The following is a 72,089-nucleotide window of genomic DNA, read 5'->3' as shown; positions in this document are numbered from 1 at the left end:
GAATAAAGTAGTAAACTACTCCCCTTTATGCTGTTATCTAGATCACCTGATTATGTAAATTAATATAGCAAATTATGTGTTTTGCTAAACACAGTTACAAACTCACAAAATGCCAAGAGTCAAACTGCCCAACTCAAGGAAACGGTCATCACCAAAATGGTCCATTTTCAATAAAAAATCTACATCTGAACCTGTTAAATCTTATTAAGGACTTCTGTTTCCAATAGACACAAAATGTTGAATTGGCTAAACTACAAAAGATTTGTTACACAATAGTTGCACCTCTCCAGAAAACAAATAATGTCAAGTTGGCTCAACTAAACGTTTTTTTGTATAACTGTTATTTACAAAAGTTGAGTCAACAAGAAAAAGCTAGGGGAAATTAGTACTAAGATTTTTTTTTGTTGTACAAGATTTTTACAGTGTGGATTTTTGCTGAACCAACTCAACAAAATCAGTCATTTTTACAATGTAGCTTTTACGTGCATATATACACGCAGTTTTCGTATCACGTAAAAAGTCATTTTGGCATATCACACGATAAATACAATTTGTGTTATAGATACGCATTTCATGAGAACGTGTTGATCTACAACCCCAAATCAGAAAAAGTTGGGACAGTATGGAAAACGCAAAAAAAAAAAAAAAAAGAAGTGATTTCTAAATTTACTTTGACTTGTATTTCATTGCAGACAATATGAACACAAAATATTTAATGTTTTGTCTGGTCAACTTCATGTCATTTGTAAATATGCATCCTTTCCTGTCATTCAGACCTGCAACACATTTCAAAAAAAGTTGGGACAGGAGCAATTTAGGGCTAGTAATGAGGTAAAATGGTTAAATAATGATGTGATTTGAAACAGGTGATGTCAACAGGTGATTGTAAATATGATTTGGTACAAATGCAGCATCCAAGAAAGGTCTAATCCTTTAGGAGCAAAGATGGGCCAAGGATCGCCAGTTTGCCAACAAATACGTGAGAAAATTATTGAAATGTTTAAAAACAATGTTCCTCAAAGAAAGATAGGAAGAGATTTGGATATTTCACATTCAACAGTGCATAACATAATTAAAAAATTCAAGGAATCTGGAGGAATTTCAGTGCGTAAAGGACAAGGGCGCAAGCCTAAGCTGAACAACCGTGATCTCCGATCCCTCAGGCGGCACTGCATCAAGAATCGTCATTCATCTATAAGCGATATCACCACATGGGCTCAGGACTACTTTGGCAAACCTTTGTCAAGTACCACAATACGTAGTTACATCCACAAATGCCAGTTAAAAATGTACTGTGCCAAAAGGAAGCCCTATGTTAACAGTGTCCAGAAGCGCCGTCGACTTCTCTGGGCTCGGAGGCATCTGGGATGGACCATCACACAGTGGAAACGTGTACTGTGGTCAGATGAATCAGTATTTCAGGTATTTTTTGGGAGGAATGGATGCCGTGTGCTCCGGACCAAAGAAGAAAGGGATCATCCAGACTGTTACAAGCAACAAGTCCAAAAGCCAGGGTCTGTCATGGTATGGGGTTGTGTCAGTGCCCTTGGCAAAGGTAACTTGCACTTCTGTGAAGGCACCATCAATGCTGAAAAGTACATAGAGATTTTGGAGCATAATATGCTGCCTTCAAGAAGACATCTTTTCCAGGGACGTCCATGCATATTTCAACAAGACAATGCAAAACCACATTCTGCACACATTACAAAGTCCTGGCTGCAGAGGAAGAGGGTACGGGTACTTGACTGGCCTGCCTGCAGTCCCGACCTGTCTCCAATAGAGAATGTGTGGCGCATTTTGAAGTGAAAAATGCGACAACGAAGACCCCGTACTGTTGCCCACCTTAAGACTTGTTTGCAGGAAGAATGGGACAAAATTACACCTGAAACACTTCATCACTTGGTGTCTTCAGTCCCTAAATGTCTTTTAAGTGTTGTGAAAAGGAATGGCAACATTACAAAGTGGTAAATGCTTTACTGTCCCAACTTTTTTTGAAATGTGTTGCAGGTCTGAATGACAGGAAAGGATGCACATTTACAAATGACATGAAGTTGACCAGATAAAACATGAAATATTTTTTGTTCATATTGTCTGCAATGAAATACAAGTCAAAGTAAATTTAGAAATCACTTCTTCTTTTTTTTGCGTTTTCCATACTGTCCCAACTTTTTCTGATTTGGGGTTGTATAAGAGCACATTCAGCGTCAAGAGTTGGAAAGACTCTGAAATGGCTACTCCGCAGTGAGTCATGGACGTAAGGGCAGAGCAAGTTTAAATATCTTGCCTATATTTCCATCTTGTAATGCCGCTGTTTTGGGTATTTTTTAAATATAAATTATTTGTAATAGAGCAGACACTGAGTTTTTAATGGGTTATGTTATAGCCCTGCTTGTTTTTAATGCCGTGCAATGAGTAACACTAACAGTTAAATTATTGTTTTAGGCTGCATTAACTAGGCATTAACATATTCCCATAACACCTGATGTAGGCCTACTTGTTTACATTATAAGAAGAATGGCATCTACGCTAATATTAATCTCTCGGTTTACTGTAGTCAGCCAGATCCAGATCAGATGGTGGACCTGCGCCTAGACACGACCACAATGCATCCTTGAAGTGTCTGCAGAGAGCGTGTCAACTAGACTCTCCCCAGTGAGGGCCTCATCGACACGACAGGAGGCACTGATACTCAACGAACCCGTCTCCGGCATGATGACTCCGATCTTCAACCAGATGGAACTGGACTATTGTTCTGAATATTCTGATTTAATATGACTTCTGACTTGTAATGTTGCCTGAATCAAAGTTATACACTGTTTGTTTGTTGGCCAGAGGAGAACTGGCCCCCCCATAGACTGAGCCTGGTTTCAACCAAGGTTTTTTTCTCCATCCTGCCACCTGACGGAGTTTGGGTTCCTTGCCACCGTGGCCAATGTTGCCCTTGGCTTGCTTAATTGGGAATATTCTACTATATTACTATATTACTGATCTGCCCGCATTGACACTATGATAATTGAAATGAGCTAGATGACATCACTGTTCCCTTTCGAAAGGGAACTCGCGCTGCGTCAGTTTGACGCTACGGGGAACGCCCTCGGCGTGACAGGTGTCTGAGCTACAATCGAATCACATCAGTCCTACTGACCGGCGACAGCCGATGACGTCATCCAGATGCGACCAGGAAGTATAAAAGGGCGCCTCTGCCAACATGACACCGCTTCTTCGTCTTCAGTGACTGTTCTGTCTGGTGTTACAAGAGAGAATTACATTGGTAAGAAAGGATGAAGTGTTCACAGAAGACCCGACACTTTAGAAAGTGTGCGGATCCGTGTCCCAGGTATTTGACGCCTGAGGACACGCACAATCTCTGTGTCTACTGCCTGGGGGAAGAGCACGCGCGGGAGGTTCTTGAGGGAACCTCTTGCGCGAACTGCGAGCGTTTCCCCATCCGAACGCTCCGCTCTCGCCTGGCCCTCTTCTCGAGGGAAGAGGGGCCAGCGTCTGGGGACGGTCCTGCTCACGCCGAGGCTGTAATCCTCACAGACGACCAGCCAGGTCGCGAGGGGCGGCTGACGGGGGAGGAGTCGGATCTTTCCTCTTCGTCAGCCGATGCTCTTCCATTTGAGCAGAGGATGGCTGGGCAGGGTGGTAATGAATCGGTTGGAACCGAACCCTCCCAGCCATCTTCCCCCGTGTACACAGAGCTGATCGAGGTTATGGAGCGTGCCACCAGCAGGCTGGAGTTACGCTGGCAGCGCGCTAGGAGAGAACCCGAGCGTCCTGGTCGCCTGGATGATCGCTTTCTCTCCGGCCATAACCCTTCACCTCTGGGGAGCCTTCCATTCCTCCCCGATCTGCACGACCAGATCTCGGGGGCATGGAGGAACCCATACTCAGCCCGGATATTTCGGCATCAGCGTGGGAACTTCGCTGATGTTGAAGGATCGGCTGAGCATGGGTACGTGTCGATGCCTCCGTTTGACGAGACGTTTGCGAACTATCTCGCGTCGGGGAGGCCATCGACACTGAGAACTCCCACCCTGCCGTCTAAAGCGCTGAAAAATACCTCGCGCTTAAACGGTAGGGCGTACACGTCAGCGGGTCAGGCCGCTGCAGCACTGCATACTACCGCAGTGCTACAGGCATACCAGGCCGACTTGCTGAAGGATCTCGACCAGGGGGAGGGCTTACCCCCTGACGCGATGGCTGAGCTCCGCCTCACCACAGATCTGGCTCTCCGTGCTTCCAAGCAAACAGCAGTCGCCATCGGGCGTGCGATGGCGGCTATGGTAGCTACGGAGAGACATCTGTGGCTGAACCTCGCAGACATCGGGGCGAAAGAGAAAGCTTTTCTCCTCGATGCCCCGGTCTCGCCCTCTGAGCTTTTCGGCACCTCCGTCGAGGCGGTGGTGGAAAGGTTCAGAGAGGCGAGGGCGCGCTCAGCAGCATTCAGATCATGCATTCCGCGGAGATCCGGGGCCGCGCCCAGGCAGGCGGGAGGCCCTGGTCCATCGCGGCCCGAGGGTCAGCGACAGGACCAGCGAGCCAGTGTCGCCTCTCGTGCGCCCCCTCAGTGGCGGAGTAGGGCGCAGAAGAGGCGGGACTCCCGCACTAGGAATAGGAAGGACGCCGGGCAAGGTCGGTTCCAGTGAAGAAGACCACGCTGGGACAAGTCTCCTCCCCCAAGAGCGCGTTGAGTGAGGAGGGCGTCCTTCTCCTAGGTTTTTTCTCCCCAGGCGCTTTAACACCAGGCTGGGCGGGCCCATGATGAGCGGAGAAAGAGCAACGTCAGACTCTGACGGCCTGCCTGGCCTGGTTGGTGAGTGCGCCCCCTCAGCCCCGTGGTAGTAGTACACCTAAGCATTCATGTGAAAATAAAGCTTGTGGGTGGATATCATGGCGTGCCGCAGGCGAGCGGGTAAGTCCCCTATAAGGGAAATTATTACATATTTTCTGTAAGCTTACGCTCCCTGTTGAGGGCTTCGGGGATCACGGGATGCAAGTTTAAAGGGCCTGTAGTTCCCCTGCTGGGTCGGCTAGAACGATAAAATGTCATTTTAAACAAAAACCAGTTGCTTAAGCCCTGTACAAATATGCAGTACCGCTAGCGGAAGCCAGCTAACACCATATTTGGTATGGTATATCTCGCGTTGGAAGCTGTACAGCCCCCTTTTATTTTCAAGCCTAAAAGGCAATAAAGATGCGTTAAGAATTAACGCTGGGAATACCGTTCACTTTCTGAGGGTGTGTATCGGTTATATATATATAGATACATATATATATACAAAAAAAGAAAAAAAAAAAGAAAAGGGGTTTTTCTGTGCTAAAAGAAGGCTAGGCATTTTTCCTCCTAGTATTAAGCTGTTAACTGGTAGCCGCCTCAGGGTAAGGCGGATCTTCTCTCAGTGTAAATTTCTGGAGAATACAGGATCAGACCATGCTAGAACTACAGTTAGATCTAGAGCCAGATCTATTTAACGACTGGCATTTCTACCCGAGTGCCCCTTTTTGCATGGTGCAATAGTAGCGGCCCTTTTATGGACCTCGGGTACAGATCTAGATTGGCCTAGGCTTTCTAGGGATTACGGAGATGTACGCCAAGAAAGCGTCTGCACTCCGGGTAGCTGTTCCTTTTCTGAATCTAGCTTTATTACTGTCCCTAATGTAGCCTCCTCTTGTGTAGAGTAGTCCGGCCAAGGCCCGCCCCCTTACCTGTGTTTTGGGGCTTTTCCTAGTAATGCAGGTTGGTGCTGTGCAGAATTGATAGCGACTTAGCCAGTAGTCGTGGGGCAAGGGTTGAGGCGTTTTTCATGCAGATACGAAGATTCCGTATGCATAGCTCAGCCCGGCTTTCCAGAGCTAGTTTTTAGAGGCCGCCAGTTTTTTGGCAGGCGCTGGCCCTTCCTGTATATGCCCTGGCCAGTTGATAGTACTCCCCTGACAAGGCAGGGTAGATTTGAGTACCTCCACTCCTAGCTCTGTATCATTCTGCCTCACCCATGGCTCGGGTCGAGCAGCACTTTTCAACCCTTTGTTTATGTTGGTTTGGTCGTGAGCTCCCTTGTAGCCAGAGCATTGCCATGGCTGACGCCCTTGCACGGTATGGTAGGCTGCTATTAAAGCTAGGACCTCCATGTGGTGGGTGGCGTATGTGGTACTCCCCCCGCTTAGGGGGTACAGGGCGTTTGGTTTGCCGAGTACCCTGCTATGGACAATGTGATTAGGTTCCAGTGCTTGTAGGCGCTGCCAATAAGACTGCACCATTATACGGTTGGCTCCAGAAGGAATCGAGTCACCCAGCTAGGCTGGGATGGATTGTAGGACCAGCTGGCTGTGAGTAGCCAGCTGGGGGAGTCTTGGCAGTAGACTCCAGTTCAGGTAGTAGGCCTCAGACAGGCCTCCTTGCGAGTGAGTCCCGACGGTTGGGGAGGTTGGCAATTTATTAGCTGCAACCTGGAAAATAGGTAGTCAGCCTTGGTAGGCCTCTGCAAAGCTCGGCCCCATGTGTATTGCGGTATATATTGCTCCCCAATGATGTCGGCTTCAAGTAACAGAATTTCCCAACTAATAACCCTAGTTAGCAGTTGGATGTTAATTTTTTGTCAGCCAGCAGAGAAGCTACTGTCAGTCCAAGGTTATAACAGCATAACAGTTTTTCACTCTTGCCACCAGGAAGCCGTCCCTGCAGGCCTGCTGTGAGGTGGTAGGCCCCATCGGGCCTCCCTGAAGGCAGGCTCCCTTTCGCCAGTCGCTGCCAGCTAGCATAGGCTGCTAAGCTGTTGATGGGTGGTAGGCCGCACCAGGCCTCCCTGAAGACTCTGCATGAGGTAGCAGGCCTCACCAGGCCTCCCTTGAGGGCGCAGGCTTGGGCTCAGTCACTTGGTGGGTTGTGATGAACCGTTGGCAGGTAGTAGGCCTCACCAGGCCTCCCTGAAGGAGCGCTCCTGTTTGCCAGTCGCCATGTCAGCTAGCACAGGAACTGCTAGGCTGCTGCTGGGTAGTAGGCCGCATTAGGCCTCCCTGAAGACTGGTCGCAAGGTAGTAGGCCTCGCCAGGCCTCCCTGAAGGAGGGCTCCTGTTTGCCAGTCGCCGTGCCAGCTAGCACACGAACTGCTAGGCTGTTGCTGGGTAGTAGGCCGCACTAGGCCTCCCTGAAGACTGGTCGTAAGGTAGCAGGCCCCGCCGGGCCTCCCTGAAGGAAGGCTCCTGTTTGCCAGTCGCTGTGCCAGCTAGCACACAAACTGCTAGGCTGCTGCTGGGTAGTAGGCCGCACTAGGCCTCCCGGTAGACTGATTGTAATGCTTTGCTGGGCCTCTCTAAGGGCCCATTATCGAGTCGTAGGCCTTACTAGGCCTATCCAACTCCTAGCATAAGGTAGTAGGCTTCACCAGGCCTCCCTGAGGGCATGTTTCTGGGCTCCTGGACCATCAAAATGAGAAACAGTTAGCACGAGTCGCCTGCAGGTAGCAGGCTGGGCCTCCCTGCAGGCCCGCTATCAGGTAGTAGGCCTCACTAGGCCTCCCTTGAGGGCGAGTTCCTGAGTGAGGATGCTCGGGTAACTAGCAATGCTTGCTGTCAGGTAGTAGGCCTCTACAGGCCTCCCTAAAAAGCCTGTTATCGGGTGGTAGGCCTCACCAGGCCTCCCCAAGGGTGAGTTCCCGAGTCAGAGGTGCTCGGGCAGCTGGCTTAGTTTGCTACCAGACGGTAGGCCTAAGCACTAAACCTCCCCTAAGGCTCGCTAAACAGGCCCTAAGGGCTTGCTATCAGGTAGTAGGTCTCACAAGGCCTCCCTGAGGATGAGTTCCTGAGTCAGACGCTCAGGCAGTTAGCAAAGCTTGCTATCAGGTAGTAGGCCTCACAAGGCCTCCCTGAGGGTTACTTCCCGAGTCAGGATGCTCGGTTAACTGTTGTAGCTTGACTATCAGGTAGTAGGCCTCCATTAGGCCTCCCTGAGAAAACGAGTTTCCGTTTTTCAGCTACCTTGACAGTCGGCTTCAACTGCGATCAGGTAGTAGGCCTCACCAGGCCTCCCTCTAAGCGAGTTCCTGAGCCTGATTTCTCAGGCTTCTCTGGCATATATTCCTATTATACAATGGGCCTCACTAGGCCTCCCTAAACGGGTCTTTTGGTTCTCAGTGCAAGGACTGCTAACTGGCGTAACGCTGACAGCCAGTGGTGACTTGCTATCAGTGATCTGGCCCTTAGCCGGCAGCATCTGGTAAAGTCTTACCCTGGCGCGACTGGTGTCGCTTCTGCTACTTGGTCCCCAAGGAGGGGATTTCAGCCTGCAACCTGGTTTACCTACCGGGCAGCCCCCTTTAAGCTCCTCTCCTTTCGGAGGGTCGTATGTGAGCCGAAGCTGCCTGGGCATGATCGGGTGGTCGTAGGCCCCTAGGGTGGCCTCCCAATTAGATCAGCTTTTAGGCCAGTCTGGCCTCCTGAGTGTTTCTATCTGATAATAGCTCAGTAGATCCTAGGATCGAGCAGATTAGCTCCCCTCGCTGGCAAGGGTAGAAAGCGCTATGCTGAGTACTGCTCTCCAGGATTCCCGTCTCTGAGATCCGGTCTGAGGAGGACATTGTCATTCTGCAGTCCCTTGGACTGGATGCCTCTCCAGGAGGCAAGTACCCAGAGGCTCTGTTATCGAACAGACAGGGATGGCCCGGCTGAAGTGCCCGTTCTAAAAAGCACCAAGCTAGGCCTCCTTGGTGGCAGTAGTGGCTGGCTGGGGCGCCCTAGGGCCCCCTAGCCACATTCCCTTAAAGGAGCCCCCTTCTTTCGAATGGGTTGGATCCAGGCCTTTGAGCGGCCTGGGTAGAACTTCTCTAAGTGTTCGAAGCTTCCTACTCAGGCTTATAGCTTGGGCTATGACCGTAGGGAATGCTGTCACTGACAGCCTTATGTGACCAGAGGGGGAGTGGTTCAGGCATTTCTTTTGAATTTGCTTGTCCTGACAGTTTTCACTGCCAGTGGGCATGCACTCCCCTCGGCATGGCGGCGTGGGTATATCGTTCCCCGTAGCGTCAAACTGACGCAGCGCGAGTTCCCTTTCGAAAGGGAACGTCTCAGGTTACGAATGTAACCATTGTTCCCTGAGAACAGGGAACGAGACGCTGCGTCGCTTTGCCATGCCTCAGGGTTTGCCTGCCAAACAGTCCCTGAAGACGAAGGGTGGTGTCATGTTGGCAGAGGCGCCCTTTTATACTTCCTGGTCGCATCTGGATGACGTCATCGGCTGTCGCCGGTCAGTAGGACTGATGTGATTCGATTGTAGCTCAGACACCTGTCACGCCGAGGGCGTTCCCCGTAGCGTCAAACTGACGCAGCGTCTCGTTCCCTGTTCTCAGGGAACAATGGTTACATTCGTAACCTGAGACGTTTTCTCCAGAGCGGCTGTACAGTTAAAGGAACTGTATGTAAGAAATGTATTTCAATTAATCATAAAATGGCCCTGATATGTCACTAGACATTAAGAAATCATGTTAATTTCAAATACTTATATCACTGACAACAGTTGTCCGGCCAGGATATTGTCATTTTAAAAGTGAAGTTGCAGCCCTCAACTGATGTTGATGTTGACATTTTGTGTTTTGGCCTGAAGCGCCACCCTCCACCTATCTACCAATCACGAAGTCAGTAGTTTTTCGGCATCCAGGTTGCCAGCTCTGCTCTAGTTACCACAGTTGCAGCTACAAACTTTTTGGATAAAAAATGTCTAAGGAAGGGGAGAGGGAATACACCGCTCTACAGTAATTTGAAAGTGATTGCAGTACCAGTTTTGGCCACAATCCTACATACAGTTCCTTTAAATCAAATTCTGTTGCATTATTTTCCTGTTTAACACTGTGAAGCTGCTTTGTAACAATCTCCATTGTAAAAAGTACAAATAAAGGTGGCTTGACTTGACTTCCAACACATTTATTATGACCACGGAAACTATGATATGAACTGTTGTCTCGTTTTTACTTCGAATCATTTGATGTGATCTCATTGGTTGCTCTGTCGGTTCCGTAGGTGTGTGTTAAAACACTTGCATAAAACATGAATGCTCGTCCTGAACTTTGCAGAAGTGCTCTAAAGCTGTGAGCAGTCCTTCTCTCCACTGCAATGAAGACTGTTGTGTTCATTTTGCTGGTTGTGGCTGTGGGTACGTAGTCTGTCTTATTAGTCATTATTCATGACAATTGTTTGTTTATGCCTACACTGATATGCGTTATTAGTCTGTATCATTCATTTTAATAAAAGAACAATTCATTTTTTAATGAAGTTTACAGCACAGGGGATAAAATCATTGGAGGCTATGAATGTCCACCCCACTCGCAGCCCTGGCAAGTGTTCCTTACAGATAAGTATCCCTTGTGTGGAGGATCTTTGATTAATAAAAGATGGGTTGTGTCTGCTGCTCACTGCAATGTCAAGTGAGTATATAACCTCCCTTTTTAACCCCTTTTTTTAAACATGTTAAAGCTACTTCACCATCAAACTACTTTTTCCCATAGAATACTTTTTTAAGGAATCGATAAGCATCAGGTTGTTATTGTTATTTATATTCATAATGTAATTTTTACTGTCTTTAATTGTGTTGACATAACCAATATGTCTCTTAGACCAGTCACTTTACAGACCTAATATGTAAGCAATATTCTGATTAACACTGTATTAGGGCTGAGTAAATTATGAGTTCCTACTTCCTTATCAAATAGATATCAACTTGTCGTCCACCTTGGAAAGCACAACGTGTCTGTTTCTGAAAGCACAGAGCAGCTGATCAAGGCAAAGAGGGTGATTCGTCACCCAAACTATAATAGTCAGACTCTTAACAATGATATAATGCTGATCAAGCTGAGCAAGCCTGCCATCCTCAACAAATATGTAAAGAAAATCCCTCTGTCGACCAAATGCTCTTCTGCAGGGGAGCAGTGCTTGGTTTCTGGATGGGGATACACTGGAGGTGAGATGGCCGAGTAATGAAAATCTTCACTTTAATATAATATGGCCAGGCATTAAAACATGCATTCAATCATTAGATACGCAAACGATGACATATTCTTTTTCCAGATCAAACTGCTTCTGTCCTGCAGTGTTTGGATTTGCCTGTACTCTCAATGGAGCAGTGTAAAGGAGCATATGGTACAAAAATAACTGAAAACATGTTCTGCGCTGGATTCATGGAAGGAGGCAAAGACTCGTGTAAGGTATGTCATTGACTTAGTCTTCCTCTTTATATGTGTCTTACATTTTTTATACAAACACAATTTTGAAATCCTTTTCATTTGACAATTTTCTTCTCAGGGGGATTCTGGTGGCCCTGTAGTGTGCAATGGGAAACTGAAAGGTGTGGTTTCCTGGGGCATTGGCTGTGCTGAGCCAGGCCAACCTGGGGTTTATGCTGAGGTGTGTCGGTACACTGAATGGATCAAAAAAACCATAGCTAATAACTAGCTCCTTGTTCAGCCTGGTCGGGCCTTTACAATAAAATTTTTTCGAATGATGTTATTAAATTCAGTTTGAAATGTGTATGTGTTTCTATCTTTTATTTTTATATGGACATTATGTTTTTAAGCATTTTAACCATGGTTGCTCCCCACCTTTTATGGAAAAATGAAATATGGCATCATGTGGGTGTGCAATGTCACACGGGTTGTGTCCTGAAATCGCACCCATTGCCCTTAAATAAGCGAGTTAGCATTTTAGCATTTCCTGTTCCCTTGTCCTGAAGTCAATGGGTTTTTAGAATGGAGTTTTTGGTAAAATGGCTGAAAAAAGTGTCTTGAAAAAAGGCGGTTGCTAAGAAGTGGCTAATGGGATTAAAGAGGCTATCGGAGAGATTCAGTGTCATTATGCCGAAAAGGTAAGCCAAGTCCGCTTTTACCCCCTCATTATGCTCATAATTGTGCTCTTATAAACTATTCTAACTTAAACTTTCTGGAAAAAATGTTTTTAGATAAAAACTGAAAGAGTTGTGGGAAGTTTAGTGATGGTGACCGTCAAGCTTGACGGTGTAACTTAGTCTGTTTATAGCCTAACGTTACCTTTTTTTAGCTTTTTACTTCTGGAGACTGCATTTAGACTTCAAAATTCATAAAAGTTGTGTTAATCTGTGATAATTATCTTGATGTACAAAACATGCAAGTATCATAAACTTTTGTTGATCACAGAGCTTGTTTTTAGCGATAATCCAAAAGCCTATGGGAAAATCCTATCGCAAAAAACAAGCTAGCTGTGATCAACAAAAGTTTTATGATACTTGCACGTTTTGTCCATCAAGATAATTATCACAGATGAACATACATTTTATGAATTTTGAAATCTAAATGCAGTCACCAGAAGTAAAAAGCTAAAGGTAGGCTGTAAACGAACTACACCACAGCCGCTTGACTGCAACGTCACCATCACTAGCTTCTGACAACTCTCTCAGTTTTTATCTAAAAAAAAATTCCCAGAAAGTTTGAGTTAGAATAGTTTATGAGGGCACAATTATGAGCATGAGGCTGTAAAAGCGAGCTGAGTTTGCCTTTTCGGCGTGATGACGTTCTCCGACAGCCGATGTAGTAACATTAGCCACTTTTTAGCAGCCGCCTTTTCAAGACTTTTTTTAACAACTTAAAAAAATCACGAGTGGGGTAATACTGATGTTTTTTATGTCGTTGAATAAAAATTGAAAGAGTCTTGAGTTTGTGTTCTACACAAACCTTATTTCTGCCATTTAAACAAAACCCTGTAAAAAAAAAAAAACCATAGACTTCGGGACGAGGGAACCGGAAGTGCTAAAATGCTAACTCACTTCTGCGTTTTAGTCTACAAAGTGATCTATTCACCATGTTTTCATCATCATGCGACATACATAGCCTACATTTTGGCTACTCTTTTATGAGAATTCAGACATACTACTTTTTTCACATACTGTTTTTTTTTTAATTGCAATTTCAGATGCAGCCACTGTTTTGTAATTATTTTTGTCACACTGTTTACTAGCAGTGTGGAGCTGCATTTAGAGAAAGATTAGATTAGATTGCCATCTGCCGGCAATTTACCACATACCACAAAAAGATGAATTGAAAAATCTCTAACCACCCAAGAACAGATGAAATTAAGTTATTTGAAATCCTGTGCAGCACTTCTTTTATATACTTATGTCTGGATATAAGGGTACTGGCTGTAACAATGATAATTAAAGTAAAAGTTCACCCCAAAATGAAAATACTGTTATCATTTACTCACTCGTGTCATTCCAAACCAATACAATTTTGGTTCATCATTGAAACCTGTGAGGTTTCTGTCCCTCCAAGCGCTAAACAAAACGTAGAAGATCCAAAATGCTATAAAAATGTTATACAAGGAATCCATATGAATCAAGTGGGTTAATCCAAGCCTTGTGGAGAGATACAAGAGCTTTATACACACATGCACACACAAGCTTCCGTTTTTACCATACGTGATGCACTATGTTTTTGTGTTTATAGGTAAATAAAAGCCTAAATTAAATCTGTTCATAATATGAAGTGATCGTATTGCTTTACAAGACTTGTATTAACGAGCTCAATTCATGTAGATTCATTTTAAGTCACCTTTATGACCTTTCTGATCACCTGGACTTTCAATGGAGGGACAAGGAAGTTTCAAGATTAATCAAAGGAGGTTTTGGTTGAACAACATGAGAGTGAGTAAATATGACCCAATTTTCATTCTTGGGTGAACTATCCCTTTAAGTGAAATTTGGCCAGTATATAAATGGTTAGAAAGGTATCAGAGCCAGAGAAAAATAATTGTATTATGGAGATGCCTGATTGAAGTAACAGCAGCATGTGTTGGCTTAATTCCACCTAGAAAACAGTAGAAGGAGACATTGAGCAGATCAACAGGCATTTTAACATGGCACTTTAGCTCCCTCTAGTGACTTAAAACTGAAATGTCACAGTGAAAGCAAATGCCTCTTCTCCTCTCCTCTGCTTTTCACTCTTAATCTGTGCAGCATGCAGCAGGTCAGATGGTGTGGAGACCAAAACTATGTTGACTATGTGCAGTTTGGACTTTCATTTTGGTCTGCTTACAGTGTTGCTTTAACATCAGTGTGTAATACAGAATAAAATGTGTTGATTCATCTCTCACTCAATAATATAAATGATCTAAATGGTTGTTTGATGATCTCATACATATTTCCGATGCTATTTCACTAATAAACTACGAGCCTCAGCATTAACCAGCTTAAGCAGTAGCCTACTATTTGGAAGTGTTTCTGTCCAATGTCTGTCTCTGACTGGCTACTATTTCTGCTGGTAGAACTTCTCCAGGGTTAAAACCCTAATGCTACTGTAAGGAGCTTATCGCTTGCCTCTCTCCCGGGCTCAATCCCTTTCTCCTCCCTCTTAAGACTGCAGCCTGCAAACATACACCTGACACAAACATCTTTTGAAAGGTACGTTTAAATAAATTATTTTTTATCAAGTGAATTTGGAGAATGTTATGAGTGGTCTGATGGTGTCTATCCTTTTAATAACATCACATTTTATTGCTCTGATAGATTTTGTGTTAGTGACTTTGACTAGTCAAATAGTGAACATTACTGTAACCGGTAAAATTTAAGTTTTTTTTCTGGTTGTATTTATGTATTTATTTACTTATTTATTCACTGTATTGCATGGGTTCAACATTTTATACTAGTTTACAACACTTGGATGGAGCAATAAATCAAAGATACTAAATGTTTAACATTTTTGTTTAACACATTTAACAGCTGATTTTGTCTTATTTTCAGTGCATAAACCATGACACAAATAACCATTTAAAGACCCCATGAAATGGCTTGACAAGCACAGTGTTGATGTATTTCCTGTTGAAACAAGCTGTCTGGACGTTGTTTAACTCATAAAATTGAATTGAAATGAAAAATTAATTAAAACTAAAATGAGCCAAATCAATAAAACTATCCCATGAGGGGAACTCCTAAAAGGTTCTATACAGGGCCTAAAATTAACACTTGCCAAGTGCCAAATGCGAGTAAAAATTGGTATTGGTGAGTATATGAAACATGTTATGAAACGTGCTAATCGCCAGTTGGCAATTCATATTTTTATGAATTCTAACAATTCAATGTTGTGAAGAACGTGAACGTAAACAAATGTGAATGACGCTCGGGTGCAGTTTAAAAGCCACCGCATCGTCACAAGAGTTGGCAATTTTAATATTTAAGAGATGCAAAAGGAAACTCAATTCGTTACTTGCACGCTGTGTGGAAAGATTTGTGTGCGCAGACATCCAAAGCCCAGAAATATGCATCTCACACAGTGCACAAATCCCGAATTGAGCTCTCTTTCACGTCTTCTTGCACTTGAACAAACAAATTCACAAAAAAATGATGTCAAAAATGCCCGTCTTTACGGAGCCCTGCACATGACATGCAGGAAAAACTAGTAGGCTAAATCGTGCGCACGCTTTATAAATCGAGGGAACAAATTAGTAAATTGTGTGGACGGTTTAGCAAGTCGAGGGAATGAAGTAGTAAATCATCAGCGCGATTTAGCAAATCGAGGGAACGAAATAGTACATTGTGCGCATGATTTATAAATTGAGGGAACGAATTAGCAAATCGTTCGCACAATTTACTTTTTTTTTCTTGCACGTCATGTGCGGGGCTACGTACGTAAATAACTTCTTAAGTGAACTTAAACCGTAGAGAAAGATGTGTACTGGTATCAGTGTATTGGATCCGTGCATTAGGTCTTAAAGTGACAGCAGCCTAATATTTCTGCTGCTGTCTGAGTTTTTAATGTTAATCAAATAACAAAGGACAAAGACTGCTCTTGTTGAATAACTTTTGATATTGAAATAGAGCATTTTGAATTTTCACTGGTATCTAAAATATTTTTTATAACTGTCTTTTGCAAAAACAGTTTCATAGCCGGTAAAAAAAATTCTTAAGTCACCGGCCATTGACAAGTGTGGCCCTGGTTCTATATATGAAGTGCCTGACAGAACCCTTTAAACCCAAAGTATACTTTGGCTGTCCGTGTCCTGCGACAGTCCACGCACTATCCTTGTGACATCATTTTTGTCATCAGGAGTTGTGAAAAGAAGATTTTCCTTTAGCCCCTGATGTACATTGTATATAAGTTCATTTTGTCAGCAGCTTTCGGGAGAACACTTATATACTGACGACCTCAAACATATTTTGATTTTGTGTGGCCTGTCAGTGTGTGTCTGGCTTTTGGTTGTTGTGAATACATGTTTTTTCTCCTCCTCATGTGTACAGGTCCAGCCTCAACCAGACGCAAAGATGTGTGATCAGACATTTTTGGCCATCACGTTTGGCCCGTGTGATAACTGCACTCTGAACAAACCTCTGATGAATATTTATCTGAAGAATGAGCCCATCAACTACTGCTCGCTGTGTGTGGAGCTGGTATGTTATCACACACTTCAGCTGCTCCAGGATCAGTTCAACAACACAATGCTTATTTTAAGACTTTAATCTCTTAGAACATGATTTCTGTATGCTACATCCACTGTAAACTTATCAAGTTGAATGACTTACAATCAGCCATCATTATAAAAAAATGACTCTGAAAAGATTCAGACTGATATTACATGCTTATGACGTAAAATAAAAACACTCATGAGATACTACTTTATGCCACACACAGTCCTCTGCACTTAATACATGGGACATAGCATATATATATAGCATATAAGTATATGACCAAACAAGTGACACCAACATCAACAACAACAATATAAATGAAAATGGGAGGAGGGTGATATGGGACTGAGGGTGTTTTCACACTTGAGTCCTCTTTAAAAGAACCAAACTCAGACTCAAACTAAGAGGTGAACCATGGGAAAAAGGACCCAAATCTCTTAACATTCACACTTTCCCTGTCCCTGAAAGAGGACTCAGATCCTTTTTGGGTCCTATTAAGTAGGAGTGTGGTCTCTGACTGTGTTGTGTTCATAGGGTTGCAATTGTACCGTTAGCTGAAAGTACTTAGACCATGCATCTCCCGAGATGAACACTTTTAAGAGGTCTGAGATCATTTGAAGTGTTCATATATCGGCCAAAAATCTGACCCTAAAAAGGAACAAACCCATTTTTCCCACAGTCTATAGGCCTATTTAAATTATTTTTAAAAATCAATAAATCCAATGCACCTGCGATGCTTTTTGGACTGGCTTTAAAATCATTGTTTGTGTTAATAAAGTAAAACTGTATCAAGATGCATTACTTCTGCTGAAATATGTCAATATGTCTCAACACATATATTGAATGTTTATGCTCTTATTAATCTTTACTTTTTTATAGGAACATTAAAGGAATAGTTCACCCAAAAACGAAATGACCCCATGATTTACTCACCCTCAAGCCATCCTAGGTTTATATGACGTTCTTCTTTCCAGAGGTGGACAGTAACTAACTACATTTACTTGAGTACTGTACTTAAGTACACTTTACTTGTATCTGTACTTTACTGGAGTATTATTTTTGTGGGAAATTTTGACTTTAACTTCACTACATTTGAAAGACAAATATTGTACTTTACTCCACTACATTTCTATCAAGGTCCTCAAAGTGGAAAGTCGTTTCTGTAGCAGCTTTGAAAGTCAGTGGATGATTTTTTTCTTCTTTAAAATATTTTTTTGTTGCTTTTTTGTTTTTTTTTTGCAGACAGCCTATCAGTAATCACTCTTGTATAGGGTCATGTGAAGTTTCCCAACATTTTTTGAACACTGATCAGTTTATAGAAAAATGGATTCCTCTGCGCAGTGTGTGCACCCATGGACATACTTAAAAAGTATGTTTCAGTTTTCTGAAAAGATTAAAGATTAGTTGGCATACACCTAATGCATGTCTCATAAAATGTTCAAAAATGTAAACTTCTGGGAGAAAGAGAAGAGTAAACAGTTGGGAGAACATCGGATGTGTATCAGTGTATTGGATCCATGCATTCGCCCTTAAAGAGCTTTGTAACTTTTATAGAAGTGTTTAAATTAGTTTAAGGTAGTCGTATGCTAGAATGTCGGATGGAGCATCACTGACTGGCTTAAACCACCATGGTGGCATAATGTGCATTTATACAACAATGCAACAATAATAAAATAAGGCATTGACATAAAAAATTTAATTTACTTTTGATACTATAAGTACTTTTAAAATCAAATACTTCTGTACTTTTACTTAAGTAAAAATCTGTTTTTAGAACTTTCACTTGTAACAGAGTAATATTTGACTAGAAGTAGTTTTACTTTTACTCAAGTAATAGAGTTGTGTACATTGTCCACCTCTGCTTCTTTCAGACGAATATCGGAGTTATATTAAAAAATGTCATTATAATGGCAGTGAATTGCAGCCCAACATTTGTAGCCCAAAAAGTGCATCCATCCATTATAAAAGTAATCCACACAGCTCCGGGGGGTTAAAAAAGGCCTTCTGAAGCGAATCAATGTTTTTTTGTAAGAAAAATACTCATATCTAACGTTATAAAGTAAAATATCTAGCTACCGCCAGACCGCCTGCCATATTTAACAAAAAAAGCGTAACTGGCGTATGACGTCAGTCGTAGTGTAAGCGTTTTGAGCTGCGAGAGGCGTTGCACTTTCTGCGTAAGTTGAATATGGAAGGTGGTTTGGTGGAAGCTAGATATTTTACTTTATAACGTGTTAAATATGGATATTTTTCTTACACAAACCCATCGATTCACTTCAGAAGAACTTTATTAACCTTCTGGAGACGTGTGGATTACTTTTATAATGGACTTTTTTGATCATCAAATTTTGGGCTGCCATTCACTGCCATTATAATGCTTGGATTAGCCAGGAGATTATATTCGTCTGAAAGAAGAATGTCATATACACCTAGGATCGCTTGAGGGTGAGTAAATTATGGGTGAACTATCCCTTTAACGTTTGTGAGATTTATCAATCGGTTTTTTTTTATCAAACTGTTTTTTTTGTTGTTTTTTTTGTCATTTTATAATATACTGTTCTCTGTGGATTTATTTTATGTTTATTTTATTTACATTTTTAGAGTTTTTTAATGAGAAATTTGTGACAAGTAATTAATTAAAATGTTATGGTAACATTGCATTGGTGTTGAAAGTAAATCAGCATATTTGTTTACTGTTTCAGTATATTTGTTTGAATTTTTATAGTGTTAATTTTGTTACTTGGAAATCTTAAAAATGGTTACACTGGCTAATGTTGTGATACTTTTGTCCTGTTTATTTAACAGCTCAGAGTACTTCAGAGAGGTGAAGGATACTGCAAAACATCCTCATGTCATCACCTAGACATAATACGTGTGTAAAGTGCTTTATCTAGAGCTCTCTGAAGACACAGGCTCTGAGAGAACAGCACTGTTATAGACCACCAATGCCAACATGCATTTGTGTTGTATTACAAAAGTAACCAATCAAATACCAATACACATACAAATAGGCCTACAACGAACGCAATCAATTAATCAGAAGTTACATTAAAAATTACTATCTACAAACATTTTTTAATATGAAATTACTTTGATGGTATTAAAATCATGCAACGCGATTTCGAAACTGAATGAAATGATATATAAATGTGATTTTGTTCTTCAGTCAGTGTGCTCCAGAAATAAATGTGATGCTGATGGTGGTGATGTGTCACGTGACGCTTGCGCCAACGTCAGAGCATCATCAGCTGTGCAGACTGTGCAGTATCAGTCTCGGCTCATGATAAAAAGCATATTTTCTGACCCATCCGTCGTCTATCTGTGCTTTATTAAAGATGGCCTGTCAGGCACTGGCGAAGGGCGAAACCATCAACACACTGAAAGCGGAGTCTGAGTCTTTGAAAGCCAAACTAGAGGAGGAGAGAGCCAAACTACACGATGTCGAGCGTGAGTAAAACACTCAGCGGCTGTGTGTCGAAACCTAGCGAACTGCCTATCTAGACTGTATTCATAGACATCACAGGTAATGCGCGAGATGCCCAAACATACCGTATCTGTAGGTAGCTCGATTTGAAATACAGCAATATCTACCAAACACGAGCTAAATGTAAGGGGTTAATGCATTTCTTCGATGTCTGTAATAGCCATCAAAAATATGTTCACGTAACATGCATGATATCAGGTGGACGCTTTTAATATTATGAGGCCCAGGATTGGTTAAGATTTAGATTTAAGTTGAGCCTTTGGATTGTAACTACAGTTCAGACCTGTAGCCTACATTTTAGGCTATATTAAACATTCAAACATTTTACTATTGCTAAAAAATGTGAAAACGCATCCAGACTTTTCTAGAAGTTTGTGACAAAATGGACAGCAAAGTCATGGAAAACATGCACAATGGATGGGCCAACACTTTGTAGAAGGTTAAGAACTAACCAGTGAATGAAAATGATACAAATTCAGTAATGATACATATTTTATTAAATAAACTATTATGTTAAAGGGGTCATGCACTGCCTTTTTTTTTATTTTATAATGTTTGGTGCACTTGTATGATTTTTTACACCTAAAATTGTCATAATTTAGAAATAAAAGGCCATTTTCTAACCTGATTTTAGCCATCTGATTTAAAAGTTGGAAGGGGGAGTCTGCTGTGATCCTCTACATTTTGAACTGGGACCCCCAGAAATTGAAATTCACTCCCTGGATTCAGTCCCCCTGAGATTACCAACAAGTAGTACAAAAATTGTGTAAATTACACAAGTAGTGTAATTTAATCATGCAGCAATGAATGTTGTCATAGTACAATATCACTGTTGAAATGAACGATGATAATGTTTGCTTATAATTAGTGCTGTCAAATCGATTAATCACATCCAAAAGAAAAGTTTGTGTTTACATAATATATGTGTGTGTACTGTGTATAATCCAAAAAAATTTTTATATTTATATATAAAATATTTATTTTATATATAATATGAATTGAGTGTGTTGAGTATGTATATATATATATATATATATATATATATATATATATATATATATATATATATATATATATATATATATATATATATATATATATATATATATATATATAAAATTACACACAGTACACACACAAATATTATGTAAACATAAACATAAAATTATTTTGGATGCGATTAATTATGATTAATCGGTTTGACAGCGCTATTTATTACTGTTGTACATTTTCTTGTATTGTTAAATAAAATAAAAAAACTACATTTATTACAGTCATTTATCTGTCCAATTATAATAGAACATCTGATCATCAATTATGTTTCATCTTCCTGATGCTGAGAGGTGTTTTCAGTTCTGGTTCAGTTTCAAGTTCTACTTCAGGTGGTTATGTGGTTCATAGAGATTTGTCTTTCTGACTGCAGTGCATCAGGTGGCAGAGAAGATGGAAGCTCTGGGTCAGTTTGTCATGAAGACCCGGAGAACTTTAAAAGGACATGGAAATAAAGTGCTGTGCATGGACTGGTGCCGGGATAAGAGAAGAATCGTCAGCTCCTCTCAGGTAACAGGACGTATCATCACTGTTTCTAACCACTGCTGTCCTAGATAGACACTGATCGGTTGCCTTTAAGAAAAAAGTAGGATTTTTTTTTGTGTAAATATCATGTGTTTTCATAAAGAGTTAGAAGCTGAAATAGATCAGTTATACACAATCTTTATTGTGTTGATAATTTATAAGTCTTCAATGAAATGTTGAATCTCTCCTATAGGATGGAAAAGTCATTGTGTGGGATGCTTATACAACAAATAAGGTAAATCTTTCTATCTGTGTCAAACGGTTTTCTAGACGGATGTTTTGCAGTGCTACAGTGATTCAAAATAATAATCTGCATGTTTTACATTTGTAATGCACTCTAATGGAAACCAGGGTATTAGTGCCAAACTAATCCGGCAGCCACATAAACACACACATTAACACATCAGCCATGCAGACAGTTTTAAGACTCTTTAAATAATCAGACATGTGTGTGTATGTGTATTTTAATAACCTGCGTTTTCATAACATGTTTGTGTGTATGAGTGTGATGCACACTGCGTGTTGGTCTTACACTTCTGGGGGCCCTATGCAAAACTTTGTGAAGGGGCACACAGTCAAAATGATGTATGTCTCTGCTATATTTCAGCATTGTTAGACAAGTACTGAATATAATATAGCTAACATTTATAATTAATTTACAGCGGAAATGTTGCAAGTATACACCGATCAGGCATAACATTATGACCGGTGAAGTGAATAACACTGATAACACAGACAATCTACTGTAGCTCAAATTGCTCAAGAAGTTTATGCTGGTTCTGATTGAAAGGTGTCAGAATACACAGTGCATCGCAGTTTGTTGCGTATTGGGCTGCATAGACACAGACCAGTCAGGGTGCCCATGCTGACCCCTGTCCACCACCGAAAGCAGTGGTCACGTGAGCATCAGAACTGGACCATGGAGCAATGGAAGAAGGTGGCCTGGTCTGATGAATCACATTTTCTTTTACATCACGTGGATGGCTGGGTGCGTGTGCGTCGCTTACCTGGGGAACACATGGCACCATGATGCACTATGGGAAGAAGGCAAGCCGACGGAGGCAGTGTGATGATTTGGGCAATGTTCTGCTGGGAAACCTTGGGTCCTGCCATCCATGTGGATGTTACTTTGACACGTACCACCTACCTAAGCACTGTTGCAGACCATGTACACCCTTTCTTGGAAACGGTATTCCCTGGTGGCTGTGGCCTCTTTCAGCAGGATAATGAGCCCTGCCACAAAGGAAAAATGGTTCAGGAATGGTTTGAGGAGCACAACAACGAGTTTGAGGTGTTGAATTAGCCTCCAAATTCACCAGATCTCAATCCAATAGAGCAGCTTACAGGACTTAAAGGATCTGCTGCCAATTATTCTTGGTACCAGATACCACAGCAGACCTTCAGGGGTCTAGTGGAGTCCATGCGTCAGGGCTATTTTGGCAGCAAAAGAGGGACCAACACAATATTAGGTCATAATGCTATGCCTGATCGGTGTATGTAATAATAAAGTATTTATCATTATATACTTTAAATAACATAAAAAATTTATGTCAGAAAAATATCAGGTATGCTATTGTTCATAAATACCAGTAGTTCCGTTGTACGAGGGCTTTGTCATGCCAACATCAGTGTCCCAATGTGTATTGTTTCAGGGTCCTTACTGTCCTTACCAGTGCCCGAATTAATGTGATATATTGATTCACAACCTGGGGAGCTGATTGAGACACACACATATAGTAGTTAAGATGATTTGCTGAAGTTCAAACTGAGCGTCAGAATGGGGAAGAAAGGTGATTTAAGTGACTTTGAATATGGCATGCTTGTTGGAGCCAGACGAGCTTGTGTGAGTATTTCAGAAACTGCAGATCTGCTGGAATTTTCAAGCACAACCTCAAGCACAAATCTCTAGGGTTTACAGAGAATGTTCCGAAAAAGATAAAATATCCAGTGAGCGGCAGTTCTGTGGGTGAAAATGACTTGTTCATGCCAGAGGTCAGAGGAGAAAGGCCAGACTGGTTGGAGCTTATAGAAAGGCAACTCAATAACTTAATAACCACTCGTTACATTTGAGATCATGCAGAAAGCACAGCACGTTGAACCCTTGAAGCAGATGGGCTGTAGCAGCAGAAGACACACAGGCTGCCACTTTTGTCAGCTAACAACAGGAAACAGAGGCTACATCTCAAACTGATTTCTTGAACACGACAATGAGTTCACAATATTCAAATGGAAGATAAATGCATCCTCAACTTTTTTGTGTGTGTGATGTGTACTGTGCAGGAGCATGCGGTCACTATGCCCTGCACCTGGGTCATGGCTTGTGCATATGCCCCCTCTGGCTGTGCTGTGGCTTGTGGGTAAGTTATGAGCGTTTCATGAGTGTAATAATTAAAAGGTCAACGCTGATCTTAACTAGGAATTTATTGTATTATTGTACTGTTTTATATAAGAGTCCTACACAGAGCACTATTCATATATCTAGTCAAAATATAACTTATTGTTTGCTGTGCAATTGTGAAAAGTGGCCAAATCTCTCTTTGTCTTTCATTCAGTGGTTTGGATAATAAATGCTCCGTCTATCCACTCTCTTTGGATAAAAATGAGAACTTGTCAGCTAAGAAGAAATCTGTGGCCATGCACACCAATTATCTGTCTTCCTGCAGCTTCACCAACTCTGATATGCAGGTGAGTGAGTGTGTGTGTGTGTGTGTGTGTGTGTACAGGTTGGCTATGCTTGAGAAAGCTTAGATTTAGAAAACCCTCGCAAATATAGTAAAACATGTCGAAAAACCAACATGTGAGGAAATTTGAAGTGTTCCTCACTTTTTTTTTTAACTCGGAGTATATCAAAACTCAAATATCATGAGTACTATTACAATTATACATTTACATTATACAATTATACGTGTGTGTGAATGTTAACGGAAATAAAATATACCAAAACTTATTTTATTTCAGATACTTTCCCAGGCATCGTTTCTTTTAAAAATATATATATTTTCACCCCTAAAAAGACTTTTACAACAAGGAGCACACCTCTAAACCTGTTTTAAATAACACCACACTCTTTGTGAGTATTTGGACCCAAGCCTGGTCAGAACTTACCATCATCTATCTAGGATTTATACAACATAAATTATTTTTCATTTGTAGTGAGTGTTAGTGCCATATCCATTACTATGCATTCATTTTCCAGAGTAACTTAAAGGTAATGAGTTTTGCTACGGTAGAAGTTTTACATCTCAGTAAAGTAATAGTGCTTTAGATGTGTTTAGAATGCAGTCATAAAACATTTTTTTTTTGGGGGGGGAATAAATTGAGTGCTAAACAGACCGTTTCTGCTTTGGCATCAGACACTATGTGATGCTGCATTGACATTATTTTATCTGCTGAAAGCAAGGGTAACTTACTGTCACATATATCTCGAAATCCCAAACCTTACTTACTCAAGGTATGCTGGTTCCAAAAATGAGTCCCGGAGTAAGTTCAGACAACTCAGAGGGCCCTATCTTGCACCCAGCGCAATTGACTTTGTACACCGACGCATGTGTCATTCCTATTTTGCACCCGCGCAAAGCGTGCTTTTCCCTCCACAGAAGCACGTCGCTAAACTAGTGAATGAACTTGCACTCCCTGGGCGGTTCAGCGCAAAAAAGGAGGCGTGTTCCGGCGCAAACAATCCCTGGTGCTATTTTGCTGTTCCATTAAACAATTGCGCCACTGACCAGAAAAAACCTAGTCTAAAGTCAGTGGCGCGTTGCGCGTTGTTCATTATGCTATTTTAAAGGCGCATGCTTGACCATAATGTATAGCGTGCACAACGCGCATACACTTTGCTCATGTAATCTACACAGATGCAACAGTTATTTTTGCAAATCATAAATTGTTACACTAAAAAATATTAACACATGAGATGACGGAAATCATTGTGGTGTGCCACGAAGATGTGAAAAAATAGGCATAAATCTAGCTTACAAATGATTCAGGCTAATTGTAATAATTAAGGATAAGACCTGTTTGCCCAATAGTGGCAACTTCTGGCAAGACATATATGTATATAAGGACATCTGACAAATTGGTTTGTCCGTCAAGAACCAGGAAAAAAAATCGACTGAAAAACTGAAAAAACGACTGTGAAATCACCTTTACCATAATGTACAACATTACAACTTCACTTCTCTGTCTTTCACTGCTCTTACAAGCACATCAGTCTCCTCGGCTGTGAACCGCTCCTGGCGTGCGCCTGGTAAATACGCCATAATAATAGCAATCCATAATGGAACTTGCGCACCTGCTTTTACAGGGAATGTTGGATGACGCTCGGATTGGTTTATTCACGTTACGCCCAAACCACACCTATGAATAATGAAGCTACTTCAGACCAACCCATTTTAGATTTGCGCCGGGCGCAAGAGCCATTTATCCCGCCGGGAAAATAGCAACAGCGCCGAGACCCGCCCACAAAGTTACTTGCGCTTCGCGCTTTGACACTTGCGTTTCAGATCGTTAAAATAGGGCCCAGAGTATGTTCCCGGTTAACACACAAGACATTCTCAACAGAGCAACGAATAGGGTGGCTATTTCCATAACACCAAAAAGGAGGACACTTTGCAGCATTTAGTGAGGCAAGAATAATTGCATAGGACTCTTGTGTACTCGCAACTACAATACAATTTTGCCCATCATATCGATGGTATCATGATACAGTGATTCTGAAATAGCCTACTCTATTCATTGCCAGACAAATTTGATCTGCGATATATCTTGATGTAGACCTATGTGTAACAGAAGAGGCAAAAAAGTGTTTGTTCACAGTATTTCAAAAACTGACCACTGAGAGGAACCTGTCTTGCAAAGTGCACAGTGCCTGAAAACTAGCTGAAAATAAAAGGAATACATAGGCCTACATAAACAAATAATCTGGCACGGTGCCTGAAAACATAACATTTCACAGCGACACAGTGTTCAAAATCGATGAAGCGTCTCTACCGCTTTTTGATATAAATTTGTGCTCTTTTGTCCATTCCGGATTAAATGAGGTCTGACGTTTCGGCATGTTTAATGTTATGATGTGACATAGCCAGCACGTGGACGTGGAGGCTTGTTTACGATTTTAACCAATGATATATCAGATATTTATTTGACACCGCTTTCAGCCAATCATTTGTTTGACCAGAGATCTTACGGCATTAGAGACTATGCTGCTGCGTCCCAATAATCCAGACGTATCCGGACGTATGGCCAACCTAGCAACGAATCAATGATTCACCATGGAAACAGACGCTAAGAAAAAACATGCCATTCTACTTCCTTCTTCTTCTTTTGTTTAATGGCGATTTACATAACCTACTTAATGCACATCGCCACCTATTTGGTGGTTGTGCAAAAAAACCTTGTGACCTTTTCTTTTAAGAAGTAATCTTTATTTACTGAGAATAAGGATTATATTGTTTGTTTGATGCTAATTAATTGAATGCAAATCAATGTGTGAGATGACAATAAAATAAAAAATAAATATATTTGAATTGAATTAACATTCAAACATTACCTTGTTGTAATAGTGCTTTAGAATTAATATATAATATTGTATATTATATAACTGTTATATTAATATAACTATATTAATTATATAACATGCATCTGAATACTTCTTAAGCAAACTAACCCTGTAACATGTGATCAGGAGCAGGTTATGTTCAGAGAGTGAGTTGCTATGGCTACTTACATACCCTGAAAGTTACCTCCGTTTATGGAACCGTTTTATCCGCTTACTTACTTTTAAACATACCATATGTATGTCACATAACCTGCTTCCTGGAATACCCCCCAGTACAGCTGAGTTGAAGACACTGCAGTTCGCTGTGTGTGGAGATGGTCAAATTGTGTTAATCCATAGTTTATTAATTATGCATTAAGTCTGTAAAGATTCGGCTGATATTTATAGAGCATACAGACATTACTCATAGCAAATATCACAGCAGTCCCCTGAAGTTCCCCTAATGTGATTTCTGCTTTTAAAAAATGACCTTGTCATACAAAAAGATTTTTTAATTTATTGCAAATGTTTAATACAAATGAGTCCTGTGTATTGGTTTTGTGAGTGTAACAGTCATTTGAAATAATTACTTTAAAAAATAAAAAAAAATCTCTACAGTTTCCTGCTGGGTTTGCGTTTATCATGAGTGTGTTTTGAGAAAAGAGTCGGGGTTTTCTCTCTCGGTTCCATCACATCAAGATCGTTCCTCTTTCTTGATTATGTTCCTGTCAGGGATAATAAAGATAGAAAAAGATGAAGTGAAAGATTGTGTTACGTCAAGGCAGGTGATTCAATACATCTATAAATAGAACAGTAGAAAGTGAAAATTCCACATCTTCCGTGGTTATGATCTTGGTGGGGTTTTTATTACTGAAAAGATTAAAAAGGTTAGTTCACCCAAAATTTTAAATTCTGTCATTATCTACTCTCCCTCATGTTGAGAGAAAAAGGCCTAAACTGTAGCTGGTTATTTTTTGCTATGTTCTTTTGGTCAGATGAGGAAAAAGCATATGGGTGATTCTATAATTGCAGGTACATTTGGTGTCCAAAGTCATTTTTTTCAATGCTTTTTTCAAATGGTTATATTTTTAATTATTTTAATAATTTGTTACTCATTGTCATGGATGGTCTTATATAGCTGAAAATCATGATTTCTTCTTGTTCAAATTAGTCAGTGTATCCACATGTATCATTGTGTAATCAAAATATTTTCTTTTTCTTTTCTTTTGGTAATATTTCATTCATATTATTTATAAAAGCCCTAAATAGTTTCCAAATTCTACAACATTGAATTGTCTAAGAATAACTTTTATCTTATAAACATGTGTGTCCATAAATCTTGCGCCAATTATGTTACCGTACTATACTTGGCCTTTAAATTGGTGGAATTATATCCCACAACAATGTAAGATACAGGACATTTTGTAATTTTCTCTCACTGATAAGATCTGAAGCACTGAAAGGTATGTGTGCTCTCTCAATCTAAAGTTAAAATGTCAAAATTGTTACCATAATATCAAAAGGAAAACAGAATGTATTACTGATCAAACTGTTGGTTGTTTAAAAGTCTTATAATGTAATTAGTGCCGTGTGCTCTTAGCATTTATGCTAGCAAGTGGAGTTTTTGGCTAAAAAGTTTTAAATAGTCAATTCAGTTACCGTAAAACTCTGTTACCAAGGTCAAAGTAACAAGATACAGAATTTCTCTTAATTTTTTGAAATGCAAAATGTAAATCCAATTATAGAATCACTTATATGTTGTATTGCTGCATGTGTTTGTGGCTATGAACTAATGATCAAACCTCCACTAGAGGGTGATACAGGTGTTATATTTCTTTCTGTAAATACTGGTTTCTTTTATGTCTTTCAGGTCATTGTACAATATCAGGACAAAGTTAAAGTGATCTGTACTTTCTCTCTTAAAAACAAAGAACATTTATTGGCATCTAATTGGAACCTTTCCATTGCACAAACGTTTTTTTTATTGTGGAAAAAGGTTCTTTTTTTATAATTCATTGGGGAACCAAAAATGCCTAATTTATGGCATTGCTGTAAACCCCCCTTTTGGAATCTTTATTTTTAAGAGTGTATCCATTTATTCAAGGCAAACATAGAGGTATGTGTGTGTGTGTGTGTTTCAGATTCTGACATCAAGTGGTGATGGGACATGTGCATTATGGGATGTTGAGAGTGGGCAGCTGCTGCAGAGTTTCCATGGTCACTCGGCTGATGTTCTCTCATTGGACCTTGCCCCCTCTGAGACAGGAAACACCTTTGTATCAGGGGTCAGATCCTCAAAACATCATCTCCACATACACATAGTACTCACCCGTTGAAGTGAAAAGAGAAATGACACACACATCCCAACCCCAGTCACATGTAACTCTGATTCAGATCATTACATTTGAATCAGCTAAATAGTAATTTCATTTTATAAAGGTGAAAGAAAGCATTGAATAAAAACGATAATTTCCTAATGGCCATTATTAACATTACTCATGTTGATTGATTTGACCTGTTAAGATGTTGTTCAGTCACAATGTCAGTTTGGGTTAAGTGAAGCTATTTTTAGGGCATCATTCTCCTGAGATTCACCCTGTTGTGTGTGCAAGTGTTGTTCCGCAGGTCTCTAAAGTGCTGTATGTGTGTTTCAGGGGTGTGATAAGAAGGCTAATGTGTGGGACATGCGCTCGGGACAGAATGTTCAGTCCTTTGAGACCCATGAGTCTGACATCAACAGTGTGAAGTGAGTGAGCCACAGCCTGGCATTTTCTGATAATGAAGCTACATTCACACCACAGTTGAATGTTGCCCAAATCCAATTCTTTTCCCTCACTGCATGACATTGTGAACAAAAATTTAAATCACAAATTTTCACAATCTGACTTTAGTGTAAACAATCAAGTTGGAGTCCACAAGCAGGCCTTTCTAGAAGAGTTGAAGCTGTTATGCAAAGGGTGGGCCAACTCCATATTAAACCGTACAGATTAAGAATGGGATGTCATTAAAGTTCATGTGCATGTAAAGGCAGGCCTCCTAAAACTATATACAGTAGGCAATGTAGTGTATGTACGTATACCGTTTAAACGTCTTTTAAGAAGTCTCTTATACTCAACAAAGCTGCAAAAGCGGAATTTTCAGCAGCCATTCTTCTAGTCTTCCGTGTCACATGATCCTACAGAATTATTATAATATGATGATTTGTTGCTCAGAAAAAAATTCTTATTATTAACTATGTTGAAAACAGTTGTGCTGCGCAATATTTTTGTGGAAAACGTGATACACTGCCATTCATAGGTTAGATTTTTTCCCCCAAAGAAATTATTACTTTTATTCAGCAAAAATAAATAAATAAATAAGTTAACCAAAGTGGACAGTAAAGACATTTACACTTTCTATGTGCTTCAATGCAATTTAATATAGAATCTGTGTTAAATGGGACATTTTTGGTCCCCATGAGGAAAACAACTTATAAATCATACCAAGCAATGTTTTTTAAAAATGTAAAAATGGAGAAAGTTTTGTGTGATGGGTAGGTTTAGGGGTAGTGTTAGTGTAAGGAGAATATACAGTTTGTACAGTATAAAAATCATTCATGTCAATGGAATATCCCCATAAAACATGAAACCGCAATGTGTGTGTGTGTGTGTGTGTGTTTGTGTAAGTCATAAGTCTACCTCAGTCCATTGTCTTTAGACACACTATGTGGACATCTAAACAATAAATCCATGTGTTTTGAACATTTCATTTTAAAACCGTTGGCACCAGTTGCTCCTCCTTCTGCTGCTATAACAGCTTCCACTCATCTGGGAAGGATTTCCACTAGATGTTGCATCATGCCTTTAAGGGATTTGCTCACACTCAAGAGTATTAGTGAAGTCAGGTGCTGATGTTGGAAGATGAGTTTTGGCTCAGTTGCCATTTCAGTTCATACCAACTGGGTTCAGGTCTGGGTTATGTGCAGGCCAGTTCTTCCACATCAGATTCAGTAAAGCATTTCTGGTAACACTTTACAATAATTCCATTTGTTAATTACAGTGGATATAAAAAGTCTACACACCCCTGTTAAAACAGCTAGTTTTTGAAATGTAAAAAATGACACAAATATAAATCATATCAGAACTGGCAAGTTTAATGTAAAAATGACAACCAATTCAATGCCACTGAAAACCAAAGTGACACATGCAGTGAGTCTGTGCAACCCCTATTGTGTAACGGAGGCCATCTAGTAAGAGTAAACCCTTACTCCCCTGGCCTCAAGAGGCGCAATAGTGACAGGCAATAGAGACCACGGTCTCTAGTTAGCACACCCGCCTCCCATGCCGGAAACGCAGGTTAAAATCCCGCTCTGAGCTAGTAGTGGGAAGTTCGGATCATTTTACTGACTCGGATCTTTGAATCTCGTTCAGCAAAATGAACAAATCTTTTTTCAAGTCATTTCGTTCATTTCAGCAGAATCTAATTAAAATGTTACATGCTACATTTTTCAACACATTTAGCACTTTTGGAATAAAAAATAAACTATAAGCTATTGCTGTCATGCACTCTAAAAAAAAGGCTCGTAATCATAGGGGAACCTTTTTTAGTGCTATATAGCACCAATTTTGGTGCTTCAGTGGTTCTTCAGCGGTTCTTCAGAGGTGCTATATAGCACCTTAGTCAAAGAACCGGTGAAGAACCTCTGAAGAACCACTGAAGAACCTCTGAAGAACCGCTGAAGAACCACTGAAGCACCAAAATTGGTGCTATATAGCACTAAAAAAGGTTCCCCTATGATTACGAGCCAAGAACCATTTTTGGTGCAATATAGAACCTTTTTTTTTAGAGTGTGGCCAAACTTTGACAAAAGTGTGAGAAAATAAAAGATTAATTATTTGCTTAAGCTGGGTCTTCAGACTATGTATGCAGTCTGTTAGTTCCCCTCACCTCCCGATCCAAATCGTTCTTTCCTTTGTCACTTCACATTTAATCACGTCTGTTCCCTGGAAAGTTTAGTTCACCTCTCGTGTCTTTGGGTATGAGCCGTTAGTTCGGTCATCATGCCTGATCTGGGCCGTGACAGCCTCAAATGCTATACATGTGTCCGAAACAGAATTGATTAGTTAATCTCTCGAGTCTTCGGGTTTTAGTCATTCGTTCATCAAGTCCCAGCCCCATAGGCAAGGCTATGCAGTCACCGGAAACAGAAAAGATAAGTTCATCTCTCGAGTCTTCTCGTTCGTTCTTTTTTCATGTGACCGCTTCCCTGTTCAGTGTCTCGCAACATATACAACATTACAGTCGTATTATTGACTGCATGTTGTAATATACAGTATTTATTTTTATAAAATCATCAGAAGATATGTGCAATAAACATTTGTTATGCCTATCCGTTCTGAACAATGTGTCCTGGCTTCATATGAAAATCAATTATACTGGCTAAAAAACTGAACTAAACAAACATAAAAACTACTCACTTGTTTATAAGGAAGGTTGTGAATTAACCATAGAATGTAAAGGAATGAACAAATTTCTGTATCCAACACGGCTGTCACGTGACAAAAGAACGAGACTCGAGAGATTAACTGTTTCTGCATTAAGCCTATGGAGACTTGAACGAACGACTCGAACGAGAAGACTCGAGAGATGAACTAATCTTTTCTGTTTCCAGTGACTGCATAGCCTTGCCTATGGGGCTGGGACTTGATGAACGAATGACTCAAACCTGAAGACTCGAGAGATGAACCAATCAATTCTGTTTTCTGTACAGAACATATGGGATGTTGCACATGCACAGTCAACACAAAATGAACGAGACCGTTGTTCTCGAGTCATATTAACGATTCACTACTCTGAGGGGTTATATGTGCACATCCTTTTATAATTGGGTATGTTGCTGTGTTCAGAAATAAATAAATATCAAGCTCATGTGAAATAGTACACACCTGTTTCAGGTTGTTTATTCACATCACAAAATATTTTAATATGGGTGTGTAGACTTTTTATTTCCACTACATTAACATGAACTAACAATTAATTATATTTCTAAAGCATTTATTAAGCTTAGCGAATGTTCATTTTACAATACATTATTCAAATCAAAAGTTGCATCTGTTATTATTTAATGGACTTGAGCAAACATGAACTAAAAGTGAACAGTTGTATTTTTATTTACTAAGGTTACTAATAAATAAAGTATTGTACTATTGTATAATACTAATAAATGTATTGATAATTGTTAGTAAAGGCATTAACTAACTTGAAGTAATGGGACCTTATTGTAAAGTCTTACTGAATTTCTAAATAGAGCTCATGCTGAAACACAAGATGTTCCGATTATACATAAAATGCTTGTATTGGGAGACTAGCATATGCCTATAAAAATTGTTTATTGGAAAGGAATATTACAGAATTTTGGCCATGTATGCACACACAGTATATACTTTGATGATAAAATGGTAAATTGTGACCACACAAACAAATCAGTTGGAATTTGCTCTGTGAACGTAACCATAGTTATGTCTGTATGTTTAAAGTGTCTATGGAAATTTTAACTGTATATCTGAATGCAGGTATTACCCCAGCGGAGATGCTTTTGCATCTGGATCTGATGATGCTACGGTAGGTTTATCTACATTACAACACACCAGTTACCCCATATTATTTCAAAATAATAATCAATAGACTTCTCAGAGATTACAAACGATTGCCAGAAGAGTCACAATCAATAATGTAAAACCTGTTGCCCTGATTAATACTCTCCCTCCAAAACACACACACACACACATGCTGAGTTGATTAAATTAGGTTTAGAGACACCCAGTTGACTGATCATGTGTGAGAGTGTATTAGTGTATGTGTGTATTTAGTTTATCTAATGTTGTTACTGTTTATTCCTGGTCAAGGTCCACGCAACGTGTCTTCGTCTTCAAATCACCCAATAATCAATGAAATGGGATGTGTCAAACTCTGTGAGTCCATACTGAGCTCCATCTCACTGTGAACTTTCATGTTGTTTCAGTGTCGTCTGTATGACCTGCGAGCTGACCGTGAGGTGGCCATTTATTCCAAAGAAAGCATCATTTTTGGAGCCTCTAGTGTGGACTTTTCCCTTAGTGGTAAGAAAGCACACTTAGGCCCTTCAAGCAGAGCGATGGAAATATTTATGTATAAATGTGATTTATCAAAAATCCTCATGTCTTTCAAATTTAAGGACATAAAAGGAGACATTCAGCAGAATGTCCCATGTTTTCTTTTCCATACAATTAAAGTGCATGGCTACTTCCCCATAAAGGAACCACAGAACAGACCAAAACTGAATAATTATTCACTGAAAATATTTACATTTCAATCTTTACAACTCTCAAATCTCATTTCTACGTGTGTACTTTTAAATATGATGTATTAAAGGGACAGTTCACACAAAAAATAACGTTTTGTCATAATTCACTCACCCTTATATCATTCCAAAGCTGTTTTTTCTGCTTCATATAAGTCAATGGGAACCCATAACTTGTTTTGGAACCTATTGTATAGGCAATGGCAGTTGAAACATTCCTCAAAAGATATCCGTGTTCCACAGAAGACAGAAAACCACAAAATAAGTTGTACATGATGAAATGTCCTTTTAAAACATGTCACGCCAGGTTTGATATCAGACATTCTTGGTTTTTGAGTGTTTCGTCATTTATGCCAAACATGATGTGACATGCTTTGCAACATGATTGAATGTATGAGAATGAGATTTGAGATCTGTGATTTTTTTCCCACACAAAAGCTATAATATGGCTCCAGAAGACTTATATATGGCCTATACCTAACTGATACATTTATGGTACTTTTTGTGCTTTTGAAAGGGATAGTTCACCAAAAAATGAAAATTAGCCCATAATTTACTCACCCTCGGAGTTATATTACAAAAGTCCAGGCTAATCCAAGCATTAGAATTGCAGTAATAGTTGCTCTGTTTTTGAAGTCCATAAAAAGTGCGTCTGCCCATCATATAACTGCTCCACGTGGTTTTGGGGTGTTAATAAAGGAAGTGAAGCGAATAGATGCGTTTGTGTAAGACAAATATCCATATTTAAAAATGTATAAAGTAAACTTTCGGCCGACCGCCTTCCCTGTTCAATTTATGGAAAAAGTGTTGAAAGTTCCCCAGCCGATCGAAAGACTAACGCGACCAGGTACGCTCGTCATGGCGTCACGTACGCATCTTGAGTTTCACTTTCAACATTCAACACTTTTCCACGGAAGGCGGTCGACCGAGAGTTTACTTTATAAAGTTTTAAATATGGATATTTTTCTTACACAAATGGATCGATTCGCTTCAGAAGGCCTTTATTAACACCGCGGAGCCGCTTGGAGCACGTTATTTGACGGACAGATGCACTTTTTATGGACTTCAAAAACAGAGCCACTATTGCTCCAATTCTAATGCTTGGATTAGCCTGGACTTTTGTAATACAACTCCGATTGTATTCATCTGAAAGAAGAATGTCATATACACCTAGGATGACTTGAGGGTGAGTAAATTATGGGCTAATTTTCATTTTTGGGTGAACTATCCCTTTAAAACTAGAAATGCCATTCAATTTCATAGAGTTATATCTCTCCTTTTATGTTTCATGATGAAAGACATGCAGGTTTGAAACAGCATGAGGGTGAGTAAATGATGACAGAATTTTCATTCCCTTATTTTGGTACACAGGCCACATGGTTAATGCTGACAGAAATCTGCTGTTATGGAATGTTGCTTAACAGAATCAGATGACAGAACAGGCAAATTTGTCAGCTGTGACGCCCACGCTCACCATGATAGCATAACATGTGTCTATAACTAGTTAGTATAGACCTGTGGCAGTTATATTGCTCAAGAATAGTATCATGGATAATGTACCGTAGGCCTGTACTGTATAAGTTTTACTAGATAGTATCCAGTGCTGCTGACACTGCTTATTTGTTCCTACTTATTTCTAGGTCATACTGACATAGAGAAATGCTCATAAATGACTTGAATATGACAATTGTGTCATCATTTACTCACTTCCATGCTGTTCCAAAACTGTTTTTCTTTCTTCTGTGGAACCCAAAAGGAGAAGTTTAGCCACATCTATTTTTTTCATACAATGAAAGGGGATGGACAGTGGCAAGCTCCAAAAATAACCCAAAGTTCCACAAAAGTCTGGCGCTGTCATTAAAGTCTTGTAAACCCGAACCATACATTTGGCAAATTTCACTTATTTACTGATAATCTTCCCTTCTGCTATATCTTACAAATAACAAACAGGAGGGATTAAAAGAAGATTAAATATACCTGTGATCTCAGACAAGTTAAACATGCATTTATACTGCACAAAATTATACTAAAAACACAATTAAATAAATGAAAGACAGCTTAAATCAAATTAATTTAGATTTTTGGATATTGGATTTTGCAACATCAACCTTATTAATTCCTGTTTATTACTGTGGAGCTGCTTTGAATCAGTCTGTATTGGACCTTGGACCACTTTTGATAGATACTGACCACTGCAGACCGGGAACACCCCACAAGAGCTGCAGTTTTGGCGATGCTCTGACCCAGTCATCTAGCCATCACAATTTGTCCCTTGTCAAACTCACCCTTACACTCGCCCATTTTTACTGCTTCTCACACATCAACTTTGAGGACAAAATGTTAACTTGCTGCCTAATATATCCCACCCACTAACAGGTGCCATGATGAAGAGATAATCAGTGTTATTCACTTCACCAGTCATAATGTTATGCCTGATCGGTGTACATAAATGTGACTAGACTTGACTTTATAATACTATACTAAACAATAACCTTTTCCATCCTCCCCTCTTTTCCTACTCTGTTTTTTTCCACAGGGCGATTGCTGTTTGCAGGACATAATGACTATACCATTAACGTCTGGGATGTCCTGAAAGGTACCAGAGTGGCAATTCTCTTTGGCCATGAAAATCGGGTCAGCACTGTCAGAGTGTCCCCAGATGGTACCGCATTCTGCTCCGGATCATGGGATAACACTTTGCGGGTGAGTGACCGCTTCAGGTCATATAGGGAAAGTGACTTGCGTAATATAATGTATATCGTGGTTTTGCTCTTTACTGGCATCAGGTGCTTTCTTTAAATATAGTAAAGGGACTGACATTGGTTATAGGTGTTTTACACCATCTTGTGGTGTCTGTCCCCTGAGAGGAACAGGGGAATTACGCAACATAGGCCATAGTTTCCCTGTTGCCTGTACTCTTTCTATCCTTAATAAGACGTAAAGAAAAGAAACTTCTTTGTTCCTCTTTTGCGGATTATGTTGTGAGGATCATCTTGGTTTGTATTTTGAATAAATAATGAACTCTTTTATCTCTTACTTCCAGATCTGGGCTTGAGGAGTTGTCCTGTACCATTGTGAGAAGAGATATTTGTACTTATGGTTCTCGATATCACAGCACACAGTGGGACTGTAGGGATTCTTATCTAGAGATCCAGACTTTTCTATTATCTTAGCACAATTAAATGTCTCTCTTCCTTGGCTTCTCACCAAAATATATACAATAATAATATATAAAATACACAAATTGAAAAGGATTGCTGTTCAAGTATTAGTTTGTAAAATATATTTTTTAAATTAAAGAAACCTAAATGTTTTAATATAATTATCCATACTTTTGTAGGTATATATTTTATGGTAATGATTTGAATAGAGTTGATTTCAGTACTTGTGCATCTGGCCTATCAAACAGGTATATATCTAGAAATCTGAAATGTATTTATAATGTATATCATCATGAATGAGTTTTGCTTGCACTAGAATGTCAAAAATGTGTTTAATTGTGTTTATAGTTTTATAGTTGATCAAATCAGCAATGAATCACAATTAGCTGATTGCTTTGTCTGTCCACATGAGTATTATACATTAATATACACTCTGTTCACTGTTTGTTGTCTCTTTATTCAGGAGAATTAAAGGTAATAAGGTCATTTCCTGTTTTTGTGTTTTTTAGTGTTTGTGATAAAAGTGGTTAAAATGCTTAAATGCGTGATCAACGTTTTTTTTTAAATAGTAAATAAATACATGTTAAGAAGTGCAATAGTCAACATGTAAAACAACTAAAATCTTCAACAGAAATACATATTCTAAGTGAATCTGATTATTACATTCATCCAGGAGATTTGAGTATAATTTAATTAGAGAGGTATTAAAACAGTCACATTAATATTAACGCTGCCAGAAAAAGAAGAAGAGAAACCATTTACATAAGTTCCAGCGCTTTTACAACATGACATGTTCTCAGGCTTTTTGCTTTTTAGCTTGTTCCAAGAGGTTTATATATAATTTAAAATCATTTGTATAATGTAAGAAATTTGGTTTTCGGGCTTTTTATGTATCTGATTTACAATAAATAGTTGCATAATGTATTGATTTAAAGAAAACTCACTGAATGCCAAATCCTTCCAAAATAATCTTGAGTAAATACAATGATACAATAAATGCAGAACTGTTTCTTTTTCCAGTCCACAAAATGTACAGGTATGAAATGTTAAGCTTAAATCTTTCTAAAACATGTTAAGCTGGATACATTAAAAAATATATATTTAAGACACTTCTTTAATTTTATTTATACAAAATCTAGTTGTTATTTTCCATGCTTTGCGCCAATGAATAATACCAACAACAACAACAACAACAACAACAAAGAGAAACAACGAGCATTTCTTATGACCCTATTGCTATTCACGTATGTTTCAAAACATCAACATCAATATAAATATTTCCATATCAATGTTGATTTCCACTGAAGGACAATTTCTTAAAAGTAACACCACACTGTTTGGAATTGCGTTGAGAACAATAGCAAATTCTCAATGTTTAACAGGTAGGCTATAATGACAAGTTATCCATTCGAATTAATCAACTGCTTTTACTGAAATAATCCCTTTATTGAACTAAGTATGAAAGAAAAGTGATTTAAGTTACGTTTAAATAGTATATCTTTATTATTCCATGTGTAAAATGTGTGATGAGAAATGTAAATGTAATAAGAGTATTAAAAATAAGTAGGAAAAACCTTCCTGATCTGATCTACTTTTCATTTTATTCATAAACTCTATCAACCATTTAATTTTAAAAGTGTTCTTTAAAAGCACATCTTCTCGACCACAAATATTGACTCTGATTGAACGGAAAGCACAATGCAGAAGCGTCATGACGCAGGAGGCGTGGTTAGTGAAGGGGCGTGCGGCGTGCTTTACGTTGATAAGGAGTGACGGAAGATCGTTCATCATCTGTGCAACGAGATTCTACTGACTGCCGTTTTCGCAACTGTCGGTGGAGAGCGCAGTCTGACATCGCTGGGAGGGTGAGTTGCTTTATTATTTTCACTTTTATAGAGAGAAACGGTTCGTCTTATTATAAAAAGACTGTCAAGTCCGATTTTTTTGAATATATTGAAGAAAACGTTTATTTTAAACGCGTGCGGTTGGTTCACGTCTTTGTGTTCTCGTGAGCAATGGCGCAGCCGGCTTTGTGTTCGCAGCATTGCGTACTGTCTTTCATTTCTCTATGCTGTGTTTTATCTGACGAAGCTCATTCATATGGACCATATGTTAATACTGCCAGCAAAATAATCGTAAGCAGGTTTACGGTGGACATTGTTGAACCTGAATGACATTTTCTTTTTAAATATAAGGCCTGAACCTAGAGAAACAGCCGCTGATTATAACAGCCGTTATTATGAACCATTTACCCATTATGGACTGATCTGCGTTCAGTTCTAGGTGTTAATGCTGCATAGATATACAACACAAACGCTTGCTTGAATTAGCCTAAAATGAAATGGCATGGATAATAAAACGGTGGTAACTTGATTTTACCTAAATCTGACTTCACGAGAAAATATACAGTGTCACATTTGACAGCAGTGACAAAAACTGCAGTAATTATGTTTTGTTGGAAATGGGGGTTACCATGGTAATTTTAGAGATGTTTGCATCAAACCATATAAGGATAACAAATGGAGAAGGAAAAAAAAAGTTTTATGATAGGTTACATTGCAAATAATTGTTATATTTTCTTCATTTAGCTTTGCTGTTCATTTAAATAATGCAGTGTGACAAATTAACTTTTTAACTTTAGTTTATTAATAATAATTACACAAGAATTAGGTAGAAGTTGATTAAAATGATTTTTGTCAAATTATAGGTTACACTGTCCATGAATAACACTTGTTTGATATTCATGTCCAAATGATAGACATCTACCCTCTAATGTATTTTGACCTTGCCCTTTTCCTTTAGAAAATGTCCTGTTGGTTGAGGGAACAGACTTTGTTGCTGGCAGAAGATTACATCAACTTCTGCAGCGGGATCCAACAGACGCCTCCCAGCGAGTCAGCAGAGGCCATGAGATACCTGGCCAAAGAGATGGAACAGCAGCACCGAACCAAATTCCGATCCCTCTCCCTGGAGTTCCTGGACACCTGCAGATCAGATCCCAGCAAGTGTCTGCAGAGCGTCATGAGGGAACTGGTGGTAGATGGAAAACTGAACTGGGGGAGGGTGGTCTCCATCTTTACTTTCACTGGAGTGCTGGCCAGTGAGCTACTGTCCAGAGGAGAGAATTCTGAGTGCCCTAAGAGACTGGCTGTGACCATAGCTGACTACCTAGGACAGGAAAAGCAAGACTGGCTGGTGGAAAATGGAGGATGGGTAAGCACTGGCATAAACAATGTAGACTGGGATGACATTTAAGGCCCTGATATACTCACGGCAAAGTACATTTTCGTTCTTCCCTTAGGGGTAAAAAGAAGTTTGAAATGCTTTTGCAGCAGTATACTGTTAGCGAACATCCCCACGCTGCCGAGAGTGACGATTAGATAAATAAATATGTAAATATGTGCTGCGCGCTTCCTCTCAATAACAGCAGTTGTAAAAATAGCAGTTAAGAAAGTATCTGATCAGAGTGTCGTGGGTATTTTTGCATGAGCTCTGCAATTTGGCACTCCAATCAAGTCACGTTTTAGCACTTCATAGTACAATGGATTGCTTTAAAACAAGCAGCCACACATAAGCTTGTCTGTGTTTAATTCAATTAGAATTATGACTTAAATTTCTACTATAAAGCAGCTCATGAGTGTGTTTTTACTGAACAGAAGAAATTAACCTGAGAAGATTTCCACGTCAAAGAAGGCGGAGCCTCAGAGCACACCTACCCATTACGTAATCGTCACAGATGGTTTGCTCGGGGAATCTTCGAGCCTCTGTACCAAAATTTTGTTCGCCGTGACATCACACTTTGCTTAAAGTACATCGGGGCCTATAAGCTGGTAAATTATGGTTTTATAGCCATTGTGTTTGTGCGGTAGACCCTTGACGTGTAAAGTATAGGAACACCTTTTATAATCGGCAGGTTTCAACTTAAGCGTAGTGAGGGGTTTTTCCAAAGCACTTCTGGTTGATGTGAAACTGCGTGGGTGAATGCATCGTCTTTGATCCTTCATCTGTGCTCTCGGAAACCCAGCCTGTTTCGCACAGTGTTTGATGTGTCATCTCTTTGAGTCTTTCCTACCTGTAATACTTCAATGTCCACATTTTATACTGTAATTGGAAGGTACATACTGCAGTGATATACTGGTCTAGGTTTTGGAGTAGAACCGCGTATACCTTCTTGTGGCGGCCCTGTTTTTGTCAATTAGAGAGTGACCCAAGCCAAAGAATCCCGGGAATGCTTGTGGGGAAAACAGTTTTAAACAGGCTCTCAGATGTCTCACCAAGGACTTTTTCTGTGTGGGCATCCAGTTCTTCAGTCTCCCAGGCACTGACCTATGAAAGCAATACTTGTTCCAACTCGAGATACCCTCCAGGAGACCATGTTTACTTATGCAGACTGATATCTGCTGTAATTATGATGATTTTGAGGAACATTAGTCAACAGTCAAATGCAAATGTTTTCAGCTGTAGCTTCCACTGAATTGTGACCAGGCCTTCATCAATGAACTTTTGTTTAAAAGATTCATATCTAATGAATGTACTTCCTATGGCTAAAACATACCACTGTCTTTAAGTCACAATGAACGGATGTATGATTCAATTCACAGAAAAGATCTGTAATTACTTCAGAGTAAATCGTCTATTGTCAATAGTGTAGAGAGGTATGAAACGCAAGTCACTTACAAACGAAACGTCATTCTGTTGCTTAATGTGGTGAATTGGCATGACAAACATTGTCTTCATTTACTCACCCCTATGCTTTTCCAAACTCCTATTACTTTTCTCTTCAATGGAACGCATACCTGCTACTTTTTTCCATAGAATGACAATATTTAGTGACCAAGCTTTAAAAAGGCGCCATACAACTAGTCTATGCAACTTTGGTTAGTCATATATCAAATTTGAAGTAGGGATGGGCATTTTTCCAAAATATTGTATTCCAATATTTGGGCTCATAAAAAAACTAATATTTAAATATTTGTTTATCTAAATGACGTTATTTTGAGAAAATGAAAGACGTTAATTATTATTATTTTTATTCACCAAGATTTGTCACCCTTACTGAACAAAGTGATGGGCCGCTGTCTCATTCGAATGGTGTTTGGATTTCATGTGATTTTTCTCATTGCTTCATTCATTAATTTGATCAAAAGTAACTCTATTTTGTAAGATCATTTTCATCTAAGTAATTCCAAACATTGCGAGGCAGACGACGACATTGTGATCAAATTAACACGCTCAACTTAACACGCTCCACAGCGCCACCCAGTGGATTTAGTTATAACTGAGTTTTAGTGGGATTTATCATGGATTCACTGCATTTACAGCCAGAAAAAGCAACATATTAAAATTTGAATATTATTTTTTCGAATATTAATTAAAGATCGAATATTCGACTATTCGTGCGCACCCCTAGTTTGAAGCCATACAAATGCGTTAATATGCGAGAACTATTAGTGTTAATTTAGAAAGTGTGTGTGAATGAGATTTGAAGAATGTAGAGCACACGTCATATGGGGTACACTTGAGTTTTTGATATTGTCCATCCTCTTTCATTTTCGTTGTATAGGGGAGAAAGTACCTGCTTCTCCTTTTGTGTTCAGTAAAAGGAACGCCACATGAATTTGGAACATCATAAGGATGAGTGAATGACAGAAACACAGTTAGTTGCATATTGGTCTAATTCAGTGGTTTTCAAATTCTGGTCCTGGTTAATTTTGTATGTCTCCCTTACTTAACACACCTGAAAGAGCTCCATGAGCTGAACTGAGTGTGTAAGATAAGAGAGACATACGAAATGTGAAGAGTGCAGAGTGGCGAGTCCCCGGGACCAGAATTGAAACGTACTGGTGTAATTTACACTTTTATAACATTAGTGGCGTCACTGCTAAGTCTTGAAATCGAAAATCCGGTCACTTCTGGCTTCAGGCAAACAGCAGCTTGCATTTGCATGAATAAAGAGTTTTAGAGGCCTGCTGCAGTCTTTTCTATCTCTCCCTATTTTCTTTTTGTCTTCTATTTGGCAGCTGTTGAAAGCAGAGCCGAAGGCCAGTCAGCCATTTAGTCTATTGTGTTTACCACACGGTTGATCTCCATGCTTCACTCAGAGTTTGTGCAGCATATGATTGTGGGCTAGTGCACCTGGACTCACTCTGACCAGTACAGCAGGTGTCTGCCTGAAGACAGCTGCTCTGCCCGGCTCAAGCCTATTGCTGTTTGTTCGGGTCCTCAGGCAGTTACAAACAGCAGTTACACCCCCCTTTCCCTTTGCTTGCTGCTTCTGGAACTGTCGTATATACATTTAACCCTTGAAGTGTCAGTTAGTTCCTGAAACCTGTACACTACGTCACAGAAAGCCTAGAGTAAATGAGCACCAAAACTTAAATGTTAAAGTTTTTGTCAGTTTAAAAACTGATTATTTACAACCGTCATTTTGACCCTCTGTCTAAAATGATCCGGTTTTAAGGGGCCAGCTCCTTTAACCCCTTAACTGTCACCTGGCGGGACACCTGGCTCTTTTTTTTTTTATCGCCTTTTTTTTCGTATCATATATATTTTAGTAATTATCATAAATTAGGTATCATTCGAAACTAACTCAATTCATCCGTTTTGAAATCGGAGGTTGTGTTACCATGGAAACGGTACTCTAAATTCTTCTAGATGGCTCCTCCCATAGTGGGTGGTGTCATGTTTCATATTACAACATTTATTTTAACTACTTTATAATCAAAATCTTTTCTAATCTTGACAACTCATATCGTCGGAAAGGTCTGACTCTCAAGGTTCCATATTTGGTGACTGTTTTGTGATGGAAGTGATATTTGGACAGACATTTACAGGAAAATGGATCGCAAAACAATCAATGGAATGTGGATGACTCCCGGTGGCTGTTTGTGGTATAGCACTCAAACAAAATCATGGGAACTTAATTTTTTGTGATATCAACTTCAAATTTGGAACACAACTTGGTTAGACATATGGCTTTGATTTTAGAGTACAAATTTTGTAAAATATATATTTTATAATAAAAAAATGAGTACAGTATTTTTTTCATTTACAGTACATTTAAACTTCCATAACTTTTTCATACTTTCATATTTTGAATTGCTTTCACTTCAGCGATAATCTGCAGAAGCATTAATTGAATTACAGCCCTTTAAGTTTGGATGGTGCATTTTCATGTCTATTATCAAAAAGGGGGGTGACGGTTAAGGGTTGTCTGTAAATGGCCACTGTTATGATTGGCTTGTGACACATTTTTTGCTTAATGTTTGCTGCTATCAGGTCCAATACAGTTGGCTGCTTCATCTTTCAACAAAAGTTTCTTTGTGAACTCTCCGTTACGCTGTGCATCGGCAGTCAAATGTTCCAAACTAACATATAATCCTCCAAAGTTATCTGGGACACCATTAAAAATGAACCATCCAGTGGTTCCTGATGCTAGGGTCCTTGAAGGCTGAACAGACACACACTGTTTAAAGGCCTGTTCACACCAAGAACGATAACTATTTGCGTCCACACCAGAGGACGATATCGTTCTGTTTATTCTACCAATGCTGTGGCCGATGCTGTGATTGTTAAACGATTCGTCAGTGATCGCACAATATCCAAACAAGCCATTTTTGAATGGTACAAAAACATCTTATATGTCAAACGATTAAGAAGTTTAATTTCAAATGATATTAACTACATTTTTAGTTGGATAGAACCGCTGATCAAAAATACTCATTAGGTTTTGAAGCTGAGCAAATGTGAATTTGAGCGTACATTATCCACTACTCCAAAGTTCAAAGGATTTTCATTTGAATTATTGTTAAAGATGTATGTGCAGTTCCTCCTGAGAGCAGGGTTATGTAATCCTCTCATGTTCAGAGTGAGTAAGTAGGGTGTGCTATTATGTAATATCTCTGATCATTGTCGAGATGTTGGCTACTATGACTAATAAGGTCTGAAATACTGCTTTTATTTGTATCCTATGGGAGTAGGGAGCAAAAATGTGACTCTCATGCTGATTTTTTTCCTTGTCTTTTATAGGAGGGTTTCTGCAGATTTTTCCACAACGCAAAACAGCTGAACCAAGAGTCCTCGATGAAGACGGCACTGTTTGCAGCAGCAGGAGTGGGTTTAGCTGGTCTAACCTTTCTCTTAGTACGCTAATGATTTTAGATTCTCTCTCTCTCTCTCTCTTTTTCTCTTTCACACACACAACACACCTGCTCTCTGTTTTCTGTCATATGGATAAGTCAAAAAAGTTCTTAAAGAGAAACTCTTTGGTTTCTCAGCCGAATGTTTTTGCACATTTTGTTCCATGTCCTTGCCTGTAATTACAGCAAACAGTCATTCCTGTTGATTGTACACTCTTCACATGGCCTTCTGGTTCTAATTCTTTGCATATCTAACATGGTGCTTTTTTATTTTATAATTACTTTTGTCATTTTTCTGTGTAAATCCTGTTAGTTTAGATAGTATTTACAGTTTATTTTGTGAAAATGATATGAAACCAGTTTGTTTGTAATGTTTCTTTCCGTCCGAAAACATGACGCTTCACCGATCGCAGTTATGTCAGAAACCATTGTAACGCAAAAGAGACACACTGCATATATTTTGTAATGACAGAGTTATTCATAAGTCTCTTTATTAGACCACTTTTTGCCTTGACTAGTGGTTTACATTTGATCATTTACAATGTCCAATGTCCCTGTTTCATCCTGGACTCTTTTAAAGGTGCTAGCTTGTTCAGTTCCAAGGATGTGATATTCTGCCCACTTGTAAGTTTGTTGTAAATGTATTTATTTATCTCTTAAGAACAAATTATTACTATTTAGGCAATTCCCAACAATTGACAAAACATTATATTTTTGCATTGTTTTATTTATTGACTTCTTTCTTAATAAAATAATTTTACTGTGATGGCTGTATCAGAAGTAAGTCAAATCTTGTGTGTTTCTGATTGCTCCTCTATGGTGAACGTGGCCACGTTTCATTGTGCTGTAAAATTTCAGAGCACAATTCAAATCACAATGCAAGTATGCATTGTATTCTCATCACTGGCACTATAGTGTGATTTCATTACGCTATATTGGTGTAAACCAGTGGTTATTCAGCTCCATGAACTGAACTGAGTGTGTCAGATAAAGGAGACATACAAAAGCTGCGTCCCAATTCAGAGGCTGCATTTTTCGATGGCCGATTGCGTCACCATGGTGTGACAAAGAATGTACCAATTCGAAGGCTCCTTCAAATGCGGCCTCGAAATGTGTCCATTGTAATGAAGGATACAACAGATGGATCCTTTGCTGCCTATCCTCCCTCTGAATTAATTGTGCACCGGTGACAAGAGCAAATGCCAGTTTACACGTTTAAATGCAAGTATTGGGTTTCAGCTTACTCGAATAATCTGATACAAATGTAAAAAAGAAAAGAGAAAATGTTTGGATTTTACAAACATGCATGATGGTCAAATTTTCTCTTTTTGTAGGGGCTAGTCCAAAGAGCAGGGTTAATTTACCGTCATATAAACCCTGAACTCTTGGTTGAGTAACCCAACTCTTTCTTACTCGCGGGTCAGAAAACGTCAATTCAAAGTATGTTCACAGTGAACACCCAATAAAATTCTCAACTGGGGGCCGGATCCAGGGATGCATCCTGAATTCGGTGAAAAACAGTATGCGAAAAAGAGTAGTATGTCCTAATTCACAGTATTCATAAAAAAGCATGTAAAAAGTACCCGGATGACCTACTGCTTCTGACGAGATTCTAAAGTGTGTATTTAATGGATTCTTTACTAGGAGTCATGAATGGCAGTGAAGCCAAACAACTGATGCTGGTAGGTCACGTAACAGTGACAATATAACAAATATGGTAGATCTGGATTACATTCACACTGTATAGAACTTCTTTTTTTTTAGGTTGGGTATGTTGGAATTGAAGCGGCAGACCAATCAGTGTGTGACATCAAAGTATCGCATGAGCGATATGAAAACATACAGAGCCATCTGCTCTTTAATGTGGCATAACCTGCTTTCTATCATATCTCCCAGGCAGTGCTGGGTAGATAGCTTACAATTCGTAGTCTGTTACTGATTACAAATTACATTATTAGTTTGTAACGTAATTCATTACATTACACATTTAAAGTAAGATTATCTGACTTTTGAGTCTCGACCTAACTCGTTTATCACATTGAATTGAATAGGATTATATTGTACCATGATATTAGCCTAGAAATCTAGACGCACCCTAGCGGCAGAAAATGTATTTTGCCGCGAGTGTAGTCTAGCAACTCTCAGTAGACCTCAGAGCTGGAAAAACCAAACTCTGGTCAGACCAATCACATCGTGTATAGAGTCGGTGGGCGGGCTTAACATAATGACGGAGCGGAGTTGCGGAGGTTCTGCGTGCTACAGGTAAACAAAGAAGCTGACGATCAGCGTCTTTCAAATCAGTTTTGGCCGCTACTCTGGAAGACTTGGAGTTAAGCTTTTCTTTGAGGAAAGAACAAAGAACGGCACTGAAGTCATTCGTAAGAAAGGAAGATGTATTCGGAGTTTATGCTGCCTTCACATGCTATCGGAAATGTTATAATTCCGACTTTGAAGTTCTGATTACGAGCTCATTGCATTCAATTTTCAAAATGTCAGGGTGTTCATGTGCAATTTTTACCTAGGAAACTCGTATTTACGATAATTCCGAGAGCACGTGAAGGCAGCATTAATCTATCAACTAACATTAGCTCCGCTTCGGTTGGTTGTGGCACTATCCAATTGCGTGCAGAGGGAATTTGACAGACAACCGTTTATCCCGCCCCTCGGATTGAGCCCTGTCAATGGTGAGTTCCCAGACCAAACATCTTGATGTGGGTCTGGCTTGTCAGGCTACCATGATATAAAATACAAAGAGAATAAAAATATATTCCATTCTTTGCAATCCACAATATGAAGTGCATTAAACATTACATTATGTCAGGGTTTTCTAGGGTTATCACAAGTATCCGATTCTAGAATTGGAATCGATTTTCGATTCTCAACCCTACATGTATATCAATAAAAAGTAACTAGTCTGATTACGAGCAGTGTTGGGGTAACACAGTACAAGTAACTTGAGTTATGTAATCAGATTACTTTTTCAAGTAAATAGTAACGTAACATTACTTTTAAAATGTACAACAAAATACCTGAGTTACTTTTTCAACTAAGTAACGCAAGTTACTTTATTTTCCCATTTATTGATGGACAGAGCTCTTGTCCCAGTGTTGAGAAAAATCGTAAGTGCAGAGGCGTTGTGTGTAAACATGAGGGTTGTTGTAGTTTTAGAATAAATGTAAGCATGCAATTACTAATCTTGCACAAAAAAGATTCCGTATTCCTCAAAATTAATAAAATCACTCAAGTGCAAAATCACAATAGAGTTCATGCATATAGCATTCATATCTGCCTTTGAATACTTTCCTAAAGTACTTTCTTAAAAATAAAAAAACTCTTAAGCACAAACCAATCTCTCCCACTAAACAGCAACTGGATACCATTCTGCTGACTATCGTATTTCCAAACATGAACCCTTCTGCAGCACATAAGCAGGGAGAGTCAGATTCTGGTGTACAGCTGCGATCATACAGTACATGAAATGTTCTGAAAGAGAAGCATATGCTGGTAGCAGATGTCAGATAGTCTGAAAGAATGCAGCATCCCTGTGGAAAGAGTTTTTGCTCGGATTGCTTGGGAGTCTTACTGGAGCCTGAGATGTTTCTCCTAAAATATATTCATATTGTAGAGCTATAAAATGAATGCGGATGTCATAGGTCTGTTTTTATTTGGTCTTTGGAAGAACCAAACAGTTGAAGAGAAATGCTCATGTTGAGATCTCTGACTTATGATTCGCAGAATTTTATATCTCGTCAAATCTTATTGAGATTTCTTCTGAAAGAGATTCATGTGAGATTACTTGAGTCCATTTTCGTCAGAAGGTGCATGTGAGAACTAAGGGACTTTTGCAAATATCTCCATTTACTTTCTAGTGTCTAGGTTCGGAAAAACATTGTGCAGTGCCGTTTTTACAGTCAAGAGGGCCTTTTTTTGTTTCTCTTTCTGCCCTTCTCTTTAAACCCAACTATGTTGGTTTCCAGTACATCTGACTCAGCAGTGCATTCCGGCTGTTCCATTCCATTTTCCATTCCAAATGCTGACGTTACAAAAGAGAAGTACAGAAACAAATGTTCTCTATTCTACGCCTACTCTTTTTCAGTTCATGAGTGTGATTGATTTGGCCACATCCCACAGAATTGGAATGGCAGGAAGAGGAATTGACTGCATCTGTTAATTTATTCAGTTTAACTCAAATTTCTATGTGGCATATTTTGAACATGTTTCTGTAAATACGTGTGTTCATCAATTAAGAAATTATTTCAAATATATCAGCTCTGCAGAAAACAGTGATGTCCCCATCCAGCACAGTTCAGTTCTCATCCAATAGTGTCAGTCAAATCCATAATAGGGCTGAATTTGCTGTCCAAATTTAGAAATCGTAAAGGCATTCTCAACTCATTTCTGAATGGCACACAGCCCTGTCTAAAACATGACTGTGTCTGTATTTACATTATCTCACTCCTTTAGTTTGCATTGATGGACTGCATTTGTCAGTGTTTTGCATGCGCTCTTCCGATTTAAGCCTTATCCCTCGTTCACAGATCTGATGTGGGAACTAGAACAAGGATGTGTTTTCTTCATTCACAGCTGGTCTAGACTTTATCCTGCTCTTTATATTTGTTGTCTACTGCACTGATCTTCGGATGGGCTTCAAGACAGAACAGTTGACAATTAGATATTAGGCCTGGGGCCGGTTGCATAAACCATTAAGACTAGTCTTAAAAGTTAGACATACATTTTTTTCTTTAAGACTGTTCATAACTTTTTTAAATCAGTTACATCAAAACATAGACTGGCCTAATTTGATACGAAAAGTAAGACTGAATGTCACTTTCCTAACTGCTAGTGGCTCATACTAGATCTTAAGACACTGTCTTAACATAATGGCTTAGTTTATGCAACTGGCCCCAGGTTTCACAGACAGGGCTTAGATTAAGCCAGGATTAGGCTTTAGATCAATTAGGACATTTCAGTAGGTTTTATAAAAATGCCTAAGGAAAAAAAATTACTGATGTGTATCAAGAGACAAAACAATATTGTTGGCACTGACATATTTTAAGATATGCCTTTACATGCACATGACCTTTATTACATCCCATTCTTAATCCGTAGGGTTTAATATGGAGTTGGCCCACTCTTTGCAGCTATAACAGCTTCTGTGAAGGCTTTCCACAAGGTTTAAGAGTGTCTTTATGGGGATTTTTGCCATTCTTCTAGAAGCACATTTGTGAGGTCAGACACTGATGTTGGACGAGAAGGCCTGGCTCACAATTTCCACTCTTATTCATCCCAAAGGTGTTCTGTAGGGTTGAGGTCAGGACTCTGTGCAGGCCAGTCAAGTTCTTCCACACCAAACTCGCTCATCGATGTCTTTATGGACCTTGCTTTGTGCACTGGTGCGCAGTCATGTTGGAAAAGGAAGGGGCCATCCCCAAACTGTGCCCACAAAGTTGGAAGCATGAAATTGTCCAAAATGTTTTGGTATGCTGAAGCATTAAGAGTTCCTTTCACCTAAACTAATGGGCCAAACCCAACCCCTGAAAAACAACCCCACACCATAATCCCCCCTAAACAAAACTTTACAATGCAGTCAGGCAAGTACCGTTCTCCTGGCAACCTCCAAACCCAGACTCGTCCATCGGATTGCCAGTCAGAGAAGCGTGATTCGTCACTCCAGAGAACACGTCTCCACTGCTCTAGAATCCAGTGCCGGTGTGCTTTACACCACTGCATCCAACGCTTTGCATTGCACTTGGTGATGTAAGACTTAGATGCAGCTGCTCGGCCATTGAAACCCATTCCATGAAGCTCTCTACGCACTGCTCTTGAGCTAATCTAAAGGCCACACGAAGTTTGGAGGTCTGTAGCTATTGACTCTGCAGAAAGTTGGCGACTTCTGCGCACTGTGCGCCTCAGCATGCGCTGACCCCGCTCTGTGATTTTAAGTGGCCTACCACTTCTTGGCTGAGTTGCTGTTGTTCCCAATTGCTTCCACATTGTTATAATACCACTAACAGTTGATTGTAGAATATGAAGACATTTCACAAATGGACTCATTGCACAGGTGGTAATCACGCTCCTGAGAGCGACCCATTCTTTCACAGATGTTTGTAGAAGCGTCTGCATGCCTATGTGCTTGATTTTATATACCTGTGGCCATAGAAGGGATTGGAACACCTGAATTCAATGATTTGGAGGGATGTCCCAAAACTTTTGGCAATATAGTATATCTATTGCACATAACTTGTCTGCACACTCGTCTTGCAGAACTCTCCCTCATCAAAGCATTCATCTTTATTCAGTTATATGTCTTTTCACATCATGCTTAAAATCATAACATCAGTTTTCTCTTTGAAGCCATTCTCTAGATACCTGCATCAAAGTTCTCTTTGAGTCGTGTGTTGTATTTTGATAGTATTGTAAGTAACTGGTTCTGCAAAGACATGTTGGTCCTGAGAACATGTCAGTTTCTATGTGCTGTATAAAACACAAAGAGAGATTGGTATGTACTGCTATTGTTTCCCAGCATTCTGGTTCTATTTTGGTAATCAATCCGACACTCATTTCAGCCAGAGAAAGCTTTTATTGCTCAGAGGATGCTTCTGAAGTTTACTTAATAAATAGACATAAATGAGTCTATTGTTGACAGTATGAGTATGAAACTGCTCAGATCATTTGGATTTGGAGGAATTTGAGGATAAATATTTGAGTTCATATTGACTTTTGATTGCAGACTTTGGTTTGTCCTGAAAGTTTGAGTTAGAATAGTTTGGAAGAGTGCGATTATAAACACAGCGAGGCAGTGAAAGCTGAATAGTGAGTAGATAAGTTGCACTGTTTGGTGTGGTGATGATTAATGTCCCTGACAACCTCTGGAGTCTCATTTAACTACTTGTTAGCAACCGCCTTTTTCAAGAATTTAAAAAATCATAAGGGCGTATTACTGATGTTGTAATGTTGTAGAATAAAACATGAAAATAGCTTGAGCTCGTGTTAACCACAGACCTTTCTTTTAGGCCTTTAACTAAAAACCCAATTATAAAAAACATTGACCACAGGGCGATGGAAAAGCCAAAATTCTAACTCGTTTCTAGGTTTTGGCCTACAAAAATATATCATCCCTTGCAGGGCTCTATTCAAGTGACGCTTCAGTTTTAATATTGTGAAAGAGTGCGAGTCTGTGGGGTAAAATGTAAGTAGCTAAAAAAACGACATGGTAAAATTGACGTCATCGTTACTGAGGACTTACAATCGCTGAGGACTGAGGAAGCCTCCGGACGGAGCTGATGAACAGTTATGGTTATAGCGTTTGTTTCCGACTTGCGCTGTAAGCAGTAGACCAGTCACAACAGACTGGGCCATCTGACCAATCAGAGCAGAGTAACTCGCGGAAAGGAGGGATTTAGAGAGACTGTCGAGTCGTTTGAGAATCATTGAACAATGTGATGTGCAATGTATTATGAGAATATATATATATATATATATATATATATATATATATATATATATATATATATATATATATATATATATATATATATATATATATATATATATATATATATATATATATATATATATATATATAATATATAACATAAAATGGCATTTAAGAAAAAAATATTATTTTTATATAAATGTATATACAGTATAAACATGCAAATATTTCTTAAATATATACATGAATGTGTGTGTATATATAAATAATAATTAACAGAGTACACACACATATATTATGTAAACACAAACTTTTATTTTGGATGCGATTAATCGCGATTTATCTTTTGACAGCCCTAATATATATATGTATATATATAATTTCTTTTACCTTTGATGCATGTAAACCTGTTGTAGGAGACTTTAAAATAACATAATAGGGGCACTTTAAGGTATGTGAATTATGTAATTCATACACATAACTGAATGTGGTGAGACATTAATAGAGCCATTTTCGGCATATGATTAAGAGTGAATGTGTGCATATTTTAAAATAAATATATGCGCACACGTCCAGAAAAATTGGTTGCAGCCTTGACTCAGTACTCAGCTAAGAATAGTATGTGATGTCTGCTAAGACAAGCAACACTATTGCTATTGCTGGTGTGCTATTTTCACATGGCTGATGGTAAAATAGAAGAAACAAATCCCATAGACTTACATTGTATATTATATAACAGACTGTTTTTACTTGGGCCATTAGGCAGCCACCTAGCAACCACACAGTAATGCACTAAAACACTTAAAGCACCTTAGCAACCACCCACAGAACACTAGCATCATGGCGGTCAGTTGCACAGGCAGATATCAATCATATTTCCCCATTTAATGTACAATTCTAGTATGCCTTCTTGTAGTTCATCAGTAAACAAGAAATATACATATGCAAAAATTTTCATATATCATGTAATGTAAGGCTGAATATGCTAGATTGAATGCAATTCAGCTTACATATTGTGTCAGATTGCAGAGCTTATAGCTGCAGATCATCTACTGGGCACTGTGTGATATGTGGAGAGCCAGAGCGCTTTTTCCTGTTACAATTCTAAGAATTTCTACCAATTGCTGAGCTGAGCTGTATCCTGTTCCTGTGCTACTTCTGACATTACAGATGTGTCCTGTCCACACTAACACTTACAGACACTAACAAAAAGTACACTGTACACTGTTAGACCTTGACCTTTGAAATACAATGTTTTAAAACTAATTAATAATAGTTTTGTTAGCTCTTTCTGTGTCATTTTCAGTTCTTTGGGTTAATAGTGCTAAGGCAGCACGTAGCAGCATGTATATGTGGCTCTCCTCTATTTAAAGGGTGTTTAATTATAGGACTCCAGGAAAGAACCAGATGGATTGAAAATGAGCTGGAACAATATGAACTTGAGATCATCGGACTTTATCATCCAGACAGGCTGGTGGTCTTATCAGCTCATTTTATGAAATGCCGGGTGGGCCCTTATCCTGACCGACATTCCTGTTGTATTTCTGTGAGTAGAACAATCTTAAAGATCTTGAGTTTGGATTTGTGAGGTCAAGAAGCTGGAGACCTAAGGGAGAACAGAAGTCATATGGGCACAGAGGCAGCGTGGGAATCTGTTCTTTGTGGTCAAACTGCAAAAGCTTGATACCATAGTAGGACATTTTCTGAGTAAACTTGGCAGTATTCTTGTTAATGTGCAGCAAAACATCTTCGGGTCATTCTACAAAAAGTGCTAAACAATTCTGAGCAATTCCATATTTCTTAAAATAAAATGAGACAGGCAACCTACCATACTTTTATACATTTAAAGTCTCTTTTAGAAGCATATAAGAGGCTGTGTTATATGTAAAGTGAAAATTATTATAAAAATATTGACAGAAATGTATTTGATTACTTCATTAAGATAAAGCTGTTGGATTTTTTTAAATAAAATATATTTATTTAAATAATAAACCTATTAATGTTAACAAATGTAGTTATATAAAACTGTTCTGCAGCCATAATATATCATTTAAATCACCTTTTGTTGGCTAAAATAACAAATTAATACTGAAAGTATGCACATCATCTTGAATTATTATAAATGATAATATATATTATACAGTAATTTGAAACATCATCCTATGATTAAACCCTTAAATGCATTCCTCGGGTCTTTAGTGACCCGGGACGTCATTCACTATCCTCCTCCTCATTAATTTTTTTAAGTAAAAAATCAACCTTCTTAGTATTCCTCAATCAATTAGTTATAAACAATATAATACAATAATACGAATAATAAGAAAAAAATACAATTGTAAAAGAATGCCTGTTTTCCCTTTTTTATAATTTTTTATTATAGGGTCGCTATCGTACGATGACGCATTGCTGCCACATACATATTATTTTTTCACTCAATTATGTCGTAATAACGAGATGTTATGTCGTTAAAACAACATATTTTCTCGTAATAACGAGATGTTATGTTGTTAAAACAACATTTTTCTCTTAGAGAATTTATTTAGCCCATGCCTTTGTCACACTTGTTTGAAAAGCAGAAGCAAGCTCAGCGTAAAATAGACTCATCCGCTGCCTGTATCAGTGGCAGTGCCCATAGCACGAAATTGTTGTAATTTATTGATGTTGCCCAGGGGTCTCCACACTCGGTCCTGGAGGGCCGCTGTCCTGCAGAGTTTAGCTCCAACCTCAAATAAACACACCCGAACTAGCTAATCAGTGTCTTACAAGGCCCTAGTTAGACACTGATTAGCTGGTTCAGGTGTGTTTAATTGGGGTTGGAGCTAAACTCTGCAGGACAGCGGCCCTCCAGGACCGAGTGTGGAGACCCCTGAGCCTATAGTTCTTAACAGCCATGGATCACTCATGATTAGCCTCAGTGGCGTAACTTTTACCTAGTAATGACGGACCCCGGTGCAGCCACAAATATCATAACTATCTATAAGACGTATATTCAAGAAATGTATTAAAAACAGAAAGACACTATAGTTTCAGCCTTACTCAAAGGCCACGGAAACATGGCCAGTGGGTTCATTACGCACGTCAATTCATTCCCGGCGTTCTTGGTTTGCTTCTTATTTATTAAATATACAGGCAATTAGTTGAAACCTTGATCAAATTTAAAATACAATTTATAGAAAACGAAATTCACTTTAAAGAAATACTTTCTACAAAACAAAACTCAATAAAAATCATGTCTGACCCCACTTCATGTCTCCAGACATATTGCGCGTCTTATCTTACTCATGCAGACGAAAGCGCCCGCCCATTTTTTCCTTTATGACAGCTGAAACAACTTGCACGTTTTTTTTACCACTTCGTTATTTTGACTTGGAATTTCGTTTGTTGGAAATATGAACTGAATTTAGAAATGCTTTTGAAATTAAAAAATTTGCGTTCAATAAACAAAATACATTTTTTAAAATGAAGACATTCATAGGCTACATCAATAAATTACAACAATTTTGTGCTATGGGCACTGCCACTGATACAGGCAGCGGATGAGTGACAAAGGCATGGGCTATATAAATTCTCTTATGTGGATACAGACATATATACCAGTGTTTCCCCTAGGTTTACAGCTTTGGGGGGGGGGGGGGGGGGGGGGGGGGGGGGGGGGGCTCCCGAAACTACTAGTGTCGCGGAGCGGGAGTGTTATGGATACTCGGTGTTGCCATAGACAATAAATAAATTAATTTGGTAAATAAATATAAACAACATTTTTTTATACATCACACAACTATTGACAACACAACAGAGGTTGGTAAAATAGGCTTAGTATTGTTTTTGAGCCATATTAGCATAATAAATAAGGTTATGACTCTAAAAACTAATATCCTAACTCATATATTTTTTTTATATTGTTAAAGACCGTCAGTAATAAAATAAGAACAAATAATCAAATTATGAGCAAAAGCACAAATAAATACAGCAGAACAAACATATACAAATGAAATAAACAGTTATTTTCATGTAGGTCTAAACTAGATTGTCAGGTACAAAAATAGTAATCAAATGTAAAATATCACTGCATAGTCTGCATAAAATTATATGTCACTGCATAAAAATACAGATTAATCCTTATTAAAAGTTATTCAGTCAAGAGCAGTGAGTGATTTTTTTTTTGTCTTTTGTTATCTCAATATTTATATAGCCAATGACGATATTTTCCGGCTTTCCGTGTGTTCACTGTTATACGGTAGGGGGCGCTGTAGCGCATTTCCTGCACGAGAACAAAATCTCCTGATCAAAACACTGCCGAAGAAGCAACGTGCGATATCATAAGCAGATGCAAATGCAAAATAACGCGATCATCACCATTAAACAGCATATACATCACAACTGCCCAATGTTATTGAATGAACTGTCAACCCAGGACGAGTTATAGGACTGAAGCTTTGGGGTGTTGATGGACTCGATCTACAACATCTGTGTTTTGTTCATCGTTCAACGTTAGTCTTTTACAAAAACGTGATTTTTTTCAGCTTTATGCTCAAAATGTTGCTTTTTCATGAAACTTGCAACAGTCAAGTGTTTATTAAAAAAATAATATATGAAGCTGGAATAAAACAGTGGGTCTGTTCTTTCTTTGATATATTGCATGTTTAGATATTCTGTGGACCATTAAAACTTACAAACTTGACCATAAATGCTGGCGGTGACTGGCAAATTTCATGTTTACGGTGATTTAAAAGACCTAACTGACTATGTTTACGATGATACTCAACAAGACAGGCATTTTGATATAATTTTGTGTGAATATTCGCGCGATGTGAGACGCGTGGCCGTGCGCGTGTGTGTGTGTGTGTGTGTGTGTTGTGTTGCTGCCCTTCGCGAGTATCAAACTGAGAGACACTTTCTCGTCTATGAGCGCTTGGCTTGAATGTTTAAATTGGCAAGGCTTAAAAATGCGCAAATGATCAGTTTCCGTGAAGATGCAGCTCTGGGAGTGTCTTTCACGCTGGCACTGAACCATCGGGCAATTCTTATTGTCGACCGTAATGACAAATATTTTATACCACTCATTCAGGGGGGGCGGGGGGTCGTTTTGGGAGGGCGGGGCGCCCCCCTTGAACAATGGTAGGGGAAACACTGTATACACACACATCACAATACAACACATGCCCTTAATAGGAGAAAATATGTCGTTTTAACAAGAAAAATATGTCATTTTAACGACATAAAATCTCGTTATAACGAGAAAAGATGTCGTTAAAACGACATAAGATCTCGATATTACGACATAATTGAGTGGAAAAAATAATATGTACGTGGCAGCAATGCGTCACCGTACTATCGACCCGAGGTGTGTAACAGTGTAAGTAAAGTATCTTTTTTCTGCACAACAATAATTGAATCTTTGAGGACTGAATAAGTGCAATTGACCTTTATTCCACAAGGCGGCAATGTCTGATACACAACTATGAAGTGGCGTTTCACTCACAGTTACCACAGACAGAAAACAAAAGAATAGTATAATCTGCAAAACTTAAAATGTTTCAGCGATTTACTGCAGAGCAAGTACAGAACGCAATCAGATATTACTGTTACTGTCACTTGATGGTGGATCTGGTGAAGAAGCTGTCAGCGATCAAAATATTGATTTTGAAGTTGTTGAAAATGATAGTTCTGAGAAAATGTTTGAGATTGTGAATATGGGTCAGATGCTGAATGTACTGGGAAATGAGCTCTGATGAGGACAGTGATGATGGTATGAAACATCTGCTCAAACTGAACCCTTCCAAGCTCCAAAAGGTAACAAAATATGTTTTATTTTATTCTTCTGTAATTGTTTCTCTAATATCAGGAGAGTTTTATATTATCGCGATATAGATCCGGGTCGCTAAAGACCCAACTATGTAATAATGATTGGCAAAACAATTATGAATTTTAGGGATAATATCTGCTAAAAGTATTATCTTAAAGGTCCCATGGCATGGCATTTTTCTATTATTTTATAATGTTTCCTGAGGTGTACTTATATTGTTAGTATGATTTTTACATTCAAAAATTTCATAATTTAGAAATAAAAGGCATTTTTTCTATACTGTTATTACCCCTCTGGCTGAATGCTCTGTTTGAAGGGGCGTGTCTGCTGTGAGACTTCAGTGAATACGCCCACTGTTGTGATTGGCTGACATCTTTGCATTTGAAATGAGTGTTAGATTATGTTGCGGAGGGGGCGTGGTTTAGCGAGGCACTGCACGTAATGACTGCATGCATGAGAGAGAGAGAGAGAGAGAGAGAGAGAGGGGCTGACTGCGCACTCGTGAACCACGGAGAGCTGGAAGAAGTTTTATTGTACTGAGTTGTTGAGAGCGCTGTGCTGTTAGCGCAAGCTTATTTGTAGCTGAGAGTTATGAATAAACAGTCCCATTCACGTTGACTCTGTCTTCCACCTTATTCTACGAACTTTGTAACACGTGATGTACCATCACAGCTGTCGAGATGAACGAATCGTCAAAGTGTGGATTATAGCATTATTTTATGATCTATTCCTATCACATGAAAGGCTGCAGTGATGAGCATTGAGTACACAGACTGTCTGTTGATCGCGTGAATGCAGTGATCTTGCTTTCACCACAATTAACAGCAAACACAACATCGACAGGAATACAGTAAGAGCTTTGTGCAGCATAACAGCGTCATTCATTATTACGGCAGTTTGGGCAAGTGTGCAGATACACTTGCGACGTGTGATTGACAGATGGATTGCCATTTGCCTCCGGTAACCTGGACTAACCACAACACAAACAGACCGCGACCAAAGACAAAACATAATATGAAGTTAAGTCCAATAAACATATATGGATTAATTTATCTGTTGTCTGTGTGTGTTTATAAAGGGGATTTGGAAAAAGATGCGATAATGGTGTGAATATGTGTGTGTTATGTATGCTACTGAAGCGTTAACCTGACCCTCGTGTGCACCCAATGGTAGGAAACAATAAACCAGGTGGATAATGGATAAAACATGCGTGTAAAATGTAGTGCTGCCGTGATCGTGACAGAGCCCTCTGTCACACGAACATTATAAAGAGTGTTCTCTGATCGCTCTCTGTAGTTTAAACACTTAAATAAGGGATTTGTTTCATGCTACTAACAGAAACGATCGTTTTAGTCACTGGCTTGATTCACTGATGCATTACGCTTAGGGCATCAAGACGGCGATCATTAAACGATCTAGAAAGAAAGTCCTTTAAAAGGTTTAAAAGATGGTGGTAACACTTTATATTACAGTGTTCTAGTTACATATGTTGTACTAATAACAGTAAAGTATGGATAATTACATGCAACTAACCCTAAACCAAACCCAATTCCTAACGCTATGGTAAATACATGTTGTTAATTAATATTACTCAGGACTTAAATGCATAATTACAATATAACAAGGACACCTTAACAAACGGTTTGTCAGATAATTTTTCAGGTGTTTTGTCAAAGTTTAAAATCACCCCATTATTCTAAATGTTTTGGTGAACATCGTTCTTGTTCAAATTCATGCTCTTCTCCAAGTAAATATAAATTTTTTTCTTACATTTTTGGATATCATGTTTTGATCGTAAACATTTTGAAAGACAGCACATCTAGATGGCATATGCTTATTACTAGTTCATCTACAGAACTGTGAAAAGCAGTGTCACTTCTAACACATTACTGTCCACTGTTCCTTTTAAAAATTAAACAGTATTAAGAGTGTTGGTCTGTACATTGTACCTGTCTGGGACACTCTGTCCGTCTCATTAAAGGTGCTTCACGCAACAGTGTCATGTTCCTCTACTGATCTCTGCGTCAATCATTTACTGTCCAAAGGCCGGAGGCTGTAACAACGAGAGCGTACGCAGCATGTTCTATCCTCTGATCTTTATCACACATTGAAATGATAGCCAGCTATGAGGATCTGATAAGCATTTGCTTCTTGTGCTCATTCCCAAGGAAAAGGTGAGATGTCACATTCACACGTGGCTTTTTGTGGCACGCAGTTGAGCCTTTTGGCTACCAAAGAGCCCCTGCGTGATTGTTTTATCGAACACACAACATTAAAAATAACAAAAAAAATCTGATTTAGAATTTGACATTAGCATGTTGCTAAGCTATAATAAGCATAAATTACTTAGCATACAAAACATTTTGGTAAATAATACTTTTGTAGTTAATTATATTATTCCAAAACCAAATGAAAAACGTTTATACTCAACATTACATTGTACTTCATCATTTTAGATGGATGTTTTTCCCCAAGCTTGTCACTAAGCATTCTGGGATCATTTTCTTCACAAAACAAATGTGGCCAAAATAAAGTACCTTTGAAAGCAAAAAATGTTTTTGGTGTGAAAATGCTGCATGTGATTTGGAATAGTCGATGTGTTTATTTCATACATAAGTGATTCATTGGGGGATGGTCAAACATTCATTGACCTCATTTACATTATTACAAACAACAGATGCTACATTATGAAAGAAGTGGGGGGATGCTGAACTTTCTTTGTTTTTTTAGGTTGAGCCATGGAGGACGCTGATCCTGAGCTTATTAGTGGTGTTTCTAAGGTTGCTAAAGTTGTAAGCTGCTCAAATTACTAATAATCTTTTAACTCCAACATAAAATGTCATGTAGCGTCTTGAAATTAATAAACAAGAAAACAAATATAATACAAAAACAATACAAGAAAAAAAACGATAGGACATCCAAATTTACACACAGTATACTAACGTAAAACATATAGCACATTTTTGCTGCATGATTGTTTATGTATATCATCACACTATATTAAATTATATTAACGCACAGCTCAATCTGCGAAATATGGAATCTTGTTTCCGCCATGGAATAAAAAGCAAAAAAATACATTTTTATCTTACAATTCTTACAAGATTATTTCTCTCAATTCTGATAAATAAATTCTGAATTGTGAGCTATAAACTCACAATTATAAGAGATAAAAAGTCACAATGGGGCAAACAAGCTTCCATAGCTACATGAGACTGTAAGGCATACATATATTAAGATATTATAAAAAAATAATTTATTTATTTATATTTTATATTTAAATCATGATTTTCTGTAAAGCTGCTTTGAAATAATGTGTGAAAAGCAATATACATATTAAAATGTACTTAATCTAGGATCAGCATTAAAATCTGCAGCTAAAGGAATTAAGCATATATTAATTAATCAGAAAACCTTGCAAAGAGCCGTGTTGAGTTCCAGACCCACCAAGGAGAGGCGCACAATATGTTTCTAACAGAATAATTCTGAAACAAAGGCGCTAAGTGTCGCTAATTCTGCCAGAATCCATAGGGGACATCAGTGACCTCATTTCCTGTTGGAGTAATCATGAATAGTGTATTGTTGATAATGACATTGTTGTGGCTAAGAAAATTAAGGACATCAGCCTTCATTTAGCCCAATAACGTCACAATGTGTTCCTGTTTATGTCTATTTCATGAAGATATACATCTAAACATCTGGCCTTCATAATTTGTAGTCCTGTTTATGAAGTTGTTTGTCTTTAGGATTACAGAGATTATTAAAATGGGGAAATTCCCAGATTTCCAGTAAAGCCTTCCTTCAAAACATCAGTGAGAGGCTGGAGGTTAAAATCTAGACTATCAGCAATTTCACCAGTAGCTGAAAACCAAAAGCATGTTTTTAAGAGACATGTAGTCAGCTGTCTTACAGGTAACTGGGGTTACTGGGAGGGAATCGTCTTAGTGCTGGGAAAGGGAGGACCCAGACAGACCACGAACCCTGATATTACAACAAGTCCTGGCAGGGTGATCCTTTATGACATCACTCATGTTCCGCCCAATGAGCTCACTGGGCCAGCTGATCATGTTTTCCAGCTGTGAACAACATATACGTAATGTAGAAACTGCCTGACAACATCTGGGACCAAAAAAAGTGATTCTGTGTTATTAATGAAACAACCCTCCCCACAACAATATGAGTGAGGAATAAGGGATGAAAGCCTGGGAATGTATAGCTCACCAAAAGTAAAAATTCTGTCATTTTTACTCATTCTCATGTATCTTCTGTTGAAAGCAAAAAGAGAAACAATGAAAAAATATCCATGTTTCTCTTCAATAAAAGCCTGCAAACCAAAATGTAAAGAAACATAACAAAACAAAAAATATACATAAAGGTATCTTAAACGTATGAACTGTGTGAGGCTGAAATTTGACCATTTAAACAGCAAAAAAGAAGCATCCCTTTTTCAGGATACCATATTTTAAAGATTATTATGCAAAATCCAAATAAACTTTACTGATCTTTATTGGGTTTAACCCTCTGGTGCTCTTTGGTCATTTCTGACCGGAAAATCTTCATCGGAATGATATGAAACTTGGTGACTTTTATTGCATTAGGTATGTAAACACAAAAAAATTGGGGTCATGATTCGAGCATGCTAATTGGTCGTAAAAAAAAAAAAAAGTAGCGTTCATTGTCTTCGGTCATAAATGACCGACCATAGGAAATGAATGGGAAATCGGCAAAAATACAAAAATTCTCTGAATATTTGTGTGTACAATCTACAAATCGGCCACAATGCTGAAAAAAAGTACACCGCAGTGGTGACACTCTAAAACGTGATATTGACACATCCACTCACACACACACGCACATACGCACACTTATACACACACACACACACACACACACACACACACACCTATGAAAAACTGAACCTATGAACCATATTTGGATTTTTTTTTTTACTTTTCTAGCATTAGGTATGTAAACACACAAAAAAAATTGAGGGCATGATTCGAGCATGCTAAGTGGTCGTAAAAAAAATACTCCCACTTGTGCTCTTCGGTCAAAAATGACACCATAGGAAATGAATGGGAAATCTGCAAAAACACAAATTCACAGAAAAAAAATATATTTTTCTAACAAAACAAAAAAATATCTAAAACTTTATAATAAGTCTTTGAGATTTTTTATATTCAAATCCATTAAAAAAAATCATTAAATGTGTTCAAAACAGAACTAGAGAATTCCCAAGCCTCTCCATAGAGACCTCTAGTGATTACACTAGAGGCCTAGTCTCTATTTTAACCTGAAATACTGCAATAATAAAAATAAAATTACAAAAAATTACAATTTTTTTTAAAAAATAATTTTCAATGGCAAAAATAGACCATAATTATTACATAAATATAAAAAAATACCATCAAATCATCTCAAAATACAAAATTAAAAAGAAAAAATATTATTGAAGAAAAATAAATTGCATTGGTTTTACTGGGGTGGAGGAAGTTAAATTTTTAGGTGTCCGGTCACTTATGACCGGGAAGACAACCAATTCAACCCCTAAACAAAGAGCACCAGAGGGTTAAATTAAAAAGCGTTTAAACTGTGTTTTTCATGCTTGTTCAATGAACCATAAACAATCATTGCACATTGCGCACAGGTTAAGACACTAAGGGCCAGATTTACTAATAGCTTGCACCAGCGCAAACTCTCTTTTGGCGTAAAAAAAACCTGACTGTCAGGATAAGACACGCAGTGAAAAACTAGAGCTGTGGATGGTTATTTTTTGCGGCTGACCTTTTTTCATAGCTTATGTAGGAGTTTCCTTTTCAGATGCAAAATTTATGGGAGGAGAGTATTTAAATGAATCACGCAAGGTGATTTACTAAGGTTTGCGCTAGTCAAATGACTGGTGTTTGCGCCATTATTTACTGCCCAAAAAAAGCACGTCTTAGACCAGACTCGAACTGGTAGATTGCGTTGGTAATTTTGGAAATTATCTCATTAATAAAATAATTTTGAAATTGGACTGATACAATATTTTCCTCATTTACTGAGAAAATTAACCTTTTTTTTTAGAGTTTTGTTTTCTGCTTGTACATTCGGATGTTCGCACCACCTGACATTTTTGGTCTTTCAAACACTACAACTCAAAAAGTCAATTGAATTAAAAAAAAAACATTAAAAGGGTTTCTTATAAAGGAAATATTGTAGATCAATTTGAAATATGATATATATTTATTAAAATTCTTTTTAGTAAAATAATGAATTCGGGCACAAAAAATACATGTCATTGACCAATGATGATTAGGAGGCCATGATGGACAGGGGCCAATGGGCAAATTTGGCCAGAATGCTGGGGTTACACCCCTGCTCTTTATCAAAGGACATCCTGGGACTGTTAATGACCACAGAGAGTCAGGACCTTGGTTTAACGTCTCATCCGAAGGACGGTGCTTGTTACAGTATAGTGTCCCCATCACTTACGTTGGTCTCCCATCCAGGTACTGACTAGGCTCAGCCCTGCTTAGCTTCAGTGGGAAACCAGTCTTGGGGTACAGGGTGATATGGCTGCTGCTTTTCACACATGCTTGAGCTTTACTATCTCAGGTAGTATTCAGTTGTGTTCACACTGCACGATCGATCTGCGACAGGGGTTTTACATTGCATGACTTTACTCGGCGACATCTCTGTCTGGTCCGCAATCTAGGCTATGTTTCACAACCAAACACATGCGAGAAGTGATATGGAAATAACGCAAGATCACACGTGCGTGAGACCGGAATTGTTATTAAAAATGATGGCTCCAAAGAAACTTCTGATCCAGATTGTCTGTGTGCTGATTTTCAGCAAAAAGGAGAAAAAGAAAAAAAGATTATGGAGGAGAAAATGGTTGGGGAGACGCGGGATGCAGGATTGTGTTCTGCAAAGAGAGTTGGAGGTAAATAAATAATTTTGCAATGTGCTGCTGTTGCGTCTGGTCAAGCAAATGTTTGTGCTTTGTTTCTGTTTGATAGAACTGTAAATACATCTATTAAAATACTGATATTCTGGTCTATAACTCCTCCCTAAACCTCCCGCTGCACTGTATCTTGCTCTCTCATTGGCTGTAGGTCATCGGCCGATCGTTGATGTATTTTTCAGTCAGAACACATTTCACACAGCAGGATTTCGAATTGCAGACAGGTCCAGATAGCATGCCAAATATCTCACGGGCATCAGCAACTCGTCTGCGATTCTCTCAGATTGCGTCTTTGATAATGCACACTGCGTGAACATGATTTCGCCCTATGATTTCGGGCATTTGTCGGCAATTTCGCAAAACCTGTCGACGAGTGAAAATCGGGCCTAGAATTATGCAGCGTGAACTCGGCATAAGAGTTAACAAGTGGTAGACAATTAAGGCCAGAGTAGCAATAATTTGGCACATTAAAGAGAGCTTTATATTGACTGTGAAAAACACCAGGAGAAAGACACACGGGGTCCTTGCTCACCTGTGCGAACATGCTATAGTCCCGCTGGTGGGAGGTGTGAGGTCTACAGATGTGGTCAGAGCAATAAGTAAGACGCCTACAGGGAGACAGGAAGGACAGCTGATCGTCCCTGCAGTGCCAAACCACCATCTATCCCGCCAGACCTTGGTGGAAGAATGGAGTAACATCTCACAGCAAGATCTGGCAAATCTGTTGCAGTTCATGAGGATGAGATGCACGCATTAAAAGCAGCGGCTGGCCACAGCAGATACTGACTGCTACTTTTGATATTGACAACTCTGTGGTAACAAGACCGGAATGTTCGAAGACACACCTAAAACGTTCCCACCCTTACATCCCAATACATTACCAAGAAACACAAATCATACATGTTATGACCTTCATTCTTTCATTTTAACTTGCCCATAGGTGTGTAATGCCGAATCTGGAATGAGATTGCGTCATGTTTGATTGGGTGTGAAGACAGGTGTTTTCCTATCTGAGGGTTTTTCCATGACGTTCCGTTATGTTAAGAGGTGAGCCGCTAGGGGGTGATGAAAATCACTGGAGGAACTTCTATGTGACTGATGGGCGCTTCAGACAGAGAGATCTGATCTGTCTGATCCTCACAATACAGATGGTATGTAGGCCAACCGCGCTTTAGCACGCTCCGTTTCCCTGTGATACCTTTGTTCTTCTTTGCCTCACTGTTATCTTCTCTCGTCTCTGTCTTATTCTTTCTTCTTCACTGTACCGTTTGTCCCTGCTGAAAAATCCAGCATTGCTGGTCACTTATGTTTTGCATGCTGGGACTAGCATGGGATGCTGGTTGCTGATTTTCTGGTCCCCAGCATGGGAAGCGAGAGTGCTGGTGGTCCCATACCAGCTTTAACCAGCCTAAACCAGCCTGGACCAACATGGAATTCTTGTTGGTTTATGCTGGATCTTTCAGCAAGAGTGATACTTGTATATATGCACATTCTGTAATATCAATTAGAAATAGATTCTTTAATCATTTTATCATGTGTTGCATTCCATAAAAGAAGAACAGTAACAAAAAGTCCTTGTGCTTTGTTATACTGACTGTAAGTCTTAGAGTGGCCCAAGAAAATATTCAGACACATACAGTCACTCTTAGACATGTCTTTGCATGAGATAATAAAGCATCAAACTATGTCATCTGAAGTTTTTCTCAGAACTAACATCAGAGGCATTTCTGCAATATATTTTTGGTGATTTTTGTGTGGATAAAGGCTACTGTATGAAGTCATCTCCACAACATGGCGGTTTGTAACTATTTTACGTTTTGGCGAATTGGCTAATTCGTATGAATTTGTACCATCTCATTTGTACGTTTTCAAATGATCTGCTTTTCACCCAGTGATGGTTATGTTTAGAGTGGTTCACATCATACAAATTCAGACGAAATCGACACCTCGTAAAATAGCTATGTTTTCTTGAGGTTTCCCTTAAAGGTTTAGTTCACTTCAGAATTAAAATTTCCTGATAATTTGCTCATCCCCACGTCATCCAAAATGTTCATGGCTTTCTTTCTTCAGTCATGTTCTTTCAAAACATTCCAGGATTTTTCTCCATATGGTGGACTACAATGGGGTACAACGGTTTGAAGGTCCGAATTGCAGTTTCAATGCAGCTTCAAAAGGGCTCTACACGATCCCAGCCGAGGAATAAGGGTATTGTCAAGAGAAAAGATCAGTCATTTTCTGAAAAATGTATATACTTTTTAACCACAAATGCTCTTCCTGCTCTGATCTGCGATGCTCCATGCGTTTGGACCTTCAAACTGTTCCCTGTTGAGGTCCACTATATGGAGAAAAATCCTGGAATGTTTTCTTCAAAAACGTCAATTTCTTTTCGACTAAAGAAAGAAAGACACGAACATCTTGGATGACATGGGGGTGAGTAAATGTCACATGTCTGTCTTGTCTTGTATTGGCACATGTGGTGTGTTGGGTAATTCCTGTGTCATGTGCGTTCCTGCATGTCTTCTGTCTTTACCCCACCCCTCTTATTATCTGATTATTGGTTAATTTGCCCCACCTGTTCTTCCCCATTACCTGCCTTGTTTGTCACCCTTTATATTCTCATTGTGTCTTCAGTCCTGTGCTGGTTCGTTGTCGTGAGTATGTCTTTTGTCATCCGTTTCCCTGTTGCGCTACATGTTCTGCTCCAGGTGTTTATTGTATTTCAAGTTTGATTTTCCCCCTCGTGGGTTTTTGTTTTGTTTTTATGTTTATTTTTATATATAATAAATCCCACCTTTTTCATTACGTGACAGTAAATTATCAGGACATTTTAATTCACACAGTTCACACAGATGTCCTAGCAAAGTAGCTACTGGTGTTACATGAACTATCATGATCTTTTGATATTATGATCCACTCACTAGATATTCAAATACTTTGTCTTCATTTTAAACAGTATATTATTATTTTTTGGTAACACTTTATTTTACAGTATCCCTGTTACGCATCTTACATGTACTTACTGAGTGCATGTAAGGATGTGTAACAAGGAAACTGTAAAAAATGACTTGCAATAGCAGTAAATAATATGCATAATTAAAACCAACTAAGCTTAAACCAAACCCTAACACTAATTATATAGTAAATACATGCTGTTTATTAATATTACTCAGCATTTATTTGTATAATTACGCTATAACAAGGGCACCTTAAAGTGTAAACCTTTTATTTAAAATGTGACCAACATCTTTTTGTAAAATGTTTTTTTTTTAAATGTGCTTGTGCTATCTTTTTAATGATTGCAATTTTAGGGCCACTAAATATTTAAAATTGCACAATAAATGCTTAATTTTGAAAATTATTAATATAACTTTTTTCAAAGGTGCCCTTTATTTTTGTCTGTTTATGCCTATATTTAATCATTCTTATAGTATAATCATTTACAACCCCAAATCAGAAAAAGTTGGGACAGTATGGAAAACGCAAAAAAAAAAGAAGTGATTTCTAAATTTACTTTGACTTGTATTTCATTGCAGACAATACGAACAAAAAATATTTCATGTTTTGTCTGGTCAACTATGTCATTTGTAAATATGCATCCTTTCCTGTCATTCAGACCTACAACACATTTAAAAAAAAGTTGGGACAGTAAAGCATTTACCACTTTGTAATGTTGCCATTCCTTTTCACAACACTTAAAAGATGTTTAGGGACTGAAGACACCAAATGATGAAGTGTTTCAGGTGTAATTTTGTCCCATTCTTCCTGCAAACAAGTCTTAAGGTGGGCAACAGCACGGGGTCTTCGTTGTCGCATTTTGCGCTTTAAAATGCGCCACACATTCTCTATTGGCGAAGTCGACGGCGCTTCTGGACACTGTTAACATAGGGCTTCCTTTTGGCACAGTACATTTTTAACTGGCATTTGTGGATGTAACTACGTATTGTGGTACTTGACAAAGGTTTGCCAAAGTAGTCCTGAGCCCATGTGGTGATATCGCTTCTAGATGAATGACGACTCTTGATGCAGTGCCGCCTGAGGGATCGGAGATCACGGTTGTTCAGCTTAGGCTTGTGCCCTTGTCCTTTACGCACTGAAATTCCTCCAGAATCATTGAATCTTTTAATTATGTTATGCACTGTTGAATGTGAAATATCCAAATCTCTTCCTCTCTTTTTGTTCTTCTTTGAGGAACATTGTTAATAATTTTCTCACGTATTTGTTGGCAAACTGGCGATCCTCGGCCCATCTTTGCTCCTAAAGGATTAGACCTTTCTTGGATGCTGCTTTTGTACCAAATTATAATTACAATCAAGTTTCAAATCACATCATTATTTAACCATTCTACCTCATTACTAGCCCTAAATTGCTCCTGTTCCAACTTTTTTTGAAATGTGTTGCAGGTCTGAATGACAGGAAAGGATGCATATTTACAAATGACATGAAGTTGACCAGACAAAACATGAAATATTTTGTGTTCATATTGTCTGCAATGAAATACAAGTCAAAGTAAATTTAGAAATCACTTCTTTTTTTTTGCGTTTTCCATTCTGTCCCAACTTTTTCTGATTTGGGGTTGTACATCCTCATGTGTTCAGATAGATAGATAGATGGATGGATGGATGTTACATCCCAGAATTCAATGTGTTTGGCTAAACTTTTTAGACCAGGCAGTTCCGTGAAGCTGCAGTCATGCTCTCTGATTCTCACTAGAGGGCAGAAAACCTTAATTTATAACAAGACCACAACACAAACATGAAAATTATTTAGGTTCCAGCTGTCTGTGTATTCAGTGATGAAATAGTCTTTGTCTTGGAAAAGGCCAGACCAGCAAACTTAGTCTATGAATGTAGTAAACGGCACAAACCATGTGGTATTTACACACACAGACGTGGTATTTAGCACTTATAGTAGCTGTGTGTGATGTATGTGTGAGGGTCTCTGTAACAGGCTGTGAATATTAATGAAAGCTGAGAGGCTCTGTTTTAGACACGTTTAACTCTCATTCACTCTGTGGAAGAGCTTTTCCCATGCGTTTGATGGACTAAAAATAGTCCCTGCCCTTACATGTTAAGGAAAGTGAGATGATTTACGCGTGCCGGTAACCGATAGTGAATGACTGAGAGCATGACACATTTCTATCTGCCAGCTCATACTGATATTAATATCCACACATGGCTAGGGGTGTTACGATACCCTCACAATTCGATAGCCTACATATCAAAAATACTGAACTAACAATAAGATATTATTGCGATACACACAAGACAAATGGTAAAAGGCTAACAAAAATGTACGGTTGATTAAAATGTTACATTTGGTATTACATTGGGGGTGGAAATGAATAGGCTTGGACGTGGTGCTGGTAACACAATGCACAGAACAATGGTGACACCAGAATACAAATATTCATGATTCTGAAGCTGAAAATACAGAATTATTTTAGACGAATATGCTTGCACGGTCACTGGCAAGATATATTTAAAATAATGTAGGCCACTTTTTACTGGTAGGCCTAACATAAGACATTTGGCATCAGGACCCAGAAATATTCCCCTATTGCATTATTATACATTATATACATATTCAACCTGTATTTTAATGTAGTACTGTCACTAAAACTCTGTAAACTTGATTTTTTTCCTCACATAGTAATTTTCCTTTTAAGTGAACTATTCACAATACATATTGTCTCTTTCCATGGTACATATTGTTGCATTTTTGAATTGCGATATATTGTGATACGATATACTGTTACACCCCTAATTAGCCCAGCGGGAGCTTTCTTCCTATTAAAATTTGAACAAAAGAATAATCATGATAAAGTATCAGAAAAATTAAGATGTTTAGGTTTTTGAGGTATAATGCCCAATAAAATATGTGATCAGGTGTTAAAATTGAGAGTATTTTAATGACAGACTGTACATGATTGTACATTATTCTGCTTTTTAGATGATACTTACCAAATAATAAATCCATCAGCAATTATAATTTAGTGGTCATTTATATCTTACCACAGAATTCCACTATTGAGTATTAAATATTTCAGATATTTGTGTAATAATATGTGATATATTTAAAAACCAAATGCAAACTGATCAAAGTTGAAACAAGGAACATGTCTAAAATATGATGAATTGGGTGAAGTTAGCATAACATTAGCTGAGCTTGAGGTGACTTCACAGGAGCTGAGCTGGAAGGAATGTAAGTTTATCACCTCTTCATGTATTCATACTGACCACACACACATACTAGGATTCCCTGGCTAGGTTCAGA

At 38.7% G+C, this 72,089-nt stretch overlaps 3 protein-coding genes across 3 annotated transcripts; all 3 read left to right on the top strand.

Moving 5' to 3' along the window:
- Positions 1 to 10,063: 10,063 nt before the first annotated feature.
- Positions 10,064 to 11,517, top strand: LOC307131249 (trypsin-1). The gene is made up of 5 exons (XM_079824807.1): positions 10,064 to 10,147; positions 10,268 to 10,418; positions 10,704 to 10,951; positions 11,059 to 11,195; positions 11,293 to 11,517. Exons 1-5 carry the CDS (start codon positions 10,108 to 10,110, stop codon positions 11,440 to 11,442), a joined length of 726 nt encoding a protein of 241 aa, XP_079680933.1. The 5' UTR covers positions 10,064 to 10,107; the 3' UTR covers positions 11,443 to 11,517.
- Positions 11,518 to 13,158: 1,641 nt separating this feature from the next.
- gnb5b (guanine nucleotide binding protein (G protein), beta 5b) lies at positions 13,159 to 39,059 on the top strand. Its single transcript, XM_079824806.1, has 13 exons — positions 13,159 to 14,416; positions 16,250 to 16,399; positions 19,753 to 19,864; positions 21,325 to 21,461; positions 21,670 to 21,711; positions 23,757 to 23,833; positions 24,029 to 24,161; positions 29,154 to 29,297; positions 29,667 to 29,758; positions 33,564 to 33,612; positions 34,013 to 34,109; positions 36,867 to 37,033; positions 37,374 to 39,059. Exons 2-13 carry the CDS (start codon positions 16,274 to 16,276, stop codon positions 37,383 to 37,385), a joined length of 1,188 nt encoding a protein of 395 aa, XP_079680932.1. The 5' UTR covers positions 13,159 to 14,416; positions 16,250 to 16,273; the 3' UTR covers positions 37,386 to 39,059.
- Positions 39,060 to 39,272: 213 nt separating this feature from the next.
- bcl2l10 (BCL2 like 10) lies at positions 39,273 to 46,403 on the top strand. The gene is made up of 3 exons (XM_079825265.1): positions 39,273 to 39,356; positions 40,294 to 40,704; positions 45,520 to 46,403. Exons 2-3 carry the CDS (start codon positions 40,297 to 40,299, stop codon positions 45,640 to 45,642), a joined length of 531 nt encoding a protein of 176 aa, XP_079681391.1. The 5' UTR covers positions 39,273 to 39,356; positions 40,294 to 40,296; the 3' UTR covers positions 45,643 to 46,403.
- Positions 46,404 to 72,089: the final 25,686 nt, after the last annotated feature.

The sequence above is a fragment of the Gobio gobio genome, assembly GCF_949357685.1.
Source record: "Gobio gobio genome assembly, chromosome: 9".
In the NCBI taxonomy this organism is placed as follows: Eukaryota; Metazoa; Chordata; class Actinopteri; order Cypriniformes; family Gobionidae; genus Gobio; species Gobio gobio.
The sequence above is the reverse complement of the archived record's forward strand: the minus strand, read 5'-3'. Positions and strand labels throughout refer to the sequence as shown.

What these genes read in the sequence shown, in the direction of transcription:
- LOC307131249 (XM_079824807.1), top strand. Translation starts at nt 10,108, where the DNA reads ATGAAGACTGTTGTGTTCATTTTGCTGGTTGTGGCTGTGG. An exon ending in TTTGCTGGTTGTGGCTGTGG is followed by an intron (nt 10,148 to 10,267) that starts GTACGTAGTCTG and finishes TTTTTAATGAAG; the next exon opens with TTTACAGCACAGGGGATAAA. An exon ending in GCTGCTCACTGCAATGTCAA is followed by an intron (nt 10,419 to 10,703) that starts GTGAGTATATAA and finishes CTTATCAAATAG; the next exon opens with ATATCAACTTGTCGTCCACC.
- gnb5b (XM_079824806.1), top strand. Translation starts at nt 16,274, where the DNA reads ATGTGTGATCAGACATTTTTGGCCATCACGTTTGGCCCGTGTGATAAC. An exon ending in GCTCGCTGTGTGTGGAGCTG is followed by an intron (nt 16,400 to 19,752) that starts GTATGTTATCAC and finishes GCTTTATTAAAG; the next exon opens with ATGGCCTGTCAGGCACTGGC. An exon ending in ATGCTTATACAACAAATAAG is followed by an intron (nt 21,712 to 23,756) that starts GTAAATCTTTCT and finishes TGTACTGTGCAG; the next exon opens with GAGCATGCGGTCACTATGCC.
- bcl2l10 (XM_079825265.1), top strand. Translation starts at nt 40,297, where the DNA reads ATGTCCTGTTGGTTGAGGGAACAGACTTTGTTGCTGGCAGAAGATTAC. An exon ending in TGGTGGAAAATGGAGGATGG is followed by an intron (nt 40,705 to 45,519) that starts GTAAGCACTGGC and finishes TGTCTTTTATAG; the next exon opens with GAGGGTTTCTGCAGATTTTT.